The following is a 72089-nucleotide window of genomic DNA, read 5'->3' as shown; positions in this document are numbered from 1 at the left end:
ATTAGTTGAACCCAAAACTAGAATATAGAACACAAAAATTACGTTAATATTATCATTATTCATTGTTGGGTTACATCATTTCAAATTAAAAAAAAAACATAATGTGTTGATGAATAAGACTTCAGACAATTGCAAATACATTTATCCACTATACATAAACTAGATGATCAGAAAAACCAGAATTTAAAACTCAAAAATGACGTTAATATTAACATTATTCATTGTTGGGTTACATCATTTCAAATTAAAGAATAAATATAATATGTTGATGAATAAGACTTCAGACAATTGCAAATACATTAGTCATCTATAGATAGATTAGTTGTACGCAAAACTAGAATTTAGAAGTCAATAAATACGTTGATATTAACATAATTCATTGTTGGGTTACATCATTTCAAATTAAAAAAAAAAACATAATATGTTGATGAATAAGACTTCAGACAATTGCAAATACATTTATCCACTATAAATTAACTAGATGTTCAGAAAACTAGAATTTAGAACTCATTTATTACGTTAATATTAACATTTTTCATTGATGGGGTAAATCATATCAAATAAAAAAAACACATAAGTTGTTGTTAAATAAGACTTCAGGCAATTGCAAATACATTAGTCACCTATAGATAGATTAGTTGTACGCAAAACTAGAATTAAGAAGTCAATAAATACAATGATATTAACATTATTCATTGTTGGGTTACATCATTTCAAATTAAAAAAAAAAACATAATATGTTGATGAATAAGACTTCAGACAATTGCAAATACATTTATCCACGATACATAAACTAGATGATCAGAAAAACCATAATTTAAAACTCAAAAATTACGTTAATATTAACATTATTCATTGTTGAGTTACATCGTTTCAAATTAAAGAATAAACATAATATGTTGATGAATAAGACTTCAGACAATTGCAAATACATTAGTCATCTATAGATAGATTAGTTGTACGCAAAACTAGAATTCAGAAGTCAATAAATACGTTGATATTAACATAATTCATTTGACGCGGTCCCGCGTAATAGCTGTTTGAATTCAAATAGCCTTTTACGCGGAAAGCCGCGCTACGCTTCTCAAACAAACCGCCAATCGACGACGGACGACGCCAGCGCTCGACACCCGCGCTGTGAACCGTCGGCCGGCCGTTGGGTGAACCGGATTATAAAGTCACTAGTTTTCCGACGACTGATACGAGACGTTCAACCCGCGGCCGCAGATCGTTGCACCACCCGTCATCGTTGTTCTCTTTTTTTTTTCTTCTTTACGGTTTTGCGTAGAATTCTGTTCTCCGTTGCCTGTTGTTTTTTTTTTAGCTCTCGCTCATAAATACGCTACAAAATAAACTCCACTCGTCGTTTCGTTATTTATTTTTTTTGTTTTTTTTTATTTACGTGGTCAAAAGACCCCGCACCACCTCATCCTCGCGACTCCTCACAGGACCGCGACAACTGGCTCCCCGTACAGGAATCACCGGTAAGTGAAAACTTATTAACTTACCCCTTACTACCACCATCATATACCCTTCCCGTTGCGCGACTTGGAAAAAAGTCCCCGACGCGATCCGACAAAAACGTGGTTAGCTGGCGAAAACGGAAAAACCGGCGTTACGTAATATATTACATAAGGACGTAACGACCAGCCGCGCCACCCGATTTACGGACGCACCGACTACACCGCGCGCGATACGCTCCAAAGTCCACACACACACGACGTAGGTAGGTAGGAACGCAAGAGCGCGAGAGGGTCACACCACCACCGCCCAGCACCACCACCGATAACGTCAACACGCGATTACCTGGGACAGAAATACCACATAATCGGACTGCCGTCGCCGCCGCCCAAAGCGACAGCCGCCGTCTTCCCTAATCGCAGTAGTGGGCCGGATAACGCACACACGCGCAGCCGTGACAACACTCTGCGAAAACCGGTTACTGTGATCGCCCGGCAAGCGCAATAACAAAACAATAACAACCCACTGACCTACATTCCGTACGAAAATAAACACCGATAAACGGTCAACACAGCTGATCGAAGGAACGCGACGACCTTTCCACCGACAACAGCCACATTTTATATTTTCCCGTAAACAACACCGGAAAAACAACCGGACGTCATGCCGGGAAAATATATTAATGAGTTGACCGCCGCGGAGTTGCGCTACGAATGCAGGCAGCGCGAGTTGTCGGATACGGGCGCGAAGGATGATCTTGAAATCCGGTTGATACAACACTTCACGGACCTGAACCTGCAGGCCAACGAAGTCCGGTTTCCGCCTATGGAACCCGCCGGGCATACCGGAAACAACCCGCCAACAGGTCAAATACTTGACGCCGGACAAAGGGAAAACCAACCGGTCGAATCATCACCCGCCCAGCCACCGAACACCACCACCAATAAACCACACACACCCCACACACCAACAGGCTATGGACATGATTCAAGCGAGTCGGTCCATAATTAAGGAGGTACGGCAAGCGGCGGAAAACTCGGCGCATGGGCACAGTCTGGAATCGCGACTGACCATGCTCGAGGACTGCATGGCCCGCTTTGGCGACGACCAACGCCGCATTGCAGAAACAATGCGACGCCTAGAAATGGGTATGGCACGCCAAGCACCGGAACACCAACCGGAAGGGACAGCACCGACCCGCCCCCACCACAATGTGTCATCGAACAACACGGAATACGGTACGAGGTACTCCGCGGCACGCGAACCGCCGTCCGCGGGTAACCAGCACGCCGAACGTTCGGTACGTTTCGATGACACGCCAAATTTATACAATGCCCCCTCCTCCACACACACCTATGCGTCACAACAATCGACGCTGATACCATACGACGACGTATGTGCAGCGAAACATTCGCTGCCGGAGTTCCTCGGAACAACGCCTGAGGACCCGGTACGATTCATACACAAGGCGGAATCGATATTGTACCAAACGCGTATAGATAGGTCGGCCTGGACTAATATTGTCACGCAGCAGCTGAAGGGTGCAGCCAGTACATGGTGGAACACCATCAGACTACTGGACCTCACCTGGGATGAGTTCCGTGCCGAATTTTTAGAAAAATTCGACAACGTGGAAATACAATCACGACTGCGGGCCGAGATAGTATCCGTCCGACAAACACAAACGCAATCGCTTACGGAGTTCGGGACACAAAAAAACCAACTCGCGCGCCGCGTCAATACCGGGCTATCTGAAACACAGCTAGTCGGTACGATAGCCGGTCTAACGCGCAACGAATACCGCACGCATATCCGATTGCAGAGACCAGTGACTTTTGGAGACCTCCGCCGGGTAGCTGGAATCCTGGAATACACACCAGATTAAACGCCCACACAACAGCAGCAGAAACCGGCGTACAAATCACATTCCCAAACCCACCCGCCCCAACCGAAGCTGCAACCGCGTACACGGGACGGTACTGCAGGTAAAACGCAACCGCCCAACCCGTGCAGGTACTGTGGAGGTCCTCACTGGAACAGTGACTGCCCCGGGAACACGCCGCGTTCGGGAAACGGGAAATGAGTCGACGGACAATTGTCCACGCCGCCGCCTCAAACACACACACACATACAACCACGCCACCACACACAACGCTCGGCAATACAGACGGGGATATAACTATCAAACGCGCATCGATAAACTCGGCGTCATCAGATATATCACCCATCAAAAACATTAAAATTCCGTTAAGTAGCAGGTCATCATCACCACACACAACGACCCCTACTACGGAATTAACACGTACTCATACGGTACACACCCATAGCACAGAGGTAACCGAAACGGATGCTCTGGTAATGGCGGTGCAAACCGCTCCCCATAGTACCGATAACGCGGTTAAGAACCAGTTACCCAGCTATGCATCACAACCACCGTCGAATAACGCTAAACGTGTATGCCCCGACAAAATTCCGACCCCCGCGGTCGAACTCGAATTTAGGTCAGGCCCCGTAACAGCACTACTCGACTCACAAGCACAAAAATCGTATGTAAGCCCGAACATAGCACATAAATATGGCACACCCCCACACGGACAACCAACTCAGGTACGAATGGCGGACGGACATACCACCACGACAAGTGGTACCTCCACATTCGTAGCCAGAATCGGAGACCTCACGGTCACCTTCAACGCAGCCATTCTGGAAAATTTGTACTGCGATATGCTCCTAGGTCACGACTTTCTCGTACAAAACGAAGTCACCTGGGACTACACAACGAGCACTATCCATTTAGGTTCGGATAGGAGAACAACAGCGTGCTGGAAAGGGCGGACACCCACCCCAACCCCAGCACTAGATGTCGACAAATTAACAATAAACGGTGACCACCACACACGCGCGAAACTCGCCGAAGTAGTACGCAACTATCCGGACGTATTCAACGGTAGGGTAGGACGCACCAGGTTAATTGAACACGACATCCTCCTCAAAAATCAAACACCCATAGCACTCAAACCATATCCCTACCCACCGGTAAAACAGGCCACAATCGACACCATGATACGGGACATGGAAGAGCAGGGACTGGTAGAACAGAGCACATCCCCGTGGGCCGCACCCATCGTCCTAGCAAAAAAGAAAGACGGCTCACCCCGACTATGCATTGATTATAGGCGGCTCAATGATATCACTGAGTCCGACGCTTACCCAATGCCCGACCTCAATACGCTGATACGTCAGATGAGAGGCGCAAAAGTATTCAGTGTCCTGGACCTTAAGTCGGGTTACTGGAAGGTCCCACTTAACCAAAACGCGCGAAAATACACGGCATTCCGGACGCGTCGGGGCCTATACCAATTCCGAGTCCTCTCCTTCGGCCTCAAAAACAGCCCCATGACCTTCGTGCGATTAATGGACGAAGTCCTGAGGGGGTACCTGGACGAGTTCGTCCGCGTATATCTAGATGATATAGTGGTGTTTTCGAACACTGTGGACGAACACCAGTGCCACTTGGACAAAGTTCTAGAACGTCTACAGAGACACGGGCTCACGTGCAACCCCGAAAAGTGCAAATTCGGAGCCACCGAAATTTCATTTCTCGGACACCTAGTCACCTCCGAAGGAATAGACAAACAACCGGAGAAACTAGAGGGCATCATAAACTACCCCCCACCAACCAAACTGAGGGACCTACGGAAGTTCCTGGGCGTTTGCAACTGGTACAGCCAGTTTGTCGACAACTACGCGGACACCATAGCACCCCTAACGAATAGACTCAAACAGGGGACCAAATGGTCGTGGACCGAAACCGAACAGGCCGCATTTACCAAAATAAAACGCGCTCTGTACGATTTGCCAAAACTGTCGACGCCAGATTACGGAAAACCGTTTTGCCTACAAACCGATGCTAGCGAAATAGGAGCAGGTGCCGTCCTTTTCCAACGGGGTGACAGCCCGGACGAAAGGCGGATAATCGCCTACGCAAGCAAAAAGTTTAGTGATACGCAAACAAGGTACGCCGCGGTAGAACGCGAGTGCCTCGCGATAATCTGGGCAACCGACAAGTTTAGACCATACCTAGAGGCCCGCCGCTTTGACCTATTCACCGACAACTCGGCACTCACATGGCTCCACCGAGCCAAAAACACAAATTCCAAGTTAACCAGGTGGGCACTACAGCTGGCTAACCTGGACTACAAAACCACACATGTGCCCGGCGTACAGAACGAGGCGCCGGACATGCTATCCCGCAACCCAACCACCGGGTCACCGGTAGACGAGGAACACCTCGAGGAACGACTAGTAGGAGTACCCACCTCACCACTCACCACTGCTACTAGCTCACCGGCCGACAATCTGTTCGCCACGACGGACCCGGCTAACACCACTAGTGGTCCCACAATGACACACGCTATGCTCGTGACATGGCAGGCCAATGACCCCAATACACGAGACACAGCGCGCAACATGACAACGGACGACCCAGCGCACAATACCGGAAGTACCACGGATAAAAAAAATAAATACATTTTTACCGACGGTCTTCTGCGGATAAATTTGGGCGAACACACACCCATAGTCATCCCAAAGGACAAGACGCAGAACGTGATCTGGACATACCACGATCACGTACTCGCAAACCACCCGGGCTGGAAAGAAACGTACAGAGCGGTAAAACAACGGTTTTTTTGGAAAGGACAAAAAAACGACATCCGACTGTACGTCAAGTCGTGTCACATATGCGCGTGTACCAAACCACTGAACACGCGCGCAGATGACCCCGCGACCACCAGAATACCCCGACACCCCTGGGAGGTGGTTAGCATAGACCTCATGGGCCCCTACCCGCGTACGAGTAGGGGAAAACAATACATACTGGTCGCCACGGATCTGTTTAGTAGATGGACCGAGGCATACCCCCTCGGAACAGCCACTACAAAAACAATAACCGAAACGCTTGAACGAGAATTCTTTTCACGTTTCGGATACCCCCGTGTGTGCTTAAGCGATAACGGCCCACAGTTCGTAGCAAACGATATGCGTAAAGCGATCGAACAGTGGGGGGCCGAGGGCTGGACAACTCCGGTATATCACCCGAGGGCCAACCCAGTCGAACGCCGTAACCAGGAATTAAAAAAAGGTCTACGCGCGCTACTCATCGACGGCAACCACAACACCTGGGACACCAAGCTAGCCCCCATTCTTTTTTCGATCAGGAACAGGCGTAACGACCGGACAGGATATCCACCATCGGTACTCGTCCTCGGGAGAGAGGGAAAAAGGCCGGGGGACTGGATACTGTCGCGGACAGCGGACAACCCGATCGAACAAATAAACATGGCTAGGGCGAGTCGCGAAAACAATGTACTGACCGCACCACCGGTAACAGGTGGGCCGACGGACACAAAGTACAAAACAGGTGACACAGTGTACTACAAGGCACACCACCTGTCAAACGCGCACAAAAAATTTCACGCCGGCTTCGCACCGAAATGGTGGGGACCGGTAAAGCTACACAAACGCGTAAGCAAAGGTGTGTTCACCACAGACCAGCAGCCAACACGCAAGATTGTAACGGGATAAACCGTCACTGTATTAAAATGGTCCTCTTCAGGACCACCAAACACAACAGTATGGCAACATAATGCGACACAAGTAATAGACGCGACATATTAGAATAAGTAGTTTACCAACAGGAAAATTTCACGGAAATAACAAGCAAGAACCACATTAACAAAGCGAACACCAACGGGTCGAGGTGTGGTTATTGCTTATCAAAGCAACCATCCTCGACCAATCACAGGACAACAAAGGGAAACAAATAGTATATATACCGGGACAGTTCACCGGTCAAATCAATCCACCACACCAGTCTTCAACATATCTTCTACAAGTCAACAAGCACTATAGAAGACCCGAAGACCTGAAGACCCGAAGACTATCAACGCAGCAGCAACACCGACCTGAACGACACCGGCGAAGCTGATCCGACCTAACCAGTCCACGACGACGCACCCTGAACGCACCGATCTAACGTGATCGCCCGGTACCCGCCGAGACTCAACAGTACCCGGCATACCTGGCTAATAAGCGCCACTTCACGGACCGACGACGCCAAGCCTACCGTGTACATCCAGCGATCGACGACAACGGATAGCCGCCACACCGGGACCTGATTGACCCACCGACGGCAGCGTATAATATAATTATACTCCGGCGATCCATTACTGACAGTCCACCCGTTCAATCGAGTCCAGTCACACCGTTGGACGAATACCAAGACACGCCGGGAACCGACTTCGCGACGTAACTTGGCCAATCGACTATTCAGCAAGCCGACAAGTAGTACCACGTTTCCCCCTACGGCGAGCTATTTCGAGTTTCGCCGCGAGGAAGAACCGAACCCACACGACTTGCTCGAGTCCGTGCACGGACGGTTTCTACTCTCCCCTATTATTGTATTACTTCTACGAAACGTATAGGCAAGTCCCGACTATTGTTTTGCTCGCGCCTCTTCAGGCCCGAACCCGCCCGCCGCGGCCGCTTCCTTAAGCCTGCCGCGCGGCCCGGGATAACTTGCCCCGATCATTATAAACATTACTTATTGGTTATATAATAAACGAATCATAACAATACACAACGCATTGGTATTTACGACACGGGACGTCACGAACAGACGCTCCGTATCAACTGGCGCCCAACCCGTGGCTCAGGAACTACATCGACCACAAATCAACACAATATACAAGTACGACGTTTACTAGTCGGTACGGCGAAATAGTATACCCGCCAACAAACCGATAAGAACGTCTATTAGTCGGTACAGTAATACCGCAATCGATTTGTTGGAGGTTTGAATAACCAACCCGTGCCTCGGAAACTACATCGACCACGAAATCAACACAATATACAAGTTCGACGTTTACTAGTCGGTACGGCGAAATAGTGTACCCAACCACTCAAAAATAATAACGACACTACTGAAGCAAAATGACTAGAAACTCAAATCGTCAACGAAATAACCCGATAATGGAATCCAATGAAGAAAAAATCACTCGGCTAGAAACGACAATACGAACAATGACAGACGATATAGCTACGATGAAAGAAAACTTCAACACACGTATCGAAGCACTTCATCAACTAATAAGTGACACAACGCTGGCCATCATCAACCATAAAACCAATAAAGAAGAGTTAATTAACGTCGCTGAAGTCCGTCCATACTATACGGACAAACAAGCGACAGATTAATATCAATCTAAGAAAAAAGAGGTCCATTCACAGAACGGGAAATCACCAACCAACCACAACAAGGACCAAAAAATATATAAACCCGTAGAATCACCCCAGCCAAGTACGAGAAACCAAAAAACACTATTCGACAATCAAAACGAGACATCCCTCACGCAACAGATTTCGCCGCTCCCTACACAAAGCATCGATATGACGACGCACTTTCGGATTAGAATTAGCTACCAACTCGCTCACACAGCCACTTGGTCACTAATCCGAGGGGGGAGTTGTAACGGGATAAACCGTCACTGTATTAAAATGGTCCTCTTCAGGACCACCAAACACAACAGTATGGCAACATAATGCGACACAAGTAATAGACGCGACATATTAGAATAAGTAGTTTACCAACAGGAAAATTTCACGGAAATAACAAGCAAGAACCACATTAACAAAGCGAACACCAACGGGTCGAGGTGTGGTTATTGCTTATCAAAGCAACCATCCTCGACCAATCACAGGACAACAAAGGGAAACAAATAGTATATATACCGGGACAGTTCACCGGTCAAATCAATCCACCACACCAGTCTTCAACATATCTTCTACAAGTCAACAAGCACTATAGAAGACCCGAAGACCTGAAGACCCGAAGACTATCAACGCAGCAGCAACACCGACCTGAACGACACCGGCGAAGCTGATCCGACCTAACCAGTCCACGACGACGCACCCTGAACGCACCGATCTAACGTGATCGCCCGGTACCGCCGAGACTCAACAGTACCCGGCATACCTGGCTAATAAGCGCCACTTCACGGACCGACGACGCCAAGCCTACCGTGTACATCCAGCGATCGACGACAACGGATAGCCGCCACACCGGGACCTGATTGACCCACCGACGGCAGCGTATAATATAATTATACTCCGGCGATCCATTACTGACAGTCCACCCGTTCAATCGAGTCCAGTCACACCGTTGGACGAATACCAAGACACGCCGGGAACCGACTTCGCGACGTAACTTGGCCAATCGACTATTCAGCAAGCCGACAAGTAGTACCACGTTTCCCCCTACGGCGAGCTATTTCGAGTTTCGCCGCGAGGAAGAACCGAACCCACACGACTTGCTCGAGTCCGTGCACGGACGGTTTCTACTCTCCCCTATTATTGTATTACTTCTACGAAACGTATAGGCAAGTCCCGACTATTGTTTTGCTCGCGCCTCTTCAGGCCCGAACCCGCCCGCCGCGGCCGCTTCCTTAAGCCTGCCGCGCGGCCCGGGATAACTTGCCCCGATCATTATAAACATTACTTATTGGTTATATAATAAACGAATCATAACAATACACAACGCATTGGTATTTACGACACGGGACGTCACGAACAGACGCTCCGTATCAAGATCCACGTGTCCTGCCTAAAACGCGCAAACACCGCAGCGCCCAAAACACCCCCCACCCAACCCCCACCCCAACCATAAACCCACAATAGCATTTGGTGTACATCATTTCAGTCGGAATAGCACCAATGGAGCGTCAACCACCAGCCACATCCAGCACCCTCCAACAAGCGGCGGAACTGCTGGAACGCAGCCAGCAGCTGCTGAGGTCAGTCAGCATGGAGGAGGGCACCAACACCACCACGGCGGCACGGGTCCGCCAGATGACCACGGCGCAGTTGCAGCGGGACCCGGTACTGTGGGCCGCCTACACGCGTGGGTGGGAGGACCGGACCGTCGTCTTCCAAAGGGCGACGAGCGGCGAACCCGCAACCGCAATGCGGCTCAATATGTCGCGCAGCCCCAGGCGGGTGACTCGACCGACGGCCACGGCACGACCGGTAGCCGCAGCACGACCGGCGACCCGAACTCGACCGGCGCCACCAACAACAACAAGTCGGGCACCGGCGAGACTGCCTCCCCACCCACTGATGGAGAGACCAGTACCGGCACCGAGGACATCAACCATCCCGCCTCCAGGACCGCCCGTCAACCCGCTGCCAAAAAGGGACAACACCACCGACGCAACACCACCGGTTTCACTCAACGCCCGCCAGCGCCGGAACAAACAGCGGATGCGGGACTACAAGTCAAAGCAGACGTCCCAGCAGCACCGCCTGGAAAAACCGGCGCCAACACCAGCCCCCGTCCCGCCACAGCCAGAACCTGCGACACCGGACCTCACCGTGGTCACGGTACCGGAAGTGACAACCACTTCCGGAACAACCGGAACCGCGGAAGAACCAACAGCCGCGACCCCTCAAACCGCGGATATGGAAATATCCCCGGAAGAGGAGGCGGACCTGTTAGGCGAGACCGACGCAGGCATGGCTGGCACTGAAGACATGGAGGTCAGCCTCATGTACTTCAGTCTCCCCACGTCCCCCCAACATGACTAGACACCACCAGGGCCACGTCCGCTGAACACAGCTGGAAAAACGTGCCCACGGACAGGTGTTTACCACACCCACCCTCCACACACAACCTTTGACAACACCGGCAACGGCCGGAACACCACCGCCGTTGGCAGTTTGGGGGGGGGAGTATGACGCGGTCCCGCGTAATAGCTGTTTGAATTCAAATAGCCTTTTACGCGGAAAGCCGCGCTACGCTTCTCAAACAAACCGCCAATCGACGACAGACGACGCCAGCGCGCGACACCCGCGCTGTGAACCGTCGGCCGGCCGTTGGGTGAACCGGATTATAAAGTCACTAGTTTTCCGACGACTGATACGAGACGTTCAACCCGCGGCCGCAGATCGTTGCACCACCCGTCATCGTTGTTCTCTTTTTTTTTTCTTCTTTACGGTTTTGCGTAGAATTCTGTTCTCCGTTGCCTGTTGTTTTTTTTTTAGCTCTCGCTCATAAATACGCTACAAAATAAACTCCACTCGTCGTTTCGTTATTTATTTTTTTTGTTTTTTTTTTATTCACGTGGTCAAAAGACCCCGCACCACCTCATCCTCGCGACTCCTCACAGGACCGCGACACATTGTTGGGGTACATCATTTCAAATTAAAAAAAAAACATAATATGTTGATGAAGAAGACTTCAGACAATTGCAAATACATTTATCCACTATAATTTAACTAGATGTTCAGAAAACTAGAATTTAGAACTCAATTATTACGTTAATATTAACATTTTTCATTGATGGGGTAAATCATTTCAAATAAAAAAACACATAAGTTGTTGTTGAATAAGACTTCAGACAATTGCAAATACATTAGTCACCTTTAGTTAGATTAGTTGAACCCAAAACTAGAATATAGAACACAAAAATTACGTTAATATTATCATTATTCATTGTTGGGTTACATCATTTCAAATTAAAAAAAAAAAAAATAATTTGTTGATGAATAAGACTTCAGACAATTGCAAATACATTTATCCACGATACATAAACTAGATGATCAGAAAAACCAGAATTTAAAACTCAGAAATTACGTTAATATTAACATTATTCATTGAAGGGTTACATCATTTCAAATTAAAGAATAAACATAATATGTTGATGAATAAGACTTCAGACAATTGCAAATACATTAGTCACCTTTAGTTAGATTAGTTGAACCCAAAACTAGAATATAGAACTCAAAACTTACGTTAATATTAACATTATTCATTGTTGGGGTACATCATTTCAAATTAAAAAAAAAAAAAATATTTGTTGATGAAGAAGACTTCAGACAATTGCAAATACATTTATCCACTATAAATTAACTAGATGTTCAGAAAACTAGAATTTAGAACTCAATTATTACGTTAATATTAACATTTTTCATTGATGGGGTAAATCATTTCAAATAAAAAAAACACATAAGTTGTTGTTGAATAAGACTTCAGACAATTGCAAATACATTAGTCACCTTTAGTTAGATTAGTTGAACCCAAAACTAGAATATAGAACACAAAAATTACGTTAATATTATCATTATTCATTGTTGGGTTACATCATTTCAAATTAAAGAATAAACATAATATGTTGATGAATAAGACTTCAGACAATTGCAAATACATTTATCCACTATACATAAACTAGATGATCTGAAAAACCAGAATTTAGAACTCAAAAATTACGTTAATATTAACATTATTCATTGTTGGGTTACATCATTTCAAATTAAAGAATAAACATAATATGTTGATGAATAAGACTTCAGGCAATTGCAAATACATTAGTCACCTATAGATAGATTAGTTGTACGCAAAACTAGAATTTAGAAGTCAATAAATACGTTGATATTAACATTATTTATTGTTGGGGTACATCATTTCAAATTAAAAAAAAAACATAATATGTTGATGAATAAGACTTCAGACAATTGCAAATACATTTATCCACTATACATAAACTAGATGATCAGAAAAACCAGAATTTAAAACCCAAAAATGACGTTAATATTAACATTATTCATTGTTGGGTTACATCATTTCAAATTAAAGAATAAATATAATATGTTGATGAATAAGACTTCAGACAATTGCAAATACATTAGTCATCTATAGATAGATTAGTTGTACGCAAAACTAGAATTTAGAAGTCAATAAATACGTTGATATTAACATTATTCATTGTTTGGGTACATCATTTCAAATAAAAAAAACACATAAGTTGTTGTTAAATAAGACTTCAGGCAATTGCAAATACATTAGTCATCTATAGATAGATTAGTTGTAAGCAAAACTAGAATTTAGAAGTGAATAAATACAATGATATTAACATTATTCATTGTTGGGTTACATCATTTCAAATTAAAGAATAAACATAATGTCACGTATGCTTATTATATATTATTGCTATCTATGCACTTTAATGAGTACCTGGTCGTTATCAGTGTATTTTTGTCTTTTTATTATTATTATTATTAATGTTAATTGTCGCTAGATCGGTGTCTCCCTCTTGCACTGTTGTTAGTCAGACGTGAGCACTGTGTCTAGCATAATATCGTGTAAAAATAAAAATAAAATTTACAGTCCACTAAAGAAAATGCGTTAAATTTATTAACCAGCGTAACATTTGGTCCATCGGCCGGATCGCAAGAGTGTCGTGTATTATCTCATGTCGATTTCAAACTGGTTATCGTGTCAGTGAAATTCAAAAAGAGGTTCGTGTTGAAAATTCACATCGCGGGATGAGCTAACGAATAAAAATCAAGGTAAGAGAGTCATTCCTATCGTATAAAAATTATCATAGTTCCCTTATTCCTTAAACTACAAAATAGACACGTATTCAAGGGTTAGGTAGCGTTAGCAATTCGTAGTTAGTAAAATTAATTATTTATAAATAATAAAAACTAACAGAGTCCGCCCATAGCAGACAGGTACAAAGTACAACTCGTAGCAACAATCATATAGATTATATAATTATTGGATACCCCATTATTCAATAATTTTAAATAGGGTCGATACATTGAACGGTTGGCAATTATACCTATATACAAGAGCATTAAATATGGCTGAAAACATATCAGCACTGATAGCGCGAAGAGGCCAATTAAAGGCAGCGATAACTAGATTCTCAACTTATATACAATCAGAAGGACGAGAAGTCGTACAGATTGAGATTCGTAAAGCAAAAATAGAAGAGAACTGGTACGAATTTGAAAAGGTACAATCGGCAATAGAGGACAACGACGAAGAAATACGAAATACAAGTGAACATTATCCCTACCGAATAGAATTTGAAAACTTGTACTTTAAGGTCATGTCAGAAGCCGAGATATGTATAAGAGCGTCAAAAAGGGAAAATTCGAAGGTCGAAACAATAAATTTGATCGATTGGGGTCAAAACAGCGAAGAAAAAACACAAAGAGGCAGTACGAAATCAATAGTTAGATTGGCTCCATTAAATATTCCAGTTTTTTCAGGAAAATATGACGAATGGATGTCATTTAAGGATATTTATATGTCTGTAATGCATACTAACGAGGACTTGACTGCCATAGAAAAGTTTTTCTATTTAAGGTCATCTCTGTCAAACGACGCAGCAAGTTGTATAAAATATTTGGAAACTACCGCAACAAATTATGATATAGCTTGGAAAAGTCTGATCAATAGATACGATAACAAAAAAATTTTGATACAGACGCACGTAAAAAATATTGTGGATTTGCCTCCAATAAACGAGAGCACCTCGACAAAATTACGTCAATTTTCCGACGATCTCGTCAGCAATATGAAAGCTCTAGAAACGCTTGGACAGAAGCCGAAAGAGTGGGGTCCACTGTTGTTGCATATACTGTGTTCAAAATTAAACAACGAGACGTTGAAAGAGTGGGAGAGTAAATCGGTCAAGGACAAAATACCGTCCGTTACGGAATTAATCCAGTTCATAGAGGATCGATTCCAAATATCCGAATCCATTGAATCGTCGAAATATATAAATACAGAGTCTGCAAAAAAGGAAAAAGGTCTTTCAAAGTTTATTAAAAATAATAAATACAAAGCCGCAACAAGTTCAACGGCATTTACATCGACAGCTACGGCTATATGCTATGCGTGTAATCAGCCGCACACTATTTATAAATGTCCCGTATTTACTTCTTTATCGGCACGTGATCGTATTGACAAAGTAGTCCAACTGGATCTGTGCAAAATTTGTTTACGCAAACACAGCGGTAGTAAATGTTTTGGTAAATATTGTTTTAAATGTAATAAACCACATAACACGATGTTACATTTAAACCAAAAACCTAATATCAACGAACAAGTAGTAAACACAGATAAAGGTGAACAGATGGCTACGACGTCAACGACAGCACATGTCGCTAACGAGACAGATAACGTGTTGCTAGGTACCGCAGTAGTAGAAGTATTCGGCTTAAACGGCGAGAAGACTTACGCCCGGGCATTGCTCGATTCGGGGTCTACTAATCATTTCATTTGTGCGGAGTTGGTAAACAGTTTAAAATTAATTAAAAATAAGACTAATCATATTGTTTACGGCATTGGGAATTCAAAACAAAACGTGACGGCAACGGTATCGTTAAGAATCAAATCGCGTGTGAGTGATTATGAAATAAACACGCAATTATTAATTGTTCCAAAAATCACGGGAGAGTTACCTGCGCGGAGTGTGTCTAAAAGTAAGGTGAAACTCGAAAAGATTACACTTGCGGATCCGTCATATAACGTTCCGCAGAAAATTGACATATTAATTGGAGCACGTCATTTTTATGATATTGTGGGAGCTCAGCAGTATAAACCGGAGTCAAATGGCCCTGTATATCGCGAGTCTAAATTTGGATATATTATTTCTGGTTTAACATCAAATGACACAAACATAAAAAACACGATTTCCTGTTATGCATCAAACAGTCATGAAAACAAATATGAGTCTTTAGAAAATGTAATACAACAGTTTTGGCGCGTCGAGGATTATGGCCAAAGCAAACCGTACACGATGGAAGAACAAACTTGTGAACAACATTTCAAGCAGAACGTTAGTCGCAGCGAGAGCGGTCGATTTGTCGTACATCTACCGTTTCGCGGAAACGTCTCAAAATTAGGCAATTCCTACGACATCGCAAAAGGAAGATTATTCGCAATAGAAAGGCGATTTAGAAAAAATCCCTCGCTGAAAAAGGATTACGTAAAATTTATGAACGAATATGAAAAATTAAACCATATGACACAGAATATGGATAACGAAGAAATCGAATTGCCCGGTCGTATGTGCTATCTAGCTCACCATTGCGTCCAAAATGAAAACAGTCTCACAACAAAATTACGCGTAGTATTTGATGCATCAACAAAAACAGAAAGTGGGTTTAGTTTAAACGACGTACTACAAAAGGGACCGTCAATACAAGAAGAATTAATTCACATATTAGCCAGATTTCGCACGCACAATTTTGTGTTAACTGCCGATATAAAAAAAATGTACCGACAGATACAGGTCTGTGAGCAACATCGTGATTATCAGCGTATATTGTGGAGAGAGAACGATAATGACCCTATAAAGATATATCGATTAAACACTGTCACCTATGGGACAGTACCTGCGTCTTATCTCGCGACGGCTTGCTTACAAAGATTATCGGAAATCGGACAAGTTCAATATCCAACAGTAGCACCATTAATTGCACATGATTTTTATATGGACGATTTTATCAGCGGCGCAGCTACAAAGAAAGACGCAATCGAGATACGCAATGCACTTATCAAATTAATGTCTACAGCTAAATTAGAGCTAGGTAAATGGGCGTCTAACGATTTGGATATAATTCGAGATGGTTTCGACAACAATGATGGCTTAGTGGATTTTCAAGAGACAAGTAATGATTTAACTAGAATACTTGGTCTATATTGGGACTCTCACACCGATGAACTTAAATATAAGATAAATGAAACGTCGTTAGTAACGCCTCTTACTAAACGCAACATATTGTCCGATATTGCACGTATATACGACCCACTCGGCTTAATTGGTCCGGTAATAGTATGTGCAAAATTAATCATGCAAGAGTTATGGAAAGAGGGTTTATCTTGGTCAGAACCGGTTTCGGAAAAGATAAGCAGTGAGTGGTATAAATACAAATCCGAATTATCGCATCTAAATGCAATTAAAATTCCGCGTCAAATTACGATAAACGATAAAATACACTCGATACAAATACACGGTTTCGCGGACGCGAGTATTAAGGCATATGGATGTTGTTTGTATTTACGTTGTACGGACATGAATAACAAACATAAGATACAATTAATTTGCGCAAAGTCAAAGGTAGCACCACTAAAAATATTGTCGCTACCACGATTGGAATTGTGCGCCGCTCTATTGCTAGCAAAGGTAGCAAATAAGATCGTACCAAGGTTGAAATTGTCAATCAGTAAAGCATATTATTGGACCGATTCCAGCGTCACATGGTGCTGGATTACGTCAACGTCGAAAAAATGGAAAACCTTCGTAGCACACCGAGTTGGTCAAATTCAAGAGATCACGTCTCCCTCAAACTGGTTTCACATTAGCGGTGTCGATAATCCAGCTGACGTGATTTCACGCGGTTGTTGTCCCACCCAATTAGCTAGTTTATCAGTTTGGTGGAACGGGCCAAGTTGGTTGTCACGACACGAAAACGAGTGGCCTGATACAACGAACCGCTCATTAGATTGCAACGAGGAGAGCGCAGAAACAAAAATAAATGAGATAAGCGCTCTATGCACTACGGCAAGGGATATAAATATCATAAATCGGTATTCGTCTTTCGGTAAATTGATAAGAGTCGTAGCATATTGTTTACGATTTAAAGCTAATTGCTTACGTAAAACCGACAAACCAGGCGATCGGTGCCGACTGATTGGTAATTTAAGTGCTGACGAAATAAAATTGGCAAAAACGGCATTAATTAAAGTTGTTCAAAGAAATGAGTTTGCTAATGAGATAAAATCTATGCTTAACGGAGAGGCAATATCAAGTAAGAGTAAGTTATTTCGTCTGCGACCGTTCTTAGATAAGAATAATATAATACGCGTGGGTGGACGATTAAAACATGCAGCATCAATTTCGATATTCCAGCGTAACCCTATAGTGTTACCACCAAATAGTAATTTCACGAAATTATTGTTATGTAATGAGCACGTAACACTAATGCATGGAGGTCCACAAGCTATGTTATCGTCGGTACGCATGAGCTACTGGCCAATTAACGGTCGCAATTTAGCACGAAACATAGTAAATAAATGCGTTATTTGTTTTAAACAAAAACCTATTATAATGCAACCGATAATGGGTGATCTGCCTAAACATCGGGTATCTCCAGGCCGCGCGTTTCTAAGATGTGGAGTAGACTTCGCCGGGCCCTTCATGGTTAAAACTAGCACTCGAAGAAATGCCCCGAAAGTGAAGTCTTATGTAAGCGTTTTTATTTGTTTAGCTACGCGAGCTATACATCTCGAGCTCGTCAGTGACCTGAGCACCGATGCTTTTATACGCGCATTAAATAGATTTTTTGACCGTCGGGGAAAAAGCATGGTAATATACTCAGATAATGCAACGAATTTCGTAGGGGCCAACCGGAAACTAAAGGAATGGTACCAATTATTTCATAGTGACGAAAATAAAAAAAGGACTATGGATACGTTATCAGATTTAGGCATTGATTGGAAATTCATACCTGCCCGTTCACCTCACTTCGGCGGTCTATGGGAAGCAGGTGTAAAATCCATGAAATCTTTATTATCCAAAGTCTTGGGTGATTCGTACTTTACTTACGAGGAGTTGCTAACTATTATAACCCGAGCAGAGGCGTGTCTAAATAGTCGTCCTTTAACACTTATGTCCTCCGATCCTAGTGATATGTCTCATTTAACTCCCGGGCATTTTCTCATCGGTGACTCTCTCTCCGCCATACCAGAAATTGATGACACAAACGTACCAACAAATTATCTATCTCGTTGGCGACGCGTGTCACAATATTCGGATATTCTATGGAGACGGTGGAGCAAAGAGTATCTGTCCCAACTTCAGGAACGGGCAAAGTGGGCAAGCGAAAAGGGTGTCAAACTGAAGGAAGATTCCATTGTACTCATGCGCGATGAAAACCTTCCACCAATGAAATGGCGTTTAGGTCGGATTATCAATGTCATACCAGGGCAAGACGGTGTTATACGCGTGGCTGACGTTAAAACGGCGAATGGAACTTTTCGTAGAGCCGTCAGGCAATTATGTCCATTGCCATTTGTGGGTAATTGTAATTTGTAAAAAAAAAAATATATTTTGTTTATTTGGTTTGTATAATAATATGCTTATTAGATGTAATTAAATTTTGTTTAAATAATTTGAATTATTATTTGAAATGTTATTTCAAGGCGGGCGGCTTGTCACGTATGCTTATTATATATTATTGCTATCTATGCACTTTAATGAGTACCTGGTCGTTATCAGTGTATTTTTGTCTTATTATTATTATTATTATTAATGTTAATTGTCGCTAGATCGGTGTCTCCCTCTTGCACTGCTGTTAGTCGGACGTGAGCACTGTGTCTAGCATAATATCGTGTAAAAATAAAAATAAAATTTACAGTCCACTAAAGAAAATGCGTTAAATTTATTAACCAGCGTAACACATAATATGTTGATGAATAAGACTTCAGACAATTGCAAATACATTAGTCACCTATAGATAGATTAGTTGTACGCAAAACTAGAATTTAGAAGTCAATAAATACAATGATATTAATATTATTCATAGTTGGGTTACATCATTTCAAATTAAAAAAAAAAACATAATATGTTGATGAATAAGACTTCAGACAATTGCAAATACATTTATCCACTATACATAAACTAGATGATCAGAAAAACCAGAATTTAAAACTCAAAAATGACGTTAATATTAACATTATTCATTGTTGGGTTACATCATTTCAAATTAAAGAATAAACATAATATGTTGATGAATAAGACTTCAGACAATTGCAAATACATTAGTCATCTATAGATAAATTAGTTGTACGCAAAACTAGAATTTAGAAGTCACTAAATACGTTGATATTAACATAATTCATTGTTGGGGTACATCATTTCAAATTAAAAAAAAAACATAATATGTTGATGAAGAAGACTTCAGACAATTGCAAATACATTTATCCACTATAATTTAACTAGATGTTCAGAAAACTAGAATTTAGAACTCAATTATTACGTTAATATTAACATTCTTCATTGATGGGGTAAATCATTTCAAATAAAAAAAACACATAAGTTGTTGTTGAATAAGACTTCAGGCAATTGCAAATACATTAGTCACCTATAGATAGATTAGTTGTACGCAAAACTAGAATTTAAAAGTCAATAAATACGTTGATATTAACATTATTCATTGTTGGGGTAAATCATTTCAAATTAAAAAAAAAACATAATATGTTGATGAAGAAGACTTCAGACAATTGCAAATACATTTATCCACTATAAATTAACTAGATGTTCAGAAAACTAGAATTTAGAACTCAATTATTACGTTAATATTAACATTTTTCATTGATGGGGTAAATCATTTCAAATAAAAAAAACACATAAGTTGTTGTTGAATAAGACTTCAGGCAATTGCAAATACATTAGTCACCTATAGATAGATTAGTTGTACGCAAAACTAGAATTTAAAAGTCAATAAATACGTTGATATTAACATTATTCATTGTTGGGGTACATCATTTCAAATTAAAAAAAAAACATAATATGTTGATGAAGAAGACTTCAGACAATTGCAAATACATTAATCCACTATAAATTAACTAGATGTTCAGAAAACTAGAATTTAGAACTCAATTATTACGTAAATATTAACATTTTTCATTGATGGGGTAAATCATATCAAATAAAAAAAACACATAAGTTGTTGTTAAATAAGACTTCAGGCAATTGCAAATACATTAGTCAACTATAGATAGATTAGTTAAGGGCAAAACTAGAATTTAAAAGTCAATAAATACGTTGATATTAACATTATTCATTGTTGGGGTACATCATTTCAAATTAAAAAAAAAACATAATATGTTGATGAAGAAGACTTCAGACAATTGCAAATACATTTATCCACTATAATTTAACTAGATGTTCAGAAAACTAGAATTTAGAACTCAATTATTACGTTAATATTAACATTCTTCATTGATGGGGTAAATCATTTCAAATAAAAAAAACACATAAATTGTTGTTGAATAAGACTTCAGGCAATTGCAAATACATTAGTCACCTATAGATAGATTAGTTAAAGGCAAAACTAGAATTTAAAAGTCAATAAATACGTTGATATTAACATTATTCATTGTTGGGGTACATCATTTCAAATTAAAAAAAAAACATAATATGTTGATGAAGAAGACTTCAGACAATTGCAAATACATTTATCCACTATATATTAACTAGATGTTCAGAAAACTAGAATTTAGAACTCAATTATTACGTTAATATTAACATTTTTCATTGATGGGGTAAATCATTTCAAATAAAAAAAACACATAAGTTATTGTTGAATAAGACTTCAGACAATTGCAAATACATTAGTCACCTTTAGTTAGATTAGTTGAACCCAAAACTAGAATATAGAACACAAAAATTACGTTAATATTATCATTATTCATTGTTGGGTTACATCATTTAAAATTAAAAAAAAAAACATAATATGTTGATGAATAAGACTTCAGACAATTGCAAATACATTTATCCACTATACATAAACTAGATGATCTGAAAAACCAGAATTTAGAACTCAAAAATTACGTTAATATTAACATTATTCATTGTTGGGTTACATCATTTCAAATTAAAGAATAAACATAATATGTTGATGAATAAGACTTCAGACAATTGCAAATACATTAGTCACCTATAGATAGATTAGTTGTACGCAAAACTAGAATTTAGAAGTCAATAAATACAATGATATTAATATTATTCATTGTTGGGTTACATCATTTCAAATTAAAAAAAAAAACATAATATGTTGATGAAGAAGACTTCAGACAATTGCAAATACATTTATCCACTATAAATTAACTAGATGTTCAGAAAACTAGAATTTAGAACTCAATTATTACGTTAATATTAACATTTTTCATTGATGGGGTAAATCATTTCAAATAAAAAAAACACATAAGTTGTTGTTGAATAACACTTCAGGCAATTGCAAATACATTATTCACCTATAGATAGATTAGTTGTACGCAAAACTAGAATTTAAAAGTCAATAAATACGTTGATATTAACATTATTCATTGTTGGGGTATATCATTTCAAATTAAAAAAAAAACATAATATGTTGATGAAGAAGACTTCAGACAATTGCAAATACATTTATCCACTATAATTTAACTAGATGTTCAGAAAACCAGAATTTAGAACTGAAAAATTACGTTAATATTAACATTATTCATTGTTGGGTTACATCATTTCAAATTAAAGAATAAACATAATATGTTGATAAATAAGACTTCAGACAATTGCAAATACATTAGTCACCTATATATAGATTAGTTGTATGCAAAACTAGAATTAAGAAGTCAATAAATATGTTGATATTAACATATTCTTTGTTGGGGTACAACATTTCAAATTAAAAAAAAACATAATTTGTTGACGAATAAGACTTCAGACAATTGCAAATACATTTATCCACTATAAATTAACTAGATGTTCAGAAAACTAGAATTTAGAACTCAATTATTACATTAATATTAACATTTTTCATTGATGGGGTAAAACATTTCAAATAAAAAAAACACATAAGTTATTGTTGAATAAGACTTCAGACAATTGCAAATACATTAGTCACCTTTAGTTAGATTAGTTGAACCCAAAACTAGAATATAGAACACAAAAATTACGTTAATATTATCATTATTCATTGTTGGGTTACATCATTTCAAATTAAAAAAAAAAACATAATATGTTGATGAATAAGACTTCAGACAATTGCAAATACATTTATCCACTATACATAAACTAGATGATCTGAAAAACCAGAATTTAGAACTCAAAAATTACGTTAATATTAACATTATTCATTGTTGGGTTACATCATTTCAAATTAAAGAATAAACATAATATGTTGATGAATAAGACTTCAGACAATTGCAAATACATTAGTCACCTATAGATAGATTAGTTGTACGCAAAACTAGAATTTAGAAGTCAATAAATACAATGATATTAATATTATTCATTGTTGGGTTACATCATTTCAAATTAAAAAAAAAAACATAATATGTTGATGAAGAAGACTTCAGACAATTGCAAATACATTTATCCACTATAAATTAACTAGATGTTCAGAAAACTAGAATTTAGAATTCAATTATTACGTTAATATTAACATTTTTCATTGATGGGGTAAATCATTTCAAATAAAAAAAACACATAAGTTGTTGTTGAATAAGACTTCAGGCAATTGCAAATACATTATTCACCTATAGATAGATTAGTTGTACGCAAAACTAGAATTTAAAAGTCAATAAATACGTTGATATTAACATTATTCATTGTTGGGGTACATCATTTCAAATTAAAAAAAAAACATAATATGTTGATGAAGAAGACTTCAGACAATTGCAAATACATTTATCCACTATAATTTAACTAGATGTTCAGAAAACTAGAATTTAGAACTCAATTATTACGTTAATATTAACATTCTTCATTGATGGGGTAAATCATTTCAAATAAAAAAAACACATAAATTGTTGTTGAATAAGACTTCAGGCAATTGCAAATACATTAGTCACCTATAGATAGATTAGTTGTACGCAAAACTAGAATTTAGAAGTCAATAAATACAATGATATTAATATTATTCATTGTTGGGTTACATCATTTCAAATTAAAAAAAAAAACATAATATGTTGATGAAGAAGACTTCAGACAATTGCAAATACATTTATCCACTATAAAATAACTAGATGTTCAGAAAACTAGAATTTAGAACTCAATTATTACGTTAATACTAACATTTTTCATTGTTGGGGTAAATCATTTCAAATAAAAAAAACACATAAGTTGTTGTTGAATAAGACTTCAGACAATTGCAAATACATTAGTCACCTTTAGTTAGATTAGTTGAACCCAAAACTAGAATATCGAACACAAAAATTACGTTAATATTATCATTATTCATTGTTGGGTTACATCATTTCAAATTAAAAAAAAAACATAATATGTTGATGAATAAGACTTCAGACAATTGCAAATACATTTATCCACTATACATAAACTAGATGATCTGAAAAACCAGAATTTAGAACTCAAAAATTACGTTAATATTAACATTATTCATTGTTGGGTTACATCATTTAAAATTAAAGAATAAACATAATATGTTGATGAATAAGACTTCAGACAATTGCAAATACATTAGTCACCTATATATAGATTAGTTGTATGCAAAACTAGAATTAAGAAGTCAATAAATATGTTGATATTAACATTTTCATTGTTGGGGTACAACATTTCAAATTAAAAAAAAACATAATTTGTTGACGAATAAGACTTCAGACAATTGCAAATACATTTATCAACTATAAATTAACTAGATGTTCAGAAAACTAGAATTTAGAACTCAATTATTACGTTAATATTAACATTTTTCATTGATGGGGTAAATCATATCAAATAAAAAAAACACATAAGTTGTTGTTAAATAAGACTTCAGGCAATTGCAAATACATTAGTCACCTTTAGTTAGATTAGTTGAACCCAAAACTAGAATATCGAACACAAAAATTACGTTAATATTATCATTATTCATTGTTGGGTTACATCATTTCAAATTAAAAAAAAAACATAATATGTTGATGAATAAGACTTCAGACAATTGCAAATACATTTATCCACTATACATAAACTAGATGATCTGAAAAACCAGAATTTAGAACTCAAAAATTACGTTAATATTAACATTATTCATTGTTGGGTTACATCATTTAAAATTAAAGAATAAACATAATATGTTGATGAATAAGACTTCAGACAATTGCAAATACATTAGTCACCTATATATAGATTAGTTGTATGCAAAACTAGAATTAAGAAGTCAATAAATATGTTGATATTAACATTTTCATTGTTGGGGTACAACATTTCAAATTAAAAAAAAACATAATTTGTTGACGAATAAGACTTCAGACAATTGCAAATACATTTATCCACTATAAATTAACTAGATGTTCAGAAAACTAGAATTTAGAACTCAATTATTACGTTAATATTAACATTTTTCATTGATGGGGTAAATCATATCAAATAAAAAAAACACATAAGTTGTTGTTAAATAAGACTTCAGGCAATTGCAAATACATTAGTCATCTATAGATAGATTAGTTGTACGCAAAACTATAATTTAGAAGTCAATAAATACAATGATATTAACATTATTCATTGTTGGGTTACATCATTTCAAATTAAAAAAAAAAACATAATATGTTGATGAATAAGACTTCAGACAATTGCAAATACATTTATCCACTATACATAAACTAGATGATCAGAAAAACCAGAATTTAAAACTCAAAAATGACGTTAAAATTAACATTATTCATTGTTGGGTTACATCATTTCAAATTAAAGAATAAACATAATATGTTGATGAATAAGACTTCAGACAATTGCAAATACATTAGTCATCTATAGATAGATTAGTTGTACGCAAAACTAGAATTTAGAAGTCAATAAATACGTTGATATTAACATAATTCATTGTTGGGTACATCATTTCAAATTAAAAAAAAAACATAATATGTTGATGAAGAAGACTTCAGACAATTGCAAATACATTTACCCACTATAATTTAACTAGATGTTCAGAAAACTAGAATTTAGAACTCAGTTATTACGTTAATATTAACATTTTTCATTGATGGGGTAAATCATTTCAAATTAAAAAAAAAACATAATATGTTGATGAAGAAGACTTCAGACAATTGCAAATACATTTATCCACTATAAATTAACTAGATGTTCAGAAAACTAGAATTTAGAACTCAATTATTACGTTAATATTAACATTTTTCATTGATGGGGTAAATCATTTCAAATAAAAAAAACACATAAGTTGTTGTTGAATAAGACTTCAGGCAATTGCAAATACATTAGTCACCTATAGATAGATTAGTTGTACGCAAAACTAGAATTTAAAAGTCAATAAATACGTTGATATTAACATTATTCATTGTTGGGGTACATCATTTCAAATTAAAAAAAAAACATAATATGTTGATGAAGAAGACTTCAGACAATTGCAAATACATTAATCCACTATAAATTAACTAGATGTTCAGAAAACTAGAATTTAGAACTCAATTATTACGTTAATATTAACATTTTTCATTGATGGGGTAAATCATATCAAATAAAAAAAACACATAAGTTGTTGTTAAATAAGACTTCAGGCAATTGCAAATACATTAGTCAACTATAGATAGATTAGTTAAGGGCAAAACTAGAATTTAAAAGTCAATAAATACGTTGATATTAACATTATTCATTGTTGGGGTACATCATTTCAAATTAAAAAAAAAACATAATATGTTGATGAAGAAGACTTCAGACAATTGCAAATACATTTATCCACTATAATTTAACTAGATGTTCAGAAAACTAGAATTTAGAACTCAATTATTACGTTAATATTAACATTCTTCATTGATGGGGTAAATCATTTCAAATAAAAAAAACACATAAATTGTTGTTGAATAAGACTTCAGGCAATTGCAAATACATTAGTCACCTATAGATAGATTAGTTAAAGGCAAAACTAGAATTTAAAAGTCAATAAATACGTTGATATTAACATTATTCATTGTTGGGGTACATCATTTCAAATTAAAAAAAAAACATAATATGTTGATGAAGAAGACTTCAGACAATTGCAAATACATTTATCCACTATATATTAACTAGATGTTCAGAAAACTAGAATTTAGAACTCAATTATTACGTTAATATTAACATTTTTCATTGATGGGGTAAATCATTTCAAATAAAAAAAACACATAAGTTATTGTTGAATAAGACTTCAGACAATTGCAAATACATTAGTCACCTTTAGTTAGATTAGTTGAACCCAAAACTAGAATATAGAACACAAAAATTACGTTAATATTATCATTATTCATTGTTGGGTTACATCATTTAAAATTAAAAAAAAAAACATAATATGTTGATGAATAAGACTTCAGACAATTGCAAATACATTTATCCACTATACATAAACTAGATGATCTGAAAAACCAGAATTTAGAACTCAAAAATTACGTTAATATTAACATTATTCATTGTTGGGTTACATCATTTCAAATTAAAGAATAAACATAATATGTTGATGAATAAGACTTCAGACAATTGCAAATACATTAGTCACCTATAGATAGATTAGTTGTACGCAAAACTAGAATTTAGAAGTCAATAAATACAATGATATTAATATTATTCATTGTTGGGTTACATCATTTCAAATTAAAAAAAAAAACATAATATGTTGATGAAGAAGACTTCAGACAATTGCAAATACATTTATCCACTATAAATTAACTAGATGTTCAGAAAACTAGAATTTAGAACTCAATTATTACGTTAATATTAACATTTTTCATTGATGGGGTAAATCATTTCAAATAAAAAAAACACATAAGTTGTTGTTGAATAACACTTCAGGCAATTGCAAATACATTATTCACCTATAGATAGATTAGTTGTACGCAAAACTAGAATTTAAAAGTCAATAAATACGTTGATATTAACATTATTCATTGTTGGGGTATATCATTTCAAATTAAAAAAAAAACATAATATGTTGATGAAGAAGACTTCAGACAATTGCAAATACATTTATCCACTATAATTTAACTAGATGTTCAGAAAACCAGAATTTAGAACTGAAAAATTACGTTAATATTAACATTATTCATTGTTGGGTTACATCATTTCAAATTAAAGAATAAACATAATATGTTGATAAATAAGACTTCAGACAATTGCAAATACATTAGTCACCTATATATAGATTAGTTGTATGCAAAACTAGAATTAAGAAGTCAATAAATATGTTGATATTAACATTTTCATTGTTGGGGTACAACATTTCAAATTAAAAAAAAACATAATTTGTTGACGAATAAGACTTCAGACAATTGCAAATACATTTATCCACTATAAATTAACTAGATGTTCAGAAAACTAGAATTTAGAACTCAATTATTACGTTAATATTAACATTTTTCATTGATGGGGTAAATCATATCAAATAAAAAAAACACATAAGTTGTTGTTAAATAAGACTTCAGGCAATTGCAAATACATTAGTCATCTATAGATAGATTAGTTGTACGCAAAACTATAATTTAGAAGTCAATAAATACAATGATATTAACATTATTCATTGTTGGGTTACATCATTTCAAATTAAAAAAAAAAAACATAATATGTTGATGAATAAGACTTCAGACAATTGCAAATACATTTATCCACTATACATAAACTAGATGATCAGAAAAACCAGAATTTAAAACTCAAAAATGACGTTAAAATTAACATTATTCATTGTTGGGTTACATCATTTCAAATTAAAGAATAAACATAATATGTTGATGAATAAGACTTCAGACAATTGCAAATACATTAGTCATCTATAGATAGATTAGTTGTACGCAAAACTAGAATTTAGAAGTCAATAAATACGTTGATATTAACATAATTCATTGTTGGGTACATCATTTCAAATTAAAAAAAAAACATAATATGTTGATGAAGAAGACTTCAGACAATTGCAAATACATTTACCCACTATAATTTAACTAGATGTTCAGAAAACTAGAATTTAGAACTCAGTTATTACGTTAATATTAACATTTTTCATTGATGGGGTAAATCATTTCAAATTAAAAAAAAAACATAATATGTTGATGAAGAAGACTTCAGACAATTGCAAATACATTTATCCACTATAAATTAACTAGATGTTCAGAAAACTAGAATTTAGAACTCAATTATTACGTTAATATTAACATTTTTCATTGATGGGGTAAATCATTTCAAATAAAAAAAACACATAAGTTGTTGTTGAATAAGACTTCAGGCAATTGCAAATACATTAGTCACCTATAGATAGATTAGTTGTACGCAAAACTAGAATTTAAAAGTCAATAAATACGTTGATATTAACATTATTCATTGTTGGGGTACATCATTTCAAATTAAAAAAAAAACATAATATGTTGATGAAGAAGACTTCAGACAATTGCAAATACATTAATCCACTATAAATTAACTAGATGTTCAGAAAACTAGAATTTAGAACTCAATTATTACGTTAATATTAACATTTTTCATTGATGGGGTAAATCATATCAAATAAAAAAAACACATAAGTTGTTGTTAAATAAGACTTCAGGCAATTGCAAATACATTAGTCAACTATAGATAGATTAGTTAAGGGCAAAACTAGAATTTAAAAGTCAATAAATACGTTGATATTAACATTATTCATTGTTGGGGTACATCATTTCAAATTAAAAAAAAAACATAATATGTTGATGAAGAAGACTTCAGACAATTGCAAATACATTTATCCACTATAATTTAACTAGATGTTCAGAAAACTAGAATTTAGAACTCAATTATTACGTTAATATTAACATTCTTCATTGATGGGGTAAATCATTTCAAATAAAAAAAACACATAAATTGTTGTTGAATAAGACTTCAGGCAATTGCAAATACATTAGTCACCTATAGATAGATTAGTTAAAGGCAAAACTAGAATTTAAAAGTCAATAAATACGTTGATATTAACATTATTCATTGTTGGGGTACATCATTTCAAATTAAAAAAAAAACATAATATGTTGATGAAGAAGACTTCAGACAATTGCAAATACATTTATCCACTATATATTAACTAGATGTTCAGAAAACTAGAATTTAGAACTCAATTATTACGTTAATATTAACATTTTTCATTGATGGGGTAAATCATTTCAAATAAAAAAAACACATAAGTTATTGTTGAATAAGACTTCAGACAATTGCAAATACATTAGTCACCTTTAGTTAGATTAGTTGAACCCAAAACTAGAATATAGAACACAAAAATTACGTTAATATTATCATTATTCATTGTTGGGTTACATCATTTAAAATTAAAAAAAAAAACATAATATGTTGATGAATAAGACTTCAGACAATTGCAAATACATTTATCCACTATACATAAACTAGATGATCTGAAAAACCAGAATTTAGAACTCAAAAATTACGTTAATATTAACATTATTCATTGTTGGGTTACATCATTTCAAATTAAAGAATAAACATAATATGTTGATGAATAAGACTTCAGACAATTGCAAATACATTAGTCACCTATAGATAGATTAGTTGTACGCAAAACTAGAATTTAGAAGTCAATAAATACAATGATATTAATATTATTCATTGTTGGGTTACATCATTTCAAATTAAAAAAAAAAACATAATATGTTGATGAAGAAGACTTCAGACAATTGCAAATACATTTATCCACTATAAATTAACTAGATGTTCAGAAAACTAGAATTTAGAACTCAATTATTACGTTAATATTAACATTTTTCATTGATGGGGTAAATCATTTCAAATAAAAAAAACACATAAGTTGTTGTTGAATAACACTTCAGGCAATTGCAAATACATTATTCACCTATAGATAGATTAGTTGTACGCAAAACTAGAATTTAAAAGTCAATAAATACGTTGATATTAACATTATTCATTGTTGGGGTATATCATTTCAAATTAAAAAAAAAACATAATATGTTGATGAAGAAGACTTCAGACAATTGCAAATACATTTATCCACTATAATTTAACTAGATGTTCAGAAAACCAGAATTTAGAACTGAAAAATTACGTTAATATTAACATTATTCATTGTTGGGTTACATCATTTCAAATTAAAGAATAAACATAATATGTTGATAAATAAGACTTCAGACAATTGCAAATACATTAGTCACCTATATATAGATTAGTTGTATGCAAAACTAGAATTAAGAAGTCAATAAATATGTTGATATTAACATATTCTTTGTTGGGGTACAACATTTCAAATTAAAAAAAAACATAATTTGTTGACGAATAAGACTTCAGACAATTGCAAATACATTTATCCACTATAAATTAACTAGATGTTCAGAAAACTAGAATTTAGAACTCAATTATTACATTAATATTAACATTTTTCATTGATGGGGTAAAACATTTCAAATAAAAAAAACACATAAGTTATTGTTGAATAAGACTTCAGACAATTGCAAATACATTAGTCACCTTTAGTTAGATTAGTTGAACCCAAAACTAGAATATAGAACACAAAAATTACGTTAATATTATCATTATTCATTGTTGGGTTACATCATTTCAAATTAAAAAAAAAAACATAATATGTTGATGAATAAGACTTCAGACAATTGCAAATACATTTATCCACTATACATAAACTAGATGATCTGAAAAACCAGAATTTAGAACTCAAAAATTACGTTAATATTAACATTATTCATTGTTGGGTTACATCATTTCAAATTAAAGAATAAACATAATATGTTGATGAATAAGACTTCAGACAATTGCAAATACATTAGTCACCTATAGATAGATTAGTTGTACGCAAAACTAGAATTTAGAAGTCAATAAATACAATGATATTAATATTATTCATTGTTGGGTTACATCATTTCAAATTAAAAAAAAAAAACATAATATGTTGATGAAGAAGACTTCAGACAATTGCAAATACATTTATCCACTATAAATTAACTAGATGTTCAGAAAACTAGAATTTAGAATTCAATTATTACGTTAATATTAACATTTTTCATTGATGGGGTAAATCATTTCAAATAAAAAAAACACATAAGTTGTTGTTGAATAAGACTTCAGGCAATTGCAAATACATTATTCACCTATAGATAGATTAGTTGTACGCAAAACTAGAATTTAAAAGTCAATAAATACGTTGATATTAACATTATTCATTGTTGGGGTACATCATTTCAAATTAAAAAAAAAACATAATATGTTGATGAAGAAGACTTCAGACAATTGCAAATACATTTATCCACTATAATTTAACTAGATGTTCAGAAAACTAGAATTTAGAACTCAATTATTACGTTAATATTAACATTCTTCATTGATGGGGTAAATCATTTCAAATAAAAAAAACACATAAATTGTTGTTGAATAAGACTTCAGGCAATTGCAAATACATTAGTCACCTATAGATAGATTAGTTAAAGGCAAAACTAGAATTTAAAAGTCAATAAATACGTTGATATTAACATTATTCATTGTTGGGGTACATCATTTCAAATTAAAAAAAAAACATAATATGTTGATGAAGAAGACTTCAGACAATTGCAAATACATATATCCACTATAAATAAACTACATGTTCAGAAAACTAGAATTTAGAACTCAATTATTACGTTAATATTAACATTTTTCATTGATGGGGTAAATCATTTCAAATAAAAAAAACACATAAGTTGTTGTTGAATAAGACTTCAGACAATTGCAAATACATTAGTCACCTTTAGTTAGATTAGTTGAACCCAAAACTAGAATATAGAACACAAAAATTACGTTAATATTATCATTATTCATTGTTGGGTTACATCATTTCAAATTAAAAAAAAAAACATAATATGTTGATGAATAAGACTTCAGACAATTGCAAATACATTTATCCACTATACATAAACTAGATGATCTGAAAAACCAGAATTTAGAACTGAAAAATTACGTTAATATTAACATTATTCATTGTTGGGTTACATCATTTCAAATTAAAGAATAAACATAATATGTTGATAAATAAGACTTCAGACAATTGCAAATACATTAGTCACCTATATATAGATTAGTTGTATGCAAAACTAGAATTAAGAAGTCAATAAATATGTTGATATTAACATATTCTTTGTTGGGGTACAACATTTCAAATTAAAAAAAAACATAATTTGTTGACGAATAAGACTTCAGACAATTGCAAATACATTTATCCACTATAAATTAACTAGATGTTCAGAAAACTAGAATTTAGAACTCAATTATTACATTAATATTAACATTTTTCATTGATGGGGTAAATCATTTCAAATTAAAGAATAAACATAATATGTTGATGAATAAGACTTCAGACAATTGCAAATACATCAGTCACCTTTAGTTAGATTAGTTGAACCCAAAACTAGAATATAGAACACAAAAATTACGTTATTATTATCATTATTCATTGTTGGGTTACATCATTTCAAATTAAAAAAAAAACATAATATGTTGATGAATAAGACTTCAGACAATTGCAAATACATTTATCCACTATAATTTAACTAGATGTTCAGAAAACTAGAATTTAGAACTCAATTATTACGTTAATATTAACATTTTTCATTGATGGGGTAAATCATATCAAATAAAAAAAACACATAAGTTGTTGTTAAATAAGACTTCAGGCAATTGCAAATACATTAGTCACCTATAGATAGATTAGTTGTACGCAAAACTAGAATTAAGAAGTCAATAAATACAATGATATTAACATTATTCATTGTTGGGTTACATCATTTCAAATTAAAAAAAAAAACATAATATGTTGATGAATAAGACTTCAGACAATTGCAAATACATTTATCCACGATACATAAACTAGATGATCAGAAAAACCAGAATTTAAAACTCAAAAATTACGTTAATATTAACATTATTCATTGTTGGGTTACATCATTTCAAATTAAAGAATAAACATAATATGTTGATGAATAAGACTTCAGACAATTGCAAATACATTAGTCACCTATAGATAGATTAGTTGTACGCAAAACTAGAATTTAGAAGTCAATAAATACAATGATATTAATATTATTCATTGTTGGGTTACATCATTTCAAATTAAAAAAAAAAACATAATATGTTGATGAAGAAGACTTCAGACAATTGCAAATACATTTATCCACTATAAAATAACTAGATGTTCAGAAAACTAGAATTTAGAACTCAATTATTACGTTAATACTAACATTTTTCATTGTTGGGGTAAATCATTTCAAATAAAAAAAACACATAAGTTGTTGTTGAATAAGACTTCAGACAATTGCAAATACATTAGTCACCTTTAGTTAGATTAGTTGAACCCAAAACTAGAATATCGAACACAAAAATTACGTTAATATTATCATTATTCATTGTTGGGTTACATCATTTCAAATTAAAAAAAAAAACATAATATGTTGATGAATAAGACTTCAGACAATTGCAAATACATTTATCCACTATACATAAACTAGATGATCTGAAAAACCAGAATTTAGAACTCAAAAATTACGTTAATATTAACATTATTCATTGTTGGGTTACATCATTTAAAATTAAAGAATAAACATAATATGTTGATGAATAAGACTTCAGACAATTGCAAATACATTAGTCACCTATATATAGATTAGTTGTATGCAAAACTAGAATTAAGAAGTCAATAAATATGTTGATATTAACATTTTCATTGTTGGGGTACAACATTTCAAATTAAAAAAAAACATAATTTGTTGACGAATAAGACTTCAGACAATTGCAAATACATTTATCAACTATAAATTAACTAGATGTTCAGAAAACTAGAATTTAGAACTCAATTATTACGTTAATATTAACATTTTTCATTGATGGGGTAAATCATATCAAATAAAAAAAACACATAAGTTGTTGTTAAATAAGACTTCAGGCAATTGCAAATACATTAGTCACCTTTAGTTAGATTAGTTGAACCCAAAACTAGAATATCGAACACAAAAATTACGTTAATATTATCATTATTCATTGTTGGGTTACATCATTTCAAATTAAAAAAAAAACATAATATGTTGATGAATAAGACTTCAGACAATTGCAAATACATTTATCCACTATACATAAACTAGATGATCTGAAAAACCAGAATTTAGAACTCAAAAATTACGTTAATATTAACATTATTCATTGTTGGGTTACATCATTTAAAATTAAAGAATAAACATAATATGTTGATAAATAAGACTTCAGACAATTGCAAATACATTAGTCACCTATATATAGATTAGTTGTATGCAAAACTAGAATTAAGAAGTCAATAAATATGTTGATATTAACATATTCTTTGTTGGGGTACAACATTTCAAATTAAAAAAAAACATAATTTGTTGACGAATAAGACTTCAGACAATTGCAAATACATTTATCCACTATAAATTAACTAGATGTTCAGAAAACTAGAATTTAGAACTCAATTATTACATTAATATTAACATTTTTCATTGATGGGGTAAATCATTTCAAATTAAAGAATAAACATAATATGTTGATGAATAAGACTTCAGACAATTGCAAATACATCAGTCACCTTTAGTTAGATTAGTTGAACCCAAAACTAGAATATAGAACACAAAAATTACGTTATTATTATCATTATTCATTGTTGGGTTACATCATTTCAAATTAAAAAAAAAACATAATATGTTGATGAATAAGACTTCAGACAATTGCAAATACATTTATCCACTATAATTTAACTAGATGTTCAGAAAACTAGAATTTAGAACTCAATTATTACGTTAATATTAACATTTTTCATTGATGGGGTAAATCATATCAAATAAAAAAAAACACATAAGTTGTTGTTAAATAAGACTTCAGGCAATTGCAAATACATTAGTCACCTATAGATAGATTAGTTGTACGCAAAACTAGAATTAAGAAGTCAATAAATACAATGATATTAACATTATTCATTGTTGGGGTTACATCATTTCAAATTAAAAAAAAAAACATAATATGTTGATGAATAAGACTTCAGACAATTGCAAATACATTTATCCACGATACATAAACTAGATGATCAGAAAAACCAGAATTTAAAACTCAAAAATTACGTTAATATTAACATTATTCATTGTTGGGTTACATCATTTCAAATTAAAGAATAAACATAATATGTTGATGAATAAGACTTCAGACAATTGCAAATACATTAGTCACCTATAGATAGATTAGTTGTACGCAAAACTAGAATTTAGAAGTCAATAAATACAATGATATTAATATTATTCATTGTTGGGTTACATCATTTCAAATTAAAAAAAAAAAACATAATATGTTGATGAAGAAGACTTCAGACAATTGCAAATACATTTATCCACTATAAAATAACTAGATGTTCAGAAAACTAGAATTTAGAACTCAATTATTACGTTAATAAAACATTTTTCATTGATGGGGTAAATCATTTCAAATAAAAAAAAACACATAAGTTGTTGTTGAATAAGACTTCAGACAATTGCAAATACATTACTCACCTATAGATAGATTAGTTGTACGCAAAACTAGAATTTAGAAGTCAATAAATACGTTGATATTAACATTATTCATTGTTGGGGTACATCATTTCAAATTAAAAAAAAAACATAATATGTTGATGAAGAAGACTTCAGACAATTGCAAATACATTTATCGACTATACATAAACTAGATGATCTGAAAAACCAGAATTTCGAACTCAAAAATTACGTTAATATTAACATTATTCATTGTTGGGTTACATCATTTCAAATTAAAGAATAAACATAATATGTTGATGAATAAGACTTCAGACAATTGCAAATACATTAGTCACCTATAGATAGATTAGTTGTACGCAAAACTAGAATTTAGAAGTCAATAAATACGTTGATATTAACATTATTCATTGTTGGGGTACATCATTTCAAATTAAAAAAAAAACATAAGTTGTTGTTAAATAAGACTTCAGACAATTGAAAATACATTTATCCACCATAAATTAACTAGATATTCAGAAAACTAGAATTTAGAACTCAATTATTACGTTAGTATTAACATTTTTCATTGATGGGGTAAATCATTTCAAATAAAAAAAACACATAAGTTGTTGTTGAATAAGACTTCAGACAATTGCAAATACATTACTCACCTATAGATAGATTAGTTGTACGCAAAACTAGAATTTAGAAGTCAATAAATACGTTGATATTAACATTATTCATTGTTGGGGTACATCATTTCAAATTAAAAAAAAAAACATAATATGTTGATGAAGAAGACTTCAGACAATTGCAAATACATTTATCCACTATACATAAACTAGATGATCTGAAAAACCAGAATTTCGAACTCAAAAATTACGTTAATATTAACATTATTCATTGTTGGGTTACATCATTTCAAATTAAAGAATAAACATAATATGTTGATGAATAAGACTTCAGACAATTGCAAATACATTAGTCACCTATAGATAGATTAGTTGTACGCAAAACTAGAATTTAGAAGTCAATAAATACGTTGATATTAACATAATTCATTGTTGGGTACATCATTTCAAATTAAAAAAAAAACATAATATGTTGATGAAGAAGACTTCAGACAATTGCAAATACATTTACCCACTATAATTTAACTAGATGTTCAGAAAACTAGAATTTAGAACTCAGTTATTACGTTAATATTAACATTTTTCATTGATGGGGTAAATCATATCAAATAAAAAAAACACATAAGTTGTTGTTGAATAAGACTTCAGACAATTGCAAATACATTAGTCACCTTTAGTTAGATTAGTTGAACCCAAAACTAGAATATAGAACACAAAAATTACGTTAATATTATCATTATTCATTGTTGGGTTACATCATTTCAAATTAAAAAAAAAACATAATATGTTGATGAATAAGACTTCAGACAATTGCAAATACATTTATCCACTATACATAAACTAGATGATCAGAAAAACCAGAATTTAAAACTCAAAAATTACGTTAATATTAACATTATTCATTGAAGGGTTACATCATTTCAAATTAAAGAATAAACATAATATGTTGATGAATAAGACTTCAGACAATTGCAAATACATCAGTCACCTATAGATAGATTAGTTGTATGCAAAACTAGAATTTAGAAGTCAATAAATATGTTGATATTAACATTTTCATTGTTGGGGTACAACATTTCAAATTAAAAAAAACATAATTTGTTGACGAATAAGACTTCAGACAATTGCAAATACATTTATCCACTATAAATTAACTAGATGTTCAAAAAACTAGAATTTAGAACTCAATTATTACGTTAATATTAACATTTTTCATTGATGGGGTAAATCATTTCAAATAAAAAAAACACATAAGTTGTTGTTAAATAAGACTTCAGGCAATTGCAAATACATTAGTCACCTATAGATAGATTAGTTGTACGCAAAACTAGAATTAAGAAGTCAATAAATACAATGATATTAACATTATTCATTGTTGGGTTACATCATTTCAAATTAAAAAAAAAAAAAAATAATATGTTGATGAATAAGACTTCAGACAATTGCAAATACATTTATCCACGATACATAAACTAGATGATCAGATATCCAGAATTTAAAACTCAAAAATTACGTTAATATTAACATTTTTCATTGATGGGGTAAATCATTTCAAATAAAAAAAACACATAAGTTGTTGTTGAATAAGACTTCAGACAATTGCAAATACATTAGTCACCTATAGATAGATTAGTTGTACGCAAAACTAGAATTTAGAAGTCAATAAATACGTTGATATTAAGATTATTCATTTTTGGCGTACATCATTTCAAATTAAAAAAAAAAACATAATATGTTGATGAAGAAGACTTCAGACAATTGCAAATACATTTATCCACTATAAATTAACTAGATGTTCAGAATACTAGAATTTAGAACTCAATTATTACGTTAATAAAACATTTTTCATTGATGGGGTAAATCATTTCAAATAAAAAAAACACATAAGTTGTTGTTGAATAAGACTTCAGGTAATTGCAAATACATTTATCTACTATACATAAACTAGATGATCAGAAAAACCAGAATTTAAAACTCAATTATTACGTTAATATTAACATTATTCATTGTTGGGTTACATCATTTCAAATTAAAGAATAAACATAATATGTTGATGAATAAGACTTCAGACAATTGCAAATACATTAGTCATCTATAGATAGATTAGTTGTACGCAAAACTAGAATTTAGAAGTCAATAAATACGTTGATATTAACATTATTCATTGTTGGGGTACATCATTTCAAATTAAAAAAAAACATAATATGTTGATGAAGAAGACTTCAGACAATTGCAAATACATTTATCCACTATAAATTAACTAGATGTTCAGAAAACTAGAATTTAGAATTCAATTATTACGTTAATATTAACATTTTTCATTGATGGGGTAATTCATTTCAAATAAAAAAAAACACATAAGTTGTTGTTGAATAAGACTTCAGGCAATTGCAAATACATTAGTCACCTATAGATAGATTAGTTGTACGCAAAACTAGAATTTAGGAGTCAATAATAACGTTAATATTAACGTTATTCATTGTTGGGGTACATCATTTCAAATTAAAAAAAAAACATAAGTTGTTGTTAAATAAGACTTCAGACAATTGAAAATACATTTATCCACAATAAATTAACTAGATATTCAGAAAACTAGAATTTAGAACTCAATTATTACGTGAGTATTAACATTTTTCATTGATGGGGTAAATCATTTCAAATAAAAAAAACACATAAGTTGTTGTTGAATAAGACTTCAGGTAATTGCAAATACATTAGTCACCTATAGATAGATTAGTTGTACGCAAAACTAGAATTTAGAAGTCAATAAATACGTTGATATTAACATTATTCATTGTTGGGGTACATCATTTCAAATTAAAAAAAAAAACATAATATGTTGATGAAGAAGACTTCAGACAATTGCAAATACATTTATCCACTATAAATTAACTAGATGTTCAGAAAACTAGAATTTAGAATTCAATTATTACGTTAATATTAACATTTTTCATTGATGGGGTAAATCATTTCAAATAAAAAAAACACATAAGTTGTTGTTGAATAAGACTTCAGGCAATTGCAAATACATTAGTCACCTATAGATAGATTAGTTGTACGCAAAACTAGAATTTAGAAGTCAATAAATACGTTGATATTAACATTATTCATTGTTGGGGTACATCATTTCAAATTAAAAAAAAAACATAATATGTTGATGAAGAAGACTTCAGACAATTGCAAATACATTTATCCACTATAAATTAACTAGATGTTCAGAAAACTAGAATTTAGAATTCAATTATTACGTTAATATTAACATTTTTCATTGATGGGGTAAATCATTTCAAATAAAAAAAAACACATAAGTTGTTGTTGAATAAGACTTCAGGCAATTGCAAATACATTAGTCACCTATAGATAGATTAGTTGTACGCAAAACTAGAATTTAGAAGTCAATAATTACGTTAATATTAACGTTATTCATTGTTGGGGTACATCATTTCAAATTAAAAAAAAAACATAATATGTTGATGAAGAAGACTTCAGACAATTGCAAATACATTTATCCACTATAAATTAACTAGATGTTCAGAAAACTAGAATTTAGAATTCAATTATTACGTTAATATTAACATTTTTCATTGATGGGGTAAATCATTTCAAACAAAAAAAAACACATAAGTTGTTGTTGAATAAGACTTCAGGCAATTGCAAATTCATTAGTCACCTATAGATAGATTAGTTGTACGCAAAACTAGAATTTAGAAGTCAATAATTACGTTAATATTAACGTTATTCATTGTTGGGGTACATCATTTCAAATTAAAAAAAAAAACATAATATGTTGATGAAGAAGACTTCAGACAATTGCAAATACATTTATCGACTATACATAAACTAGATGATCTGAAAAACCAGAATTTCGAACTCAAAAATTACGTTAATATTAACATTATTCATTGTTGGGTTACATCATTTCAAATTAAAGAATAAACATAATATGTTGATGAATAAGACTTCAGACAATTGCAAATACATTACTCACCTATAGATAGATTAGTTGTACGCAAAACTAGAATTTAGAAGTCAATAAATACGTTGATATTAACATTATTCATTGTTGGGGTACATCATTTCAAATTAAAAAAAAAACATAATATGTTGATGAATAAGACTTCAGACAATTGCAAATACATTTATCCACTATACATAAACTAGATGATCAGAAAAACCAGAGTTTAAAACTCAAAAATTACGTTTATATTAACATTATTCATTGTTGGGTTACATCATTTCAAATTAAAGAATAAACGTAATATGTTGATGAATAAGACTTCAGACAATTGCAAATACATTAGTCACCTATAGATAGATTAGTTGTACGCAAAACTAGAATTTAGAAGTCAATAAATACGTTGATATTAACATTATTCATTGTTTGGGTACATCATTTCAAATAAAAAAAACACATAAGTTGTTGTTAAATAAGACTTCAGGCAATTGCAAATACATTAGTCATCTATAGATAGATTAGTTGTAAGCAAAACTAGAATTTAGAAGTGAATAAATACAATGATATTAACATTATTCATTGTTGGGTTACATCATTTCAAATTAAAGAATAAACATAATGTCACGTATGCTTATTATTTATTATTGCTATCTATGCACTTTAATGAGTACCTGGTCGTTATCAGTGTATTTTTGTCTTTTTATTATTATTATTATTAATGTTAATTGTCGCTAGATCGGTGTCTCCCTCTTGCACTGCTGTTAGTCAGACGTGAGCACTGTGTCTAGCATAATATCGTGTAAAAATAAAAATAAAATTTACAGTCCACTAAAGAAAATGCGTTAAATTTATTAACCAGCGTAACATTTGGTCCATCGGCCGGATCGCAAGAGTGTCGTGTATTATCTCATGTCGATTTCAAACTGGTTATCGTGTCAGTGAAATTCAAAAAGAGGTTCGTGTTGAAAATTCACATCGCGGGATGAGCTAACGAATAAAAATCAAGGTAAGAGAGTCATTCCTATCGTATAAAAATTATCATAGTTCCCTTATTCCTTAAACTACAAATAGACACGTATTCAAGGGTTAGGTAGCGTTAGCAATTCGTAGTTAGTAAAATTAATTATTTATAAATAATAAAAACTAACAGAGTCCGCCCATAGCAGACAGGTACAAAGTACAACTCGTAGCAACAATCATATAGATTATATAATTATTGGATACCCCATTATTCAATAATTTTAAATAGGGTCGATACATTGAACGGTTGGCAATTATACCTATATACAAGAGCATTAAATATGGCTGAAAACATATCAGCACTGATAGCGCGAAGAGGCCAATTAAAGGCAGCGATAACTAGATTCTCAACTTATATACAATCAGAAGGACGAGAAGTCGTACAGATTGAGATTCGTAAAGCAAAAATAGAAGAGAACTGGTACGAATTTGAAAAGGTACAATCGGCAATAGAGGACAACGACGAAGAAATACGAAATACAAGTGAACATTATCCCTACCGAATAGAATTTGAAAACTTGTACTTTAAGGTCATGTCAGAAGCCGAGATATGTATAAGAGCGTCAAAAAGGGAAAATTCGAAGGTCGAAACAATAAATTTGATCGATTGGGGTCAAAACAGCGAAGAAAAAACACAAAGAGGCAGTACGAAATCAATAGTTAGATTGGCTCCATTAAATATTCCAGTTTTTTCAGGAAAATATGACGAATGGATGTCATTTAAGGATATTTATATGTCTGTAATGCATACTAACGAGGACTTGACTGCCATAGAAAAGTTTTTCTATTTAAGGTCATCTCTGTCAAACGACGCAGCAAGTTGTATAAAATATTTGGAAACTACCGCAACAAATTATGATATAGCTTGGAAAAGTCTGATCAATAGATACGATAACAAAAAAATTTTGATACAGACGCACGTAAAAAATATTGTGGATTTGCCTCCAATAAACGAGAGCACCTCGACAAAATTACGTCAATTTTCCGACGATCTCGTCAGCAATATGAAAGCTCTAGAAACGCTTGGACAGAAGCCGAAAGAGTGGGGTCCACTGTTGTTGCATATACTGTGTTCAAAATTAAACAACGAGACGTTGAAAGAGTGGGAGAGTAAATCGGTCAAGGACAAAATACCGTCCGTTACGGAATTAATCCAGTTCATAGAGGATCGATTCCAAATATCCGAATCCATTGAATCGTCGAAATATATAAATACAGAGTCTGCAAAAAAGGAAAAAGGTCTTTCAAAGTTTATTAAAAATAATAAATACAAAGCCGCAACAAGTTCAACGGCATTTACATCGACAGCTACGGCTATATGCTATGCGTGTAATTAGCCGCACACTATTTATAAATGTCCCGTATTTACTTCTTTATCGGCACGTGATCGTATTGACAAAGTAGTCCAACTGGATCTGTGCAAAATTTGTTTACGCAAACACAGCGGTAGTAAATGTTTTGGTAAATATTGTTTTAAATGTAATAAACCACATAACACGATGTTACATTTAAACCAAAAACCTAATATCAACGAACAAGTAGTAAACACAGATAAAGGTGAACAGATGGCTACGACGTCAACGACAGCACATGTCGCTAACGAGACAGATAACGTGTTGCTAGGTACCGCAGTAGTAGAAGTATTCGGCTTAAACGGCGAGAAGACTTACGCCCGGGCATTGCTCGATTCGGGGTCTACTAATCATTTCATTTGTGCGGAGTTGGTAAACAGTTTAAAATTAATTAAAAATAAGACTAATCATATTGTTTACGGCATTGGGAATTCAAAACAAAACGTGACGGCAACGGTATCGTTAAGAATCAAATCGCGTGTGAGTGATTATGAAATAAACACGCAATTATTAATTGTTCCAAAAATCACGGGAGAGTTACCTGCGCGGAGTGTGTCTAAAAGTAAGGTGAAACTCGAAAAGATTACACTTGCGGATCCGTCATATAACGTTCCGCAGAAAATTGACATATTAATTGGAGCACGTCATTTTTATGATATTGTGGGAGCTCAGCAGTATAAACCGGAGTCAAATGGCCCTGTATATCGCGAGTCTAAATTTGGATATATTATTTCTGGTTTAACATCAAATGACACAAACATAAAAAACACGATTTCCTGTTATGCATCAAACAGTCATGAAAACAAATATGAGTCTTTAGAAAATGTAATACAACAGTTTTGGCGCGTCGAGGATTATGGCCAAAGCAAACCGTACACGATGGAAGAACAAACTTGTGAACAACATTTCAAGCAGAACGTTAGTCGCAGCGAGAGCGGTCGATTTGTCGTACATCTACCGTTTCGCGGAAACGTCTCAAAATTAGGCAATTCCTACGACATCGCAAAAGGAAGATTATTCGCAATAGAAAGGCGATTTAGAAAAAATCCCTCGCTGAAAAAGGATTACGTAAAATTTATGAACGAATATGAAAAATTAAACCATATGACACAGAATATGGATAACGAAGAAATCGAATTGCCCGGTCGTATGTGCTATCTAGCTCACCATTGCGTCCAAAATGAAAACAGTCTCACAACAAAATTACGCGTAGTATTTGATGCATCAACAAAAACAGAAAGTGGGTTTAGTTTAAACGACGTACTACAAAAGGGACCGTCAATACAAGAAGAATTAATTCACATATTAGCCAGATTTCGCACGCACAATTTTGTGTTAACTGCCGATATAAAAAAAAATGTACCGACAGATACAGGTCTGTGAGCAACATCGTGATTATCAGCGTATATTGTGGAGAGAGAACGATAATGACCCTATAAAGATATATCGATTAAACACTGTCACCTATGGGACAGTACCTGCGTCTTATCTCGCGACGGCTTGCTTACAAAGATTATCGGAAATCGGACAAGTTCAATATCCAACAGTAGCACCATTAATTGCACATGATTTTTATATGGACGATTTTATCAGCGGCGCAGCTACAAAGAAAGACGCAATCGAGATACGCAATGCACTTATCAAATTAATGTCTACAGCTAAATTAGAGCTAGGTAAATGGGCGTCTAACGATTTGGATATAATTCGAGATGGTTTCGACAACAATGATGGCTTAGTGGATTTTCAAGAGACAAGTAATGATTTAACTAGAATACTTGGTCTATATTGGGACTCTCACACCGATGAACTTAAATATAAGATAAATGAAACGTCGTTAGTAACGCCTCTTACTAAACGCAACATATTGTCCGATATTGCACGTATATACGACCCACTCGGCTTAATTGGTCCGGTAATAGTATGTGCAAAATTAATCATGCAAGAGTTATGGAAAGAGGGTTTATCTTGGTCAGAACCGGTTTCGGAAAAGATAAGCAGTGAGTGGTATAAATACAAATCCGAATTATCGCATCTAAATGCAATTAAAATTCCGCGTCAAATTACGATAAACGATAAAATACACTCGATACAAATACACGGTTTCGCGGACGCGAGTATTAAGGCATATGGATGTTGTTTGTATTTACGTTGTACGGACATGAATAACAAACATAAGATACAATTAATTTGCGCAAAGTCAAAGGTAGCACCACTAAAAATATTGTCGCTACCACGATTGGAATTGTGCGCCGCTCTATTGCTAGCAAAGGTAGCAAATAAGATCGTACCAAGGTTGAAATTGTCAATCAGTAAAGCATATTATTGGACCGATTCCAGCGTCACATGGTGCTGGATTACGTCAACGTCGAAAAAATGGAAAACCTTCGTAGCACACCGAGTTGGTCAAATTCAAGAGATCACGTCTCCCTCAAACTGGTTTCACATTAGCGGTGTCGATAATCCAGCTGACGTGATTTCACGCGGTTGTTGTCCCACCCAATTAGCTAGTTTATCAGTTTGGTGGAACGGGCCAAGTTGGTTGTCACGACACGAAAACGAGTGGCCTGATACAACGAACCGCTCATTAGATTGCAACGAGGAGAGCGCAGAAACAAAAATAAATGAGATAAGCGCTCTATGCACTACGGCAAGGGATATAAATATCATAAATCGGTATTCGTCTTTCGGTAAATTGATAAGAGTCGTAGCATATTGTTTACGATTTAAAGCTAATTGCTTACGTAAAACCGACAAACCAGGCGATCGGTGCCGACTGATTGGTAATTTAAGTGCTGACGAAATAAAATTGGCAAAAACGGCATTAATTAAAGTTGTTCAAAGAAATGAGTTTGCTAATGAGATAAAATCTATGCTTAACGGAGAGGCAATATCAAGTAAGAGTAAGTTATTTCGTCTGCGACCGTTCTTAGATAAGAATAATATAATACGCGTGGGTGGACGATTAAAACATGCAGCATCAATTTCGATATTCCAGCGTAACCCTATAGTGTTACCACCAAATAGTAATTTCACGAAATTATTGTTATGTAATGAGCACGTAACACTAATGCATGGAGGTCCACAAGCTATGTTATCGTCGGTACGCATGAGCTACTGGCCAATTAACGGTCGCAATTTAGCACGAAACATAGTAAATAAATGCGTTATTTGTTTTAAACAAAAACCTATTATAATGCAACCGATAATGGGTGATCTGCCTAAACATCGGGTATCTCCAGGCCGCGCGTTTCTAAGATGTGGAGTAGACTTCGCCGGGCCCTTCATGGTTAAAACTAGCACTCGAAGAAATGCCCCGAAAGTGAAGTCTTATGTAAGCGTTTTTATTTGTTTAGCTACGCGAGCTATACATCTCGAGCTCGTCAGTGACCTGAGCACCGATGCTTTTATACGCGCATTAAATAGATTTTTTGACCGTCGGGGAAAAAGCATGGTAATATACTCAGATAATGCAACGAATTTCGTAGGGGCCAACCGGAAACTAAAGGAATGGTACCAATTATTTCATAGTGACGAAAATAAAAAAAGGACTATGGATACGTTATCAGATTTAGGCATTGATTGGAAATTCATACCTGCCCGTTCACCTCACTTCGGCGGTCTATGGGAAGCAGGTGTAAAATCCATGAAATCTTTATTATCCAAAGTCTTGGGTGATTCGTACTTTACTTACGAGGAGTTGCTAACTATTATAACCCGAGCAGAGGCGTGTCTAAATAGTCGTCCTTTAACACTTATGTCCTCCGATCCTAGTGATATGTCTCATTTAACTCCCGGGCATTTTCTCATCGGTGACTCTCTCTCCGCCATACCAGAAATTGATGACACAAACGTACCAACAAATTATCTATCTCGTTGGCGACGCGTGTCACAATATTCGGATATTCTATGGAGACGGTGGAGCAAAGAGTATCTGTCCCAACTTCAGGAACGGGCAAAGTGGGCAAGCGAAAAGGGTGTCAAACTGAAGGAAGATTCCATTGTACTCATGCGCGATGAAAACCTTCCACCAATGAAATGGCGTTTAGGTCGGATTATCAATGTCATACCAGGGCAAGACGGTGTTATACGCGTGGCTGACGTTAAAACGGCGAATGGAACTTTTCGTAGAGCCGTCAGGCAATTATGTCCATTGCCATTTGTGGGTAATTGTAATTTGTAAAAAAAAAAATATATTTTGTTTATTTGGTTTGTATAATAATATGCTTATTAGATGTAATTAAATTTTGTTTAAATAATTTGAATTATTATTTGAAATGTTATTTCAAGGCGGGCGGCTTGTCACGTATGCTTATTATATATTATTGCTATCTATGCACTTTAATGAGTACCTGGTCGTTATCAGTGTATTTTTGTCTTATTATTATTATTATTATTAATGTTAATTGTCGCTAGATCGGTGTCTCCCTCTTGCACTGCTGTTAGTCGGACGTGAGCACTGTGTCTAGCATAATATCGTGTAAAAATAAAAATAAAATTTACAGTCCACTAAAGAAAATGCGTTAAATTTATTAACCAGCGTAACACATAATATGTTGATGAATAAGACTTCAGACAATTGCTAATACATTAGTCACCTATAGATAGATTAGTTGTACGCAAAACTAGAATTTAGAAGTCAATAAATACAATGATATTAATATTATTCATAGTTGGGTTACATCATTTCAAATTAAAAAAAAAAAACATAATATGTTGATGAATAAGACTTCAGACAATTGCAAATACATTTATCCACTATACATAAACTAGATGATCAGAAAAACCAGAATTTAAAACTCAAAAATGACGTTAATATTAACATTATTCATTGTTGGGTTACATCATTTCAAATTAAAGAATAAACATAATATGTTGATGAATAAGACTTCAGACAATTGCAAATACATTAGTCATCTATAGATAAATTAGTTGTACGCAAAACTAGAATTTAGAAGTCACTAAATACGTTGATATTAACATAATTCATTGTTGGGGTACATCATTTCAAATTAAAAAAAAAACATAATATGTTGATGAAGAAGACTTCAGACAATTGCAAATACATTTATCCACTATAATTTAACTAGATGTTCAGAAAACTAGAATTTAGAACTCAATTATTACGTTAATATTAACATTCTTCATTGATGGGGTAAATCATTTCAAATAAAAAAAACACATAAGTTGTTGTTGAATAAGACTTCAGGCAATTGCAAATACATTAGTCACCTATAGATAGATTAGTTGTACGCAAAACTAGAATTTAAAAGTCAATAAATACGTTGATATTAACATTATTCATTGTTGGGGTAAATCATTTCAAATTAAAAAAAAAACATAATATGTTGATGAAGAAGACTTCAGACAATTGCAAATACATTTATCCACTATAAATTAACTAGATGTTCAGAAAACTAGAATTTAGAACTCAATTATTACGTTAATATTAACATTTTTCATTGATGGGGTAAATCATTTCAAATAAAAAAAACACATAAGTTGTTGTTGAATAAGACTTCAGGCAATTGCAAATACATTAGTCACCTATAGATAGATTAGTTGTACGCAAAACTAGAATTTAAAAGTCAATAAATACGTTGATATTAACATTATTCATTGTTGGGGTACATCATTTCAAATTAAAAAAAAAACATAATATGTTGATGAAGAAGACTTCAGACAATTGCAAATACATTAATCCACTATAAATTAACTAGATGTTCAGAAAACTAGAATTTAGAACTCAATTATTACGTTAATATTAACATTTTTCATTGATGGGGTAAATCATATCAAATAAAAAAAACACATAAGTTGTTGTTAAATAAGACTTCAGGCAATTGCAAATACATTAGTCAACTATAGATAGATTAGTTAAGGGCAAAACTAGAATTTAAAAGTCAATAAATACGTTGATATTAACATTATTCATTGTTGGGGTACATCATTTCAAATTAAAAAAAAAACATAATATGTTGATGAAGAAGACTTCAGACAATTGCAAATACATTTATCCACTATAATTTAACTAGATGTTCAGAAAACTAGAATTTAGAACTCAATTATTACGTTAATATTAACATTCTTCATTGATGGGGTAAATCATTTCAAATAAAAAAAACACATAAATTGTTGTTGAATAAGACTTCAGGCAATTGCAAATACATTAGTCACCTATAGATAGATTAGTTAAAGGCAAAACTAGAATTTAAAAGTCAATAAATACGTTGATATTAACATTATTCATTGTTGGGGTACATCATTTCAAATTAAAAAAAAAACATAATATGTTGATGAAGAAGACTTCAGACAATTGCAAATACATTTATCCACTATATATTAACTAGATGTTCAGAAAACTAGAATTTAGAACTCAATTATTACGTTAATATTAACATTTTTCATTGATAGGGTAAATCATTTCAAATAAAAAAAACACATAAGTTGTTGTTGAATAAGACTTCAGACAATTGCAAATACAATAGTCACCTTTAGTTAGATTAGTTGAACCCAAAACTAGAATATAGAACACAAAAATTACGTTAATATTATCATTATTCATTGTTGGGTTACATCATTTCAAATTAAAAAAAAAACATAATATGTTGATGAATAAGACTTCAGACAATTGCAAATACATTTATCCACTATACATAAACTAGATGATCTGAAAAACCAGAATTTAGAACTCAAAAATTACGTTAATATTAACATTATTCATTGTTGGGTTACATCATTTCAAATTAAAGAATAAACATAATATGTTGATGAATAAGACTTCAGACAATTGCAAATACATTAGTCACCTATATATAGATTAGTTGTATGCAAAACTAGAATTTAGAAGTCAATAAATACGTTGATATTAACATTATTCATTGTTGGGGTACAACATTTCAAATTAAAAAAAAAACATAATTTGTTGACGAATAAGACTTCAGACAATTGCAAATACATTTATCCACTATAAATTAACTAGATGTTCAGAAAACTAGAATTTAGAACTCAATTATTACGTTAATATTAACATTTTTCATTGATGGGGTAAATCATTTCAAATAAAAAAAACACATAAGTTGTTGTTAAATAAGACTTCAGGCAATTGCACATACATTAGTCACCTATAGATAGATTAGTTGTACGCAAAACTAGAATTAAGAAGTCAATAAATACAATGATATTAACATTATTCATTGTTGGGTTACATCATTTCAAATTAAAAAAAAAAACATAATATGTTGATGAATAAGACTTCAGGCAATTGCAAATACATTATTCACCTATAGATAGATTAGTTGTACGCAAAACTAGAATTTAAAAGTCAATAAATACGTTGATATTAACATTATTCATTGTTGGGGTACATCATTTCAAATTAAAAAAAAAACATAATATGTTGATGAAGAAGACTTCAGACAATTGCAAATACATTTATCCACTATAAATTAACTACATGTTCAGAAAACTAGAATTTAGAACTCAATTATTACGTTAATATTAACATTTTTCATTGATGGGGTAAAACATTTCAAATAAAAAAAAACACATAAGTTATTGTTGAATAAGACTTCAGACAATTGCAAATACATTAGTCACCTTTAGTTAGATTAGTTGAACCCAAAACTAGAATATAGAACACAAAAATTACGTTAATATTATCATTATTCATTGTTGGGTTACATCATTTAAAATTAAAAAAAAAAAACATAATATGTTGATGAATAAGACTTCAGACAATTGCAAATACATTTATCCACTATACATAAACTAGATGATCTGAAAAACCAGAATTTAGAACTCAAAAATTACGTTAATATTAACATTATTCATTGTTGGGTTACATCATTTCAAATTAAAGAATAAACATAATATGTTGATGAATAAGACTTCAGACAATTGCAAATACATTAGTCACCTATAGATAGATTAGTTGTACGCAAAACTAGAATTTAGAAGTCAATAAATACAATGATATTAATATTATTCATTGTTGGGTTACATCATTTCAAATTAAAAAAAAAAACATAATATGTTGATGAAGAAGACTTCAGACAATTGCAAATACATTTATCCACTATAAATTAACTAGATGTTCAGAAAACTAGAATTTAGAACTCAATTATTACGTTAATATTAACATTTTTCATTGATGGGGTAAATCATTTCAAATAAAAAAAACACATAAGTTGTTGTTGAATAACACTTCAGGCAATTGCAAATACATTATTCACCTATAGATAGATTAGTTGTACGCAAAACTAGAATTTAAAAGTCAATAAATACGTTGATATTAACATTATTCATTGTTGGGGTACATCATTTCAAATTAAAAAAAAAACATAATATGTTGATGAAGAAGACTTCAGACAATTGCAAATACATTTATCCACTATAATTTAACTAGATGTTCAGAAAACTAGAATTTAGAACTCAATTATTACGTTAATATTAACATTCTTCATTGATGGGGTAAATCATTTCAAATAAAAAAAACACATAAATTGTTGTTGAATAAGACTTCAGGCAATTGCAAATACATTAGTCACCTATAGATAGATTAGTTAAAGGCAAAACTAGAATTTAAAAGTCAATAAATACGTTGATATTAACATTATTCATTGTTGGGGTACATCATTTCAAATTAAAAAAAAAACATAATATGTTGATGAAGAAGACTTCAGACAATTGCAAATACATTTATCCACTATAAATAAACTACATGTTCAGAAAACTAGAATTTAGAACTCAATTATTACGTTAATATTAACATTTTTCATTGATGGGGTAAATCATTTCAAATAAAAAAAACACATAAGTTGTTGTTGAATAAGACTTCAGACAATTGCAAATACATTAGTCACCTTTAGTTAGATTAGTTGAACCCAAAACTAGAATATAGAACACAAAAATTACGTTAATATTATCATTATTCATTGTTGGGTTACATCATTTCAAATTAAAAAAAAAAACATAATATGTTGATGAATAAGACTTCAGACAATTGCAAATACATTTATCCACTATACATAAACTAGATGATCTGAAAAACCAGAATTTAGAACTGAAAAATTACGTTAATATTAACATTATTCATTGTTGGGTTACATCATTTCAAATTAAAGAATAAACATAATATGTTGATAAATAAGACTTCAGACAATTGCAAATACATTAGTCACCTATATATAGATTAGTTGTATGCAAAACTAGAATTAAGAAGTCAATAAATATGTTGATATTAACATATTCTTTGTTGGGGTACAACATTTCAAATTAAAAAAAAACATAATTTGTTGACGAATAAGACTTCAGACAATTGCAAATACATTTATCCACTATAAATTAACTAGATGTTCAGAAAACTAGAATTTAGAACTCAATTATTACATTAATATTAACATTTTTCATTGATGGGGTAAATCATTTCAAATTAAAGAATAAACATAATATGTTGATGAATAAGACTTCAGACAATTGCAAATACATCAGTCACCTTTAGTTAGATTAGTTGAACCCAAAACTAGAATATAGAACACAAAAATTACGTTATTATTATCATTATTCATTGTTGGGTTACATCATTTCAAATTAAAAAAAAAACATAATATGTTGATGAATAAGACTTCAGACAATTGCAAATACATTTATCCACTATAATTTAACTAGATGTTCAGAAAACTAGAATTTAGAACTCAATTATTACGTTAATATTAACATTTTTCATTGATGGGGTAAATCATATCAAATAAAAAAAACACATAAGTTGTTGTTAAATAAGACTTCAGGCAATTGCAAATACATTAGTCACCTATAGATAGATTAGTTGTACGCAAAACTAGAATTAAGAAGTCAATAAATACAATGATATTAACATTATTCATTGTTGGGTTACATCATTTCAAATTAAAAAAAAAAACATAATATGTTGATGAATAAGACTTCAGACAATTGCAAATACATTTATCCACGATACATAAACTAGATGATCAGAAAAACCAGAATTTAAAACTCAAAAATTACGTTAATATTAACATTATTCATTGTTGGGTTACATCATTTCAAATTAAAGAATAAACATAATATGTTGATGAATAAGACTTCAGACAATTGCAAATACATTAGTCACCTATAGATAGATTAGTTGTACGCAAAACTAGAATTTAGAAGTCAATAAATACAATGATATTAATATTATTCATTGTTGGGTTACATCATTTCAAATTAAAAAAAAAAACATAATATGTTGATGAAGAAGACTTCAGACAATTGCAAATACATTTATCCACTATAAAATAACTAGATGTTCAGAAAACTAGAATTTAGAACTCAATTATTACGTTAATATTAACATTTTTCATTGTTGGGGTAAATCATTTCAAATAAAAAAAACACATAAGTTGTTGTTGAATAAGACTTCAGACAATTGCAAATACATTAGTCACCTTTAGTTAGATTAGTTGAACCCAAAACTAGAATATAGAACACAAAAATTACGTTAATATTATCATTATTCATTGTTGGGTTACATCATTTCAAATTAAAAAAAAAAACATAATATGTTGATGAATAAGACTTCAGACAATTGCAAATACATTTATCCACTATACATAAACTAGATGATCTGAAAAACCAGAATTTAGAACTCAAAAATTACGTTAATATTAACATTATTCATTGTTGGGTTACATCATTTCAAATTAAAGAATAAACATAATATGTTGATGAATAAGACTTCAGACAATTGCAAATACATTAGTCACCTATAGATAGATTAGTTGTACGCAAAACTAGAATTTAGAAGTCAATAAATACAATGATATTAATATTATTCATTGTTGGGTTACATCATTTCAAATTAAAAAAAAAAACATAATATGTTGATGAAGAAGACTTCAGACAATTGCAAATACATTTATCCACTATAAATTAACTAGATGTTCAGAAAACTAGAATTTAGAATTCAATTATTACGTTAATATTAACATTTTTCATTGATGGGGTAAATCATTTCAAATAAAAAAAACACATAAGTTGTTGTTGAATAAGACTTCAGGCAATTGCAAATACATTATTCACCTATAGATAGATTAGTTGTACGCAAAACTAGAATTTAAAAGTCAATAAATACGTTGATATTAACATTATTCATTGTTGGGGTACATCATTTCAAATTAAAAAAAAAACATAATATGTTGATGAAGAAGACTTCAGACAATTGCAAATACATTTATCCACTATAATTTAACTAGATGTTCAGAAAACTAGAATTTAGAACTCAATTATTACGTTAATATTAACATTCTTCATTGATGGGGTAAATCATTTCAAATAAAAAAAACACATAAATTGTTGTTGAATAAGACTTCAGGCAATTGCAAATACATTAGTCACCTATAGATAGATTAGTTAAAGGCAAAACTAGAATTTAAAAGTCAATAAATACGTTGATATTAACATTATTCATTGTTGGGGTACATCATTTCAAATTAAAAAAAAAAACATAATATGTTGATGAAGAAGACTTCAGACAATTGCAAATACATTTATCCACTATAAATAAACTACATGTTCAGAAAACTAGAATTTAGAACTCAATTATTACGTTAATATTAACATTTTTCATTGATGGGGTAAATCATTTCAAATAAAAAAAACACATAAGTTGTTGTTGAATAAGACTTCAGACAATTGCAAATACATTAGTCACCTTTAGTTAGATTAGTTGAACCCAAAACTAGAATATAGAACACAAAAATTACGTTAATATTATCATTATTCATTGTTGGGTTACATCATTTCAAATTAAAAAAAAAAACATAATATGTTGATGAATAAGACTTCAGACAATTGCAAATACATTTATCCACTATACATAAACTAGATGATCTGAAAAACCAGAATTTAGAACTGAAAAATTACGTTAATATTAACATTATTCATTGTTGGGTTACATCATTTCAAATTAAAGAATAAACATAATATGTTGATAAATAAGACTTCAGACAATTGCAAATACATTAGTCACCTATATATAGATTAGTTGTATGCAAAACTAGAATTAAGAAGTCAATAAATATGTTGATATTAACATATTCTTTGTTGGGGTACAACATTTCAAATTAAAAAAAAACATAATTTGTTGACGAATAAGACTTCAGACAATTGCAAATACATTTATCCACTATAAATTAACTAGATGTTCAGAAAACTAGAATTTAGAACTCAATTATTACATTAATATTAACATTTTTCATTGATGGGGTAAATCATTTCAAATTAAAGAATAAACATAATATGTTGATGAATAAGACTTCAGACAATTGCAAATACATCAGTCACCTTTAGTTAGATTAGTTGAACCCAAAACTAGAATATAGAACACAAAAATTACGTTATTATTATCATTATTCATTGTTGGGTTACATCATTTCAAATTAAAAAAAAAACATAATATGTTGATGAATAAGACTTCAGACAATTGCAAATACATTTATCCACTATAATTTAACTAGATGTTCAGAAAACTAGAATTTAGAACTCAATTATTACGTTAATATTAACATTTTTCATTGATGGGGTAAATCATATCAAATAAAAAAAAACACATAAGTTGTTGTTAAATAAGACTTCAGGCAATTGCAAATACATTAGTCACCTATAGATAGATTAGTTGTACGCAAAACTAGAATTAAGAAGTCAATAAATACAATGATATTAACATTATTCATTGTTGGGTTACATCATTTCAAATTAAAAAAAAAAACATAATATGTTGATGAATAAGACTTCAGACAATTGCAAATACATTTATCCACGATACATAAACTAGATGATCAGAAAAACCAGAATTTAAAACTCAAAAATTACGTTAATATTAACATTATTCATTGTTGGGTTACATCATTTCAAATTAAAGAATAAACATAATATGTTGATGAATAAGACTTCAGACAATTGCAAATACATTAGTCACCTATAGATAGATTAGTTGTACGCAAAACTAGAATTTAGAAGTCAATAAATACAATGATATTAATATTATTCATTGTTGGGTTACATCATTTCAAATTAAAAAAAAAAACATAATATGTTGATGAAGAAGACTTCAGACAATTGCAAATACATTTATCCACTATAAAATAACTAGATGTTCAGAAAACTAGAATTTAGAACTCAATTATTACGTTAATATTAACATTTTTCATTGTTGGGGTAAATCATTTCAAATAAAAAAAACACATAAGTTGTTGTTGAATAAGACTTCAGACAATTGCAAATACATTAGTCACCTTTAGTTAGATTAGTTGAACCCAAAACTAGAATATAGAACACAAAAATTACGTTAATATTATCATTATTCATTGTTGGGTTACATCATTTCAAATTAAAAAAAAAACATAATATGTTGATGAATAAGACTTCAGACAATTGCAAATACATTTATCCACTATACATAAACTAGATGATCAGAAAAACCAGAATTTAAAACTCAAAAATTACGTTAATATTAACATTATTCATTGAAGGGTTACATCATTTCAAATTAAAGAATAAACATAATATGTTGATGAATAAGACTTCAGACAATTGCAAATACATCAGTCACCTATAGATAGATTAGTTGTATGCAAAACTAGAATTTAGAAGTCAATAAATATGTTGATATTAACATTTTCATTGTTGGGGTACAACATTTCAAATTAAAAAAAACATAATTTGTTGACGAATAAGACTTCAGACAATTGCAAATACATTTATCCACTATAAATTAACTAGATGTTCAGAAAACTAGAATTTAGAACTCAATTATTACGTTAATATTAACATTTTTCATTGATGGGGTAAATCATTTCAAATAAAAAAAACACATAAGTTGTTGTTAAATAAGACTTCAGGCAATTGCAAATACATTAGTCACCTATAGATAGATTAGTTGTACGCAAAACTAGAATTAAGAAGTCAATAAATACAATGATATTAACATTATTCATTGTTGGGTTACATCATTTCAAATTAAAAAAAAAAAAAATAATATGTTGATGAATAAGACTTCAGACAATTGCAAATACATTTATCCACGATACATAAACTAGATGATCAGAAAAACCAGAATTTAAAACTCAAAAATTACGTTAATATTAACATTATTCATTGTTGGGTTACATCATTTCAAATTAAAGAATAAACATAATATGTTGATGAATAAGACTTCAGACAATTGCAAATACATTAGTCACCTATAGATAGATTAGTTGTACGCAAAACTAGAATTTAGAAGTCAATAAATACAATGATATTAATATTATTCATTGTTGGGTTACATCATTTCAAATTAAAAAAAAAAACATAATATGTTGATGAAGAAGACTTCAGACAATTGCAAATACATTTATCCACTATAAAATAACTAGATGTTCAGAAAACTAGAATTTAGAACTCAATTATTACGTTAATATTAACATTTTTCATTGTTGGGGTAAATCATTTCAAATAAAAAAAACACATAAGTTGTTGTTGAATAAGACTTCAGACAATTGCAAATACATTAGTCACCTTTAGTTAGATTAGTTGAACCCAAAACTAGAATATCGAACACAAAAATTACGTTAATATTATCATTATTCATTGTTGGGTTACATCATTTCAAATTAAAAAAAAAACATAATATGTTGATGAATAAGACTTCAGACAATTGCAAATACATTTATCCACTATACATAAACTAGATGATCTGAAAAACCAGAATTTAGAACTCAAAAATTACGTTAATATTAACATTATTCATTGTTGGGTTACATCATTTAAAATTAAAGAATAAACATAATATGTTGATGAATAAGACTTCAGACAATTGCAAATACATTAGTCACCTATATATAGATTAGTTGTATGCAAAACTAGAATTAAGAAGTCAATAAATATGTTGATATTAACATTTTCATTGTTGGGGTACAACATTTCAAATTAAAAAAAAACATAATTTGTTGACGAATAAGACTTCAGACAATTGCAAATACATTTATCAACTATAAATTAACTAGATGTTCAGAAAACTAGAATTTAGAACTCAATTATTACGTTAATATTAACATTTTTCATTGATGGGGTAAATCATATCAAATAAAAAAAACACATAAGTTGTTGTTAAATAAGACTTCAGGCAATTGCAAATACATTAGTCACCTTTAGTTAGATTAGTTGAACCCAAAACTAGAATATCGAACACAAAAATTACGTTAATATTATCATTATTCATTGTTGGGTTACATCATTTCAAATTAAAAAAAAAACATAATATGTTGATGAATAAGACTTCAGACAATTGCAAATACATTTATCCACTATACATAAACTAGATGATCTGAAAAACCAGAATTTAGAACTCAAAAATTACGTTAATATTAACATTATTCATTGTTGGGTTACATCATTTCAAATTAAAGAATAAACATAATATGTTGATGAATAAGACTTCAGACAATTGCAAATACATTAGTCACCTATATATAGATTAGTTGTATGCAAAACTAGAATTAAGAAGTCAATAAATATGTTGATATTAACATTTTCATTGTTGGGGTACAACATTTCAAATTAAAAAAAAACATAATTTGTTGACGAATAAGACTTCAGACAATTGCAAATACATTTATCCACTATAAATTAACTAGATGTTCAGAAAACTAGAATTTAGAACTCAATTATTACGTTAATATTAACATTTTTCATTGATGGGGTAAATCATATCAAATAAAAAAAACACATAAGTTGTTGTTAAATAAGACTTCAGGCAATTGCAAATACATTAGTCATCTATAGATAGATTAGTTGTACGCAAAACTATAATTTAGAAGTCAATAAATACAATGATATTAACATTATTCATTGTTGGGTTACATCATTTCAAATTAAAAAAAAAAACATAATATGTTGATGAATAAGACTTCAGACAATTGCAAATACATTTATCCACTATACATAAACTAGATGATCAGAAAAACCAGAATTTAAAACTCAAAAATGACGTTAAAATTAACATTATTCATTGTTGGGTTACATCATTTCAAATTAAAGAATAAACATAATATGTTGATGAATAAGACTTCAGACAATTGCAAATACATTAGTCATCTATAGATAGATTAGTTGTACGCAAAACTAGAATTTAGAAGTCAATAAATACGTTGATATTAACATAATTCATTGTTGGGTACATCATTTCAAATTAAAAAAAAAACATAATATGTTGATGAAGAAGACTTCAGACAATTGCAAATACATTTACCCACTATAATTTAACTAGATGTTCAGAAAACTAGAATTTAGAACTCAGTTATTACGTTAATATTAACATTTTTCATTGATGGGGTAAATCATATCAAATAAAAAAAACACATAAGTTGTTGTTGAATAAGACTTCAGACAATTGCAAATACATTAGTCACCTTTAGTTAGATTAGTTGAACCCAAAACTAGAATATAGAACACAAAAATTACGTTAATATTATCATTATTCATTGTTGGGTTACATCATTTCAAATTAAAAAAAAAACATAATATGTTGATGAATAAGACTTCAGACAATTGCAAATACATTTATCCACTATACATAAACTAGATGATCTGAAAAACCAGAATTTAGAACTCAAAAATTACGTTAATATTAACATTATTCATTGTTGGGTTACATCATTTCAAATTAAAGAATAAACATAATATGTTGATGAATAAGACTTCAGACAATTTCAAATACATCAGTCACCTATAGATAGATTAGTTGTATGCAAAACTAGAATTTAGAAGTCAATAAATATGTTGATATTAACATTTTCATTGTTGGGGTACAACATTTCAAATTAAAAAAAACATAATTTGTTGACGAATAAGACTTCAGACAATTGCAAATACATTTATCCACTATAAATTAACTAGATGTTCAGAAAACTAGAATTTAGAACTCAATTATTACGTTAATATTAACATTTTTCATTGATGGGGTAAATCATTTCAAATAAAAAAAACACATAAGTTGTTGTTAAATAAGACTTCAGGCAATTGCAAATACATTAGTCACCTATAGATAGATTAGTTGTACGCAAAACTAGAATTAAGAAGTCAATAAATACAATGATATTAACATTATTCATTGTTGGGTTACATCATTTCAAATTAAAAAAAAAAAAAATAATATGTTGATGAATAAGACTTCAGACAATTGCAAATACATTTATCCACGATACATAAACTAGATGATCAGAAAAACCAGAATTTAAAACTCAAAAATTACGTTAATATTAACATTATTCATTGAAGGGTTACATCATTTCAAATTAAAGAATAAACATAATATGTTGATGAATAAGACTTCAGACAATTGCAAATACATTAGTCGCCTATAGATAGATTAGTTGTACGCAAAACTAGAATTTAGAAGTCAATAAATACAATGATATTAATATTATTCATTGTTGGGTTACATCATTTCAAATTAAAAAAAAATACATAATATGTTGATGAAGAAGACTTCAGACAATTGCAAATACATTAATCCACTATAAATTAACTAGATGTTCAGAAAACTAGAATTTAGAACTCAATTATTACGTTAATATTAACATTTTTCATTGATGGGGTAAATCATATCAAATAAAAAAAACATATAAGTTGTTGTTAAATAAGACTTCAGGCAATTGCAAATACATTAGTCATCTATAGATAGATTAGTTGTACGCAAAACTAGAATTTAGAAGTCAATAAATACAATGATATTAACATTATTCATTGTTGGGTTACATCATTTCAAATTAAAAAAAAAAACATAATATGTTGATGAATAAGACTTCAGACAATTGAAAATACATTTATCCACTATACATAAACTAGATGATCAGAAAAACCAGAATTTAAAACTCAAAAATGACGTTAATATTAACATTATTCATTGTTGGGTTACATCATTTCAAATTAAAGAATAAACATAATATGTTGATGAATAAGACTTCAGACAATTGCAAATACATTAGTCATCTATAGATAAATTAGTTGTACGGAAAACTAGAATTTAGAAGTCAATAAATACGTTGATATTAACATAATTCATTGTTGGGGTACATCATTTCAAATTAAAAAAAAAAACATAATATGTTGATGAAGAAGACTTCAGACAATTGCAAATACATTTATCCACTATAATTTAACTAGATGTTCAGAAAACTAGAATTTAGAACTCAATTATTACGTTAATTTTAACATTCTTCGTTGATGGGGTAAATCATTTCAAATAAAAAAAACACATAAGTTGTTGTTGAATAAGACTTCAGGCAATTGCAAATACATTAGTCACCTATAGATAGATTAGTTAAAGGCAAAACTAGAATTTAAAAGTCAATAAATACGTTGATATTAACATTATTCATTGTTGGGGTACATCATTTCAAATTAAAAAAGAAACATAATATGTTGATGAATAAGACTTCAGACAATTGCAAATACATTAGTCACCTATATATAGATTAGTTGTATGCAAAACTAGAATTTAGAAGTCAATAAATATGTTGATATTAACATTTTCATTGTTGGGGTACAACATTTCAAATTAAAAAAAAACATAATTTGTTGACGAATAAGACTTCAGACAATTGCAAATACATTTATCCACTATACATAAACTAGATGATCTGAAAAACCAGAATTTAGAACTCAAAAATTACGTTAATATTAACATTATTCATTGTTGGGTTACATCATTTCAAATTAAAGAATAAACATAATATGTTGATGAATAAGACTTCAGACAATTGCAAATACATTAGTCACCTATATATAGATTAGTTGTACGCAAAACTAGAATTTAGAAGTCAATAAATACGTTGATATTAACATAATTCATTGTTGGGGTACATCATTTCAAATTAAAAAAAAAAACATAATATGTTGATGAAGAAGACTTCAGACAATTGCAAATACATTTATCCACTATAATTTAACTAGATGTTCAGAAAACTAGAATTTAGAACTCAATTATTACGTTAATTTTAACATTCTTCGTTGATGGGGTAAATCATTTCAAATAAAAAAAACACATAAGTTGTTGTTGAATAAGACTTCAGGCAATTGCAAATACATTAGTCACCTATAGATAGATTAGTTAAAGGCAAAACTAGAATTTAAAAGTCAATAAATACGTTGATATTAACATTATTCATTGTTGGGGTACATCATTTCAAATTAAAAAAGAAACATAATATGTTGATGAATAAGACTTCAGACAAATGCAAATACATTAGTCACCTATATATAGATTAGTTGTATGCAAAACTAGAATTTAGAAGTCAATAAATATGTTGATATTAACATTTTCATTGTTGGGGTACAACATTTCAAATTAAAAAAAAACATAATTTGTTGACGAATAAGACTTCAGACAATTGCAAATACATTTATCCACTATACATAAACTAGATGATCTGAAAAACCAGAATTTAGAACTCAAAAATTACGTTAATATTAACATTATTCATTGTTGGGTTACATCATTTCAAATTAAAGAATAAACATAATATGTTGATGAATAAGACTTCAGACAATTGCAAATACATTAGTCACCTATATATAGATTAGTTGTATGCAAAACTAGAATTTAGAAGTCAATAAATATGTTGATATTAACATTTTCATTGTTGGGGTACAACATTTCAAATTAAAAAAAAACATAATTTGTTGACGAATAAGACTTCAGACAATTGCAAATACATTTATCCACTATAAATTAACTAGATGTTCAGAAAACTAGAATTTAGAACTCAATTATTACATTAATATTAACATTTTTCATTGATGGGGTAAATCATTTCAAATTAAAGAATAAACATAATATGTTGATGAATAAGACTTCAGACAATTGCAAATACATTAGTCATCTATAGATAGATTAGTTGTACGCAAAACTAGAATTTAGAAGTCAATAAATACGTTGATATTAACATAATTCATTGTTGGGGTACATCATTTCAAATTAAAAAAAAAACATAATATGTTGATGAAGAAGACTTCAGACAATTGCAAATACATTTATCCACTATAAATAAACTACATGTTCAGAAAACTAGAATTTAGAACTCAATTATTACGTTAATATTAACATTTTTCATTGATGGGGTAAATCATTTCAAATAAAAAAAACACATAAGTTGTTGTTGAATAAGACTTCAGACAATTGCAAATACATTAGTCACCTTTAGTTAGATTAGTTGAACCCAAAACTAGAATATAGAACACAAAAATTACGTTAATATTATCATTATTCATTGTTGGGTTACATCATTTCAAATTAAAAAAAAAAAACATAATATGTTGATGAATAAGACTTCAGACAATTGCAAATACATTTATCCACTATACATAAACTAGATGATCTGAAAAACCAGAATTTAGAACTGAAAAATTACGTTAATATTAACATTATTCATTGTTGGGTTACATCATTTCAAATTAAAGAATAAACATAATATGTTGATAAATAAGACTTCAGACAATTGCAAATACATTAGTCACCTATATATAGATTAGTTGTATGCAAAACTAGAATTAAGAAGTCAATAAATATGTTGATATTAACATATTCTTTGTTGGGGTACAACATTTCAAATTAAAAAAAAAACATAATTTGTTGACGAATAAGACTTCAGACAATTGCAAATACATTTATCCACTATAAATTAACTAGATGTTCAGAAAACTAGAATTTAGAACTCAATTATTACATTAATATTAACATTTTTCATTGATGGGGTAAAACATTTCAAATAAAAAAAACACATAAGTTATTGTTGAATAAGACTTCAGACAATTGCAAATACATTAGTCACCTTTAGTTAGATTAGTTGAACCCAAAACTAGAATATAGAACACAAAAATTACGTTAATATTATCATTATTCATTGTTGGGTTACATCATTTCAAATTAAAAAAAAAAACATAATATGTTGATGAATAAGACTTCAGACAATTGCAAATACATTTATCCACTATACATAAACTAGATGATCTGAAAAACCAGAATTTAGAACTCAAAAATTACGTTAATATTTACATTATTCATTATTGGGTTACATCATTTCAAATTAAAGAATAAACACAATATGTTGATGAATAAGACTTCAGACAATTGCAAATACATTAGTCACCTATAGATAGATTAGTTGTACGCAAAACTAGAATTAAGAAGTCAATAAATACAATGATATTAACATTATTCATTGTTGGGTTACATCATTTCAAATTAAAAAAAAAAACATAATATGTTGACGAATAAGACTTCAGACAATTGCAAATACATTTATCCACTATAAATTAACTAGATGTTCAGAAAACTAGAATTTAGAACTCAATTATTACGTTAATATTAACATTTTTCATTGATGGGGGAAATCATATCAAATAACAAAAACACATAAGTTGTTGTTAAATAAGACTTCAGGCAATTGCAAATACATTAGTCATCTATAGATAGATTAGTTGTACGCAAAACTATAATTTAGAAGTCAATAAATACAATGATATTAACATTATTCATTGTTGGGTTACATCATTTCAAATTAAAAAAAAACATAATTTGTTGACGAATAAGACTTCAGACAATTGCAAATACATTTATCCACTATAAATTAACTAGATGTTCAGAAAACTAGAATTTAGAACTCAATTATTACATTAATATTAACATTTTTCATTGATGGGGTAAATCATTTCAAATTAAAGAATAAACATAATATGTTGATGAATAAGACTTCAGACAATTGCAAATACATTAGTCACCTATACATAGATTAGTTGTATGCAAAACTAGAATTAAGAAGTCAATAAATATGTTGATATTAACATTTTCATTGTTGGGGTACAACATTTCAAATTAAAAAAAAACATAATTTGTTGACGAATAAGACTTCAGACAATTGCAAATACATTTATCCACTATAAATTAACTAGATGTTCAGAAAACTAGAATTTAGAACTCAATTATTACGTTAATATTAACATTTTTCATTGATGGGGTAAATCATATCAAATAAAAAAAACACATAAGTTGTTGTTAAATAAGACTTCAGGCAATTGCAAATACATTAGTCATCTATAGATAGATTAGTTGTACGCAAAACTATAATTTAGAAGTCAATAAATACAATGATATTAACATTATTCATTGTTGGGTTACATCATTTCAAATTAAAAAAAAACATAATTTGTTGACGAATAAGACTTCAGACAATTGCAAATACATTTATCCACTATAAATTAACTAGATGTTCAGAAAACTAGAATTTAGAACTCAATTATTACATTAATATTAACATTTTTCATTGATGGGGTAAATCATTTCAAATTAAAGAATAAACATAATATGTTGATGAATAAGACTTCAGACAATTGCAAATACATCAGTCACCTTTAGTTAGATTAGTTGAACCCAAAACTAGAATATAGAACACAAAAATTACGTTATTATTATCATTATTCATTGTTGGGTTACATCATTTCAAATTAAAAAAAAAACATAATATGTTGATGAATAAGACTTCAGACAATTGCAAATACATTTATCCACTATAATTTAACTAGATGTTCAGAAAACTAGAATTTAGAACTCAATTATTACGTTAATATTAACATTTTTCATTGATGGGGTAAATCATATCAAATAAAAAAAACACATAAGTTGTTGTTAAATAAGACTTCAGGCAATTGCAAATACATTAGTCACCTATAGATAGATTAGTTGTACGCAAAACTAGAATTAAGAAGTCAATAAATACAATGATATTAACATTATTCATTGTTGGGTTACATCATTTCAAATTAAAAAAAAAAACATAATATGTTGATGAATAAGACTTCAGACAATTGCAAATACATTTATCCACGATACATAAACTAGATGATCAGAAAAACCAGAATTTAAAACTCAAAAATTACGTTAATATTAACATTATTCATTGTTGGGTTACATCATTTCAAATTAAAGAATAAACATAATATGTTGATGAATAAGACTTCAGACAATTGCAAATACATTAGTCACCTATAGATAGATTAGTTGTACGCAAAACTAGAATTTAGAAGTCAATAAATACAATGATATTAATATTATTCATTGTTGGGTTACATCATTTCAAATTAAAAAAAAAAACATAATATGTTGATGAAGAAGACTTCAGACAATTGCAAATACATTTATCCACTATAAAATAACTAGATGTTCAGAAAACTAGAATTTAGAACTCAATTATTACGTTAATATTAACATTTTTCATTGTTGGGGTAAATCATTTCAAATAAAAAAAACACATAAGTTGTTGTTGAATAAGACTTCAGACAATTGCAAATACATTAGTCACCTTTAGTTAGATTAGTTGAACCCAAAACTAGAATATCGAACACAAAAATTACGTTAATATTATCATTATTCATTGTTGGGTTACATCATTTCAAATTAAAAAAAAAACATAATATGTTGATGAATAAGACTTCAGACAATTGCAAATACATTAGTCACCTATACATAGATTAGTTGTATGCAAAACTAGAATTAAGAAGTCAATAAATACGTTGATATTAACATTATTCATTGTTGGGGTACATCATTTCAAATTAAAAAAAAAACATAATATGTTGATGAAGAAGACTTCAGACAATTGCAAATACATTTATCCACTATAAATAAACTACATGTTCAGAAAACTAGAATTTAGAACTCAATTATTACGTTAATATTAACATTTTTCATTGATGGGGTAAATCATTTCAAATAAAAAAAACACATAAGTTGTTGTTGAATAAGACTTCAGACAATTGCAAATACATTAGTCATCTATAGATAGATTAGTTGAACCCAAAACTAGAATATAGAACACAAAAATTACGTTATTATTATCATTATTCATTGTTGGGTTACATCATTTCAAATTAAAAAAAAAACATAATATGTTGATGAATAAGACTTCAGACAATTGCAAATACATTTATCCACTATAATTTAACTAGATGTTCAGAAAACTAGAATTTAGAACTCAATTATTACGTTAATATTAATATTTTTCATTGATGGGGTAAAACATTTCAAATAAAAAAAACACATAAGTTATTGTTGAATAAGACTTCAGACAATTGCAAATACATTAGTCACCTTTAGTTAGATTAGTTGAACCCAAAACTAGAATATAGAACACAAAAATTACGTTAATATTATCATTATTCATTGTTGGGTTACATCATTTAAAATTAAAAAAAAAAACATAATATGTTGATGAATAAGACTTCAGACAATTGCAAATACATTTATCCACTATACATAAACTAGATGATCTGAAAAACCAGAATTTAGAACTCAAAAATTACGTTAATATTAACATTATTCATTGTTGGGTTACATCATTTCAAATTAAAGAATAAACATAATATGTTGATGAATAAGACTTCAGACAATTGCAAATACATTAGTCACCTATAGATAGATTAGTTGTACGCAAAACTAGAATTTAGAAGTCAATAAATACAATGATATTAATATTATTCATTGTTGGGTTACATCATTTCAAATTAAAAAAAAAAACATAATATGTTGATGAAGAAGACTTCAGACAATTGCAAATACATTTATCCACTATAAATTAACTAGATGTTCAGAAAACTAGAATTTAGAACTCAATTATTACGTTAATATTAACATTTTTCATTGATGGGGTAAATCATTTCAAATAAAAAAAACACATAAGTTGTTGTTGAATAACACTTCAGGCAATTGCAAATACATTATTCACCTATAGATAGATTAGTTGTACGCAAAACTAGAATTTAAAAGTCAATAAATACGTTGATATTAACATTATTCATTGTTGGGGTACATCATTTCAAATTAAAAAAAAAACATAATATGTTGATGAAGAAGACTTCAGACAATTGCAAATACATTTATCCACTATAATTTAACTAGATGTTCAGAAAACTAGAATTTAGAACTCAATTATTACGTTAATATTAACATTCTTCATTGATGGGGTAAATCATTTCAAATAAAAAAAACACATAAATTGTTGTTGAATAAGACTTCAGGCAATTGCAAATACATTAGTCACCTATAGATAGATTAGTTAAAGGCAAAACTAGAATTTAAAAGTCAATAAATACGTTGATATTAACATTATTCATTGTTGGGGTACATCATTTCAAATTAAAAAAAAAACATAATATGTTGATGAAGAAGACTTCAGACAATTGCAAATACATTTATCCACTATAAATAAACTACATGTTCAGAAAACTAGAATTTAGAACTCAATTATTACGTTAATATTAACATTTTTCATTGATGGGGTAAATCATTTCAAATAAAAAAAACACATAAGTTGTTGTTGAATAAGACTTCAGACAATTGCAAATACATTAGTCACCTTTAGTTAGATTAGTTGAACCCAAAACTAGAATATAGAACACAAAAATTACGTTAATATTATCATTATTCATTGTTGGGTTACATCATTTCAAATTAAAAAAAAAAACATAATATGTTGATGAATAAGACTTCAGACCATTGCAAATACATTTATCCACTATACATAAACTAGATGATCTGAAAAACCAGAATTTAGAACTGAAAAATTACGTTAATATTAACATTATTCATTGTTGGGTTACATCATTTCAAATTAAAGAATAAACATAATATGTTGATAAATAAGACTTCAGACAATTGCAAATACATTAGTCACCTATATATAGATTAGTTGTATGCAAAACTAGAATTAAGAAGTCAATAAATATGTTGATATTAACATATTCTTTGTTGGGGTACAACATTTCAAATTAAAAAAAAAACATAATTTGTTGACGAATAAGACTTCAGACAATTGCAAATACATTTATCCACTATAAATTAACTAGATGTTCAGAAAACTAGAATTTAGAACTCAATTATTACATTAATATTAACATTTTTCATTGATGGGGTAAAACATTTCAAATAAAAAAAACACATAAGTTATTGTTGAATAAGACTTCAGACAATTGCAAATACATTAGTCACCTTTAGTTAGATTAGTTGAACCCAAAACTAGAATATAGAACACAAAAATTACGTTAATATTATCATTATTCATTGTTGGGTTACATCATTTCAAATTAAAAAAAAAAACATAATATGTTGATGAATAAGACTTCAGACAATTGCAAATACATTTATCCACTATACATAAACTAGATGATCTGAAAAACCAGAATTTAGAACTCAAAAATTACGTTAATATTAACATTATTCATTGTTGGGTTACATCATTTCAAATTAAAGAATAAACATAATATGTTGATGAATAAGACTTCAGACAATTGCAAATACATTAGTCACCTATAGATAGATTAGTTGTACGCAAAACTAGAATTTAGAAGTCAATAAATACAATGATATTAATATTATTCATTGTTGGGTTACATCATTTCAAATTAAAAAAAAAAACATAATATGTTGATGAAGAAGACTTCAGACAATTGCAAATACATTTATCCACTATAAATTAACTAGATGTTCAGAAAACTAGAATTTAGAATTCAATTATTACGTTAATATTAACATTTTTCATTGATGGGGTAAATCATTTCAAATAAAAAAAACACATAAGTTGTTGTTGAATAAGACTTCAGGCAATTGCAAATACATTATTCACCTATAGATAGATTAGTTGTACGCAAAACTAGAATTTAAAAGTCAATAAATACGTTGATATTAACATTATTCATTGTTGGGGTACATCATTTCAAATTAAAAAAAAAACATAATATGTTGATGAAGAAGACTTCAGACAATTGCAAATACATTTATCCACTATAATTTAACTAGATGTTCAGAAAACTAGAATTTAGAACTCAATTATTACGTTAATATTAACATTCTTCATTGATGGGGTAAATCATTTCAAATAAAAAAAACACATAAATTGTTGTTGAATAAGACTTCAGGCAATTGCAAATACATTAGTCACCTATAGATAGATTAGTTAAAGGCAAAACTAGAATTTAAAAGTCAATAAATACGTTGATATTAACATTATTCATTGTTGGGGTACATCATTTCAAATTAAAAAAAAAAACATAATATGTTGATGAAGAAGACTTCAGACAATTGCAAATACATTTATCCACTATAAATAAACTACATGTTCAGAAAACTAGAATTTAGAACTCAATTATTACGTTAATATTAACATTTTTCATTGATGGGGTAAATCATTTCAAATAAAAAAAACACATAAGTTGTTGTTGAATAAGACTTCAGACAATTGCAAATACATTAGTCACCTTTAGTTAGATTAGTTGAACCCAAAACTAGAATATAGAACACAAAAATTACGTTAATATTATCATTATTCATTGTTGGGTTACATCATTTCAAATTAAAAAAAAAAACATAATATGTTGATGAATAAGACTTCAGACAATTGCAAATACATTTATCCACTATACATAAACTAGATGATCTGAAAAACCAGAATTTAGAACTGAAAAATTACGTTAATATTAACATTATTCATTGTTGGGTTACATCATTTCAAATTAAAGAATAAACATAATATGTTGATAAATAAGACTTCAGACAATTGCAAATACATTAGTCACCTATATATAGATTAGTTGTATGCAAAACTAGAATTAAGAAGTCAATAAATATGTTGATATTAACATATTCTTTGTTGGGGTACAACATTTCAAATTAAAAAAAAACATAATTTGTTGACGAATAAGACTTCAGACAATTGCAAATACATTTATCCACTATAAATTAACTAGATGTTCAGAAAACTAGAATTTAGAACTCAATTATTACATTAATATTAACATTTTTCATTGATGGGGTAAATCATTTCAAATTAAAGAATAAACATAATATGTTGATGAATAAGACTTCAGACAATTGCAAATACATCAGTCACCTTTAGTTAGATTAGTTGAACCCAAAACTAGAATATAGAACACAAAAATTACGTTATTATTATCATTATTCATTGTTGGGTTACATCATTTCAAATTAAAAAAAAAACATAATATGTTGATGAATAAGACTTCAGACAATTGCAAATACATTTATCCACTATAATTTAACTAGATGTTCAGAAAACTAGAATTTAGAACTCAATTATTACGTTAATATTAACATTTTTCATTGATGGGGTAAATCATATCAAATAAAAAAAACACATAAGTTGTTGTTAAATAAGACTTCAGGCAATTGCAAATACATTAGTCACCTATAGATAGATTAGTTGTACGCAAAACTAGAATTAAGAAGTCAATAAATACAATGATATTAACATTATTCATTGTTGGGTTACATCATTTCAAATTAAAAAAAAAAACATAATATGTTGATGAATAAGACTTCAGACAATTGCAAATACATTTATCCACGATACATAAACTAGATGATCAGAAAAACCAGAATTTAAAACTCAAAAATTACGTTAATATTAACATTATTCATTGTTGGGTTACATCATTTCAAATTAAAGAATAAACATAATATGTTGATGAATAAGACTTCAGACAATTGCAAATACATTAGTCAC

At 31.1% G+C, this 72089-nt stretch overlaps 3 protein-coding genes across 3 annotated transcripts; all 3 read left to right on the top strand.

Annotated features, from left to right (window-relative positions):
* Window positions 1–14159: 14159 nt before the first annotated feature.
* On the top strand, window positions 14160–19409 carry LOC132933387 (uncharacterized). Its single transcript, XM_060999681.1, has one exon. The coding sequence runs from the start codon at window positions 14160–14162 to the stop codon at window positions 19407–19409; it is 5250 nt and encodes a 1749-aa protein (XP_060855664.1).
* Window positions 19410–42411: 23002 nt separating this feature from the next.
* On the top strand, window positions 42412–43467 carry LOC132933386 (uncharacterized). Its single transcript, XM_060999679.1, has one exon. It carries the CDS (start codon window positions 42412–42414, stop codon window positions 43465–43467), a length of 1056 nt encoding a protein of 351 aa, XP_060855662.1.
* A 162-nt stretch (window positions 43468–43629) lies between these two features.
* LOC132933385 (uncharacterized) lies at window positions 43630–47662 on the top strand. The gene is made up of 2 exons (XM_060999678.1): window positions 43630–44857; window positions 44958–47662. Exons 1-2 carry the CDS (start codon window positions 43630–43632, stop codon window positions 47660–47662), a joined length of 3933 nt encoding a protein of 1310 aa, XP_060855661.1.
* The last annotated feature ends 24427 nt before the right edge of the window (window positions 47663–72089 follow it).

This window comes from Metopolophium dirhodum, chromosome 1 (genome assembly GCF_019925205.1).
Source record: "Metopolophium dirhodum isolate CAU chromosome 1, ASM1992520v1, whole genome shotgun sequence".
Lineage (NCBI taxonomy): Eukaryota > Metazoa > Arthropoda > Insecta > Hemiptera > Aphididae > Metopolophium > Metopolophium dirhodum.
This window is presented reverse-complemented; position numbering and strand designations above follow the sequence as displayed.

What these genes read in the sequence shown, in the direction of transcription:
- LOC132933386 (XM_060999679.1), top strand. Translation starts at nt 42,412, where the DNA reads ATGGCTGAAAACATATCAGCACTGATAGCGCGAAGAGGCCAATTAAAG.
- LOC132933387 (XM_060999681.1), top strand. Translation starts at nt 14,160, where the DNA reads ATGGCTGAAAACATATCAGCACTGATAGCGCGAAGAGGCCAATTAAAG.
- LOC132933385 (XM_060999678.1), top strand. Translation starts at nt 43,630, where the DNA reads ATGTTACATTTAAACCAAAAACCTAATATCAACGAACAAGTAGTAAAC. An exon ending in AAATGTACCGACAGATACAG is followed by an intron (nt 44,858 to 44,957) that starts GTCTGTGAGCAA and finishes CCTATGGGACAG; the next exon opens with TACCTGCGTCTTATCTCGCG.